The 65,364-nt window shown below is 38.6% G+C and overlaps 4 protein-coding genes across 8 annotated transcripts; 2 read left to right on the top strand and 2 right to left on the bottom strand.

Moving 5' to 3' along the window:
* Positions 1–21,910: 21,910 nt before the first annotated feature.
* Positions 21,911–24,915, top strand: LOC121860458 (soluble scavenger receptor cysteine-rich domain-containing protein SSC5D-like). Its single transcript, XM_042357614.1, has 4 exons — positions 21,911–21,933; positions 22,637–22,999; positions 23,343–23,832; positions 24,811–24,915. The coding sequence occupies exons 1-4, from the start codon at positions 21,911–21,913 to the stop codon at positions 24,913–24,915; spliced, it is 981 nt and encodes a 326-aa protein (XP_042213548.1).
* A 10,199-nt stretch (positions 24,916–35,114) lies between these two features.
* On the bottom strand, positions 35,115–44,723 carry LOC121860461 (rhomboid-related protein 1-like). 5 transcript variants are annotated; one of them, XM_042357618.1, is made up of 10 exons: positions 44,678–44,723; positions 41,183–41,484; positions 40,711–40,926; positions 40,074–40,169; positions 38,625–38,930; positions 37,795–37,956; positions 37,225–37,370; positions 36,188–36,398; positions 35,828–35,938; positions 35,115–35,440 (listed from the first exon to the last, which is right to left on the bottom strand). In XM_042357618.1, the coding sequence occupies exons 2-10, from the start codon at positions 41,228–41,230 to the stop codon at positions 35,192–35,194; spliced, it is 1,545 nt and encodes a 514-aa protein (XP_042213552.1). In that variant the 5' UTR covers positions 41,231–41,484; positions 44,678–44,723; the 3' UTR covers positions 35,115–35,191. The 5 variants fall into 5 exon arrangements, with proteins under 5 accessions (XP_042213552.1, XP_042213551.1, XP_042213554.1 ...); XM_042357617.1 differs by having other exon boundaries at positions 44,408–44,721; XM_042357620.1 differs by having other exon boundaries at positions 44,647–44,691.
* A 10,511-nt stretch (positions 44,724–55,234) lies between these two features.
* On the bottom strand, positions 55,235–60,738 carry LOC121860463 (the record flags this gene model as incomplete). Its single annotated transcript, XM_042357623.1, is given in 3 exon segments — positions 55,235–59,550; positions 59,988–60,198; positions 60,628–60,738. Coding segments are annotated over 3 exon segments (468 nt in total), but the record flags the coding sequence as incomplete, so codon positions are not given.
* A 3,584-nt stretch (positions 60,739–64,322) lies between these two features.
* LOC121860459 lies at positions 64,323–64,793 on the top strand. Its single transcript, XM_042357615.1, has one exon. It carries the CDS (start codon positions 64,323–64,325, stop codon positions 64,791–64,793), a length of 471 nt encoding a protein of 156 aa, XP_042213549.1.
* The last annotated feature ends 571 nt before the right edge of the window (positions 64,794–65,364 follow it).

The raw sequence follows: 65,364 nt of genomic DNA on the forward strand, positions 1-65,364 counted from the left end.
TGTTATATTTTGAACGCAATATTTTTATAAACAGTGTTGTCGCGGCTTCATTGTTATATGTAGGCAGTTTTTGTGGAGTAAACCATCATTGTTACGCTGTACAGGTCATTCTGTAGTAGCTAGACAGGTATAATGGCATCACTAATCCTTATAAACTACCGCACTTATTTCCTATTATCTTTATTAAACTCTCCAACCTTTCCTCTCCGCTCTATCGCCTCTGAAACTCACAGTACGAGTCTGTCTGGGGGAGTCGTTGTATCTCGGGGCTCGTAGAAAATCATCCCCCTGTCTACCATTGTTCAGTCCAGAGAGGCGACTAAAAGGGGAAGAGTAGGGAAGGCGTGTCCCTTTTTCCACGAATTATATCCCAAAATTAAGGAGGTGGGTGGAGCCCTGTTGTCTGCCCTCAGTGAACTAACTTGGCGGGTAGTGGGGATAAAGGCGAGCGGGAAATACGGGACAAGAGTGATGAACGTGTTATTATTATTATTATTATCATTAGTATTCACTATCTTACTTTCCATACTGTACGGTCTCTGGCAGCCTCTATCGTCAAGTTCTTAATCTCTGAGAACTTTTTGTACAACCTCTCCTTATATCATTACGTCCTGTTCCTAGCTCTCCTCCCCTCCTCATTCAGACTAGCCCATCTCTTGAACCAATTGGTCTTCATTCTCTCCACATTCTCTGACCATCTCAACTTACCTCTACGTAAAATCTATCTAATTTTCTCTATAACCAATTGTCCTTAACTTTGCCTTGGGTTTCATAGGTTTCATCTCACAATTCTTATACTTCAGCTCGCTCAATCCTACGTACACTTTCCGTCAATTTCTTAAGGTCAGAAAGCATCTATGTTCTTAGGTAATGTTCTACAGTAGGTAGATAAGGCGTGCAACTTATCTATAATCGAGAATCTTCATAAAAGTCTTAAGTTTGAAAAATTCTTACAGGTATTGGGGAAAATGTTGCAGAAGTTCACCTAAGACAGGAGAGAGGTAGACGATGCCAACAGGAGATAACGAAAGTTGGTCGGCTTGGATAATAAAGATATGTAAAGGAGAATAAATACAAATTACTTAAATACTTGCAATATATTTTCCAGTTTTTGTAACGTGTTTGCAATATCACACATATATATATATTTTAAGTAATCCACAGAGCTGAGGACTTCAGAAATAAACGCATTTAAATTATTATTATTATTATTATTATTAGTAGTAGTAGTAGTAGTAGTAGTAGTAGACTAACCATAGAACACTCATGGGTATTAATAAAAAAAAAACTGTACTACATATAAGATCAAAATAAAGAGTCAAATAAGTCTCCATCGCTGCTCAGATTAACCAAGGTATTGCTTCCGGCAGTCGTCTCTTCGTTGACCAGAAAGTTGTCTGTTTGTTCGCCTCCAGTTGTAATAATACTACCTGGCAGGACGACTTACTCCTACTCCTCTTCCTCTTGACCCTCATAACGTGGAGTGAGATCGATATTAAGTAGACTACCTCGGTTATAAGTCATATTGATTCTTCTTCTGATAAACCTCCAAGTTAAGGTAATCCAATCATTAGTTCACATCATTGCGTCTTCGGGGACTGGGTATCTATAGGAACAGTGGTTGGATTGGATTGGGTTGGGTTGGGTTAGGTTAGTTTTGGGTGGTTAATCTTTAGGTGAAATAAACTGTGGTGACTAATCTTCGAGTGGTCCTTTTTATTTTTTTCTCTCCAGGTAATAATTATCCGATAGGTAAGAAATTTCCAGGTAAATTTATCTTTTAGTGTAAATCAGGAAGCCTCGTGCAGTAGTCACCATTAAATTCAGTTATCGTCCAAACATTGCAGCGAAAATTCTAATTCCAAAAGTTATTCATGGTAAAACAATCAGCGTTGTTTTAAATGGAATTTTATCCACTTTAACATAGAGCATTTTTTCCACCCAACAATTCGGTAAATTTGGAAATATCGAAGAACTTCTAATTCGCTGACGTCTGCTTCTAGGTGTTACGTCACGCCTTTCCTTCCTCAACATTATGTAATATGTCAAGTTATGTATTATATAATTTTTTTATTTACATTTTTCTCATCATATTCCAACTAGTGTGTGTGTGTGTGTGTGTGTGTGTGTGTGTGTGTATGTGTGTATCTTTAATTCTTTCACTTTATTTAATACGTTTTAATCAGAAGAGGTTACCAAATACTAGTTACAAACAGCGTCAGTGCTGGGTGGTCGGTGCTGGCCTGACATATAAGATCACCGTTCTGGTCGATGAATGATATATATTATTTGTATCTATGACAGTCATATGCATTAACCTGAGCTGTACCTGTATTAAAACGTTTACTTTATTATCTAGGATGATGGAGTTATTTTGCCGGGAAAACTGGCAGTACAGTATGAAGGCAACAAAATCCGCACGGTTGACAACTCACTCCCAGTTACGGCGTCAAGATTAGTATTCATAAAGGTAGCTGAAACAACTAAAAACAGATTTCACGGAGGAAAAAAGTTTACAATTTTTAATGGTGACCGTCAAATACCGTCAGTGACAGATGGATGAAAGAGAAGGTCCGAATAGCCAGGTGCATGTATTACCTGTGTGAACCCCTCAATTAGCATACTGTAGTCAAGGCATGCAAAATATGCTTTGAGATGAAGCGAGTTCTATGCATACTATTACGGTATTGAATTTATATACAGTTCACATCCACGGATTTCTTTATTTACCTGTCGATGTTTACTTTAGAAACAATGTTTGCATAGAGGTGTGTGTGTGTGTGTGTGTGTGTGTGTGTGTGTGTGTGTGTGTGTGTGTGTGTGGTGTTGTGCCATTCGTAGATGTGCAGTATAAGAAAGATAAACAAACGAAGAAATACAAAAAAGAGAAAATAATAGAATGAGACAAATTATTATAAACAGATAGATAGATAGATAGATAGAACAATAGATAGATAGTTAGATAGATATGAACAAAAGGGTAACCCCACACCACATGTCTACAGTCAGTTCCATAAATGAATTAGCTTCACAGTGTTCAATTATGAATGAACACAGACCAATGGTAATTATTCACTCTGCTCCCTCCCTCTGTATACACTTTTTGCCGCGTCGAGTGAAATACATTTTTTCAGATACAATGTTACGTAAATTTATTCCTATATTTTTGCAAGTTTGTTTTACTTTCTGTGTTTCATTATTGTTTTTATTATTTATTTATTTCTCTTTGGTTTAATTGTATTGCTACAGGTATTTCGTTTTGGTTTATTGTTTTGTTGTTTTATCTTTTAGTATTAGTGTATTTTTTGTCATTCAGTTGTTGTACCTCAAGGTTCACTGCTCTCTCCTACTCTCTTGTTACTGTCTAATTGACCTACTCACCATTCTTTCCTTTAGCACACAGTCGTTTGCAGAAGACGCTAAATACTGCAACTGCCTCATTACACCCAATATCACTAATACACAAACTCTCACTGTTCCTTCACAACCAAAATCACTTCTAATCTCCAGTGTTTACATTCTCAGACTTACTTTAAGTAGTAACCTCTCCTGGAAATACCACATTTATAGCATTGTAAATAATGCATCGGAAAAGCTACAGTAAACTTACCTCTTATAATTTCTTACTCCCAAGTGGAGGCATTGTCTACATTCCGAAGCATCATTGTGAGGCAAAATACGATCTTAAGTTATTTGCTTCATCATGAACCATCACTTCACTCTCTTCACATCTTCTCTCTGCCAGATGATTCAACTTTGCAATTTTTTTTTCTTGTGAGCTATTCATTATAAGTGTGTCAGTGGAAGTACACCATCATCATTATCATTCTTTTAATCACAGTCACATTGTATGTCATTCCCTTTCGTGCCATACATAACCCATACAAGTTCCCTGTAGTCGAAACTCATTAGTATTCGCCTCCTTCATTCCTCGCATTTTTCCGACCGTTAAATTCCCTTCCTTTCCACTTCTCTCTACCTTCATACAATTTACAGCTCTTTGAATATAGTTAAATACCCACCTTCTACCACATAGGTAAACAATAGATTTCTCATCCATCGTGTACTAGACAGGCCTAGAGTTAGAGTAGGTCACACTGCCAGTAATATTGACCTTCAGAGGACAAACTATCACGTGTCCTCCCGTAGTCCATCATAGTGTTGGGTAAAAACGTATATTAAGTATTGTCTAGAAACATTGACGCACACACATTTATTTCAGTTTTTTTTAATTATTTATTTATTTATTTAACACATTTGCTCGTTAACAGACAGCACATTTGTGTAATTATTTTTCATTTATAAATTAATTTATCTAACAGTCGCTGGTATTCAGTCTCAAAAAATTACCCTGATAGTTTTATATTTGGTTGACGTTTGTGTTTATATTATTTTCACCTCGTATTTTCCTTTTTAATATACACGAAAAAATTCATATGTGTAGTGAGGTTTAAGCATGGGATTTATGTGGTCTTCGTGTGAGAATTTTACAACCTATTGAGTCGAGAGAGTGAACCTGAAACAATACAAATAATGAACTCCTCTGGTAAGGTTAATTTTTGTAATAATAATAATAATAATAATAATAATAATAATAATAATAATAATAATAATAATATAAACATGAAATTGATACCAGTATAAAAATCTGTATATTTATGTCTGTCTGTTTTTTATAATGATTAACAACTCAAATAAAACCTTAACGCGTGTCATTATACGCCACAATCCCTCGAGGACAAACATCAAACCCCTGAGTCAGTCTCACGGGGATCTCTTTAAAAATGATGGAGGAATTATATGAATTATTCTCTCTTGGGTAACGAGATGGAGAACAGTACATCAGGGAGAGAGTGTAAGAGAGAGAGAGAGAGAAAGAGAGAGAGAGAGAGAGAGAGAGAGAGAGAGAGAGAGAGAGAGAGAAAGAGAGAGTGGGAGAGAGGAAGGATGCCAGCAGGCAGACTAAACAAATAATTAGTGAGAAGAGAAATTTCAATGTTGTTGTTATTATTATTATTATTATTAGTTGTTTCTGTTAGTGTTGTTGCTACTGATTGTTGCTGTTGTTGTTGTTGTTGCTGTAATTTATTTTTGTGTAAACCGATTTGTATGGCTGTCACCCCCATCAACATGCAAATGATGCTTCATTACATCACCAGGTATGGTAAACATAGCCTATGACACCTGTACCCATCACATTACAGCAAGTAATTGAAACTCAGTTAATGAAAACTGGTGACTACAATGTTATTTTATTCTGTAAACACACACACACACACACACACACACACACACACACACACACACACACACACACACACACTTTCTCCTTGTGATGACGCATTTATTGTGTTTTTTTACGGTTTTACCTTCGTTGGTGAGATCTAAGGTAGTCTGAGTGATTTACAGATGGTACATGTGTGGCGGGAAGGGCCTCAGTGTCGTTCCGCCTAACAGTGTAGTGCGATGCCATTCCAAGTCTAGCAGTTGGCGGAGAGGGGTGGGGGGTAATCGTCTACCAGGTGATAGTGTCAATTTAGCAGTATTTCAGGTGTGTCTCAGAGAATATTCGCGAATCTCTTCTGGTGATCACTAGCACCTTGTTTACTAGTCTCTAAATGGCTATAAGGCAGTTGGTTGTCGACTGTCAATCATGCGGGGAGTGTGGCTGGTTGGTACTCACACTTGCCCTCCTAGTTTACGTTTTTTTTTAATGTACTGATAATTAGAAACTTTTATCTTGCAATTTTTATATATAACTTCATTAATCTTGAAATACGGGTTTTCCAAAACTCTTCCAGCTCATTTAAACAGAAATTGGCGACTCTGGCAGAAAACTTTTATATGCAAATGAGGTAACATCTGAGTTTGTGTCCAGCTTAATATCCCGAGGGATGAAACATTACCAAGAAAGGACTTTTGTATTATCTTTAATCACTTAAATAAAAGTAAATCATAATGTGTTGAGTTGTACAGTTAAGGTCAAAATGCCCTCAACATTTAGCAGTATCAGAGTCTACTTTTGGCTCAATGTATGATCGGTTTATGGTTGGTGAACACTGCATTTTATTTTGAATTATGTCAGATTAACAGCATAATAAAACATGACCATCAACCAGGTGCTGAATGATGCCAAAAATATCGAAGGGATTTTTTTTCTCAAGTGTGAACCTCAGCAGGCCAAAGTGTACATGAATATAATCAAAGAAATAAGGAAAAAGTAATTCAAAACGTGACGAGTGAAAAGAACCATTGGCGGAGATGTGAGCTGGGGACAAGTGAAGGGAGTAAAGTCAGGAGTGTTTTGAAATAATATATGAAGAAAAAATGATGAAATGTAGGTCATTATCTAGAATATAAGGAGTCAGTCCCCGAAATGATCGATCATATAGAAAGGAGAAAGACAAAGGTTAATTATAGTGAACATATAATTATACAACAGGAGAGAGAGAGAGAGAGAGAGAGAGAGAGAGAGAGATGGGAGCTTTAAGTACAAGAATCGATAACAGGGAAGTGGAGGACATTGTGGGAAATTATTAAGAGACAAGAATGAAGATAAATAGAGAGTTACTGATAGAAGTTTGTGCTGAGAGGAGTCATAGTGGGATAATGGATATGTTAGAAGATTATTACACTATGTTAAAGGATAGAATAATGTAGCATGATAGATTTTGAATGAATTCCTTATATCACATGGACTTGATAGAAGCGAGATTAAAGGTGAATGAAAAGAGATTAGAGAAGTGAGGTGAAGAGATTTTAGGGGAGAGATGTAAATAAAAGTGAAGGTGAAGGTGGGTTGAATAAGAACGGGAAACAAATAGAAGGAATGGTAGGAAGTGAGGTTGGCACTGTTCATTAAGGAGAACAAAAGAACATATGAGGTGCCAAGTACAAGTCAGAAATCATGAAAGAAAATTGAGGTAAATGGCAACGTTAGAAAGAAAACAAAGTTGTAAAATAATGTAAAAAAAAATGAAATAAAAATAAAGAAAGGTTTAGTAAGGTTTTAAAGATAATGATAAACTTTACTATAGAGAATCAAATAAAAAAACCCAGGAATATAGATCCAAATGACAACAAAGAACGTAAGAGAGATATATAGTAGAAAATGAAGGGCGGTAGTAGGGAGGTGGGGGGAGATATTCTAAGCAACAACAATAGGTGAAGGAGAGGCAGAATTATTATGCATTAGGAACGTAGTGGAGTGAAAAAAATATGAATAATGAGGAAACGTCATAAGGAAAGAGGAAATAGAGTATGGTGAAGAATGACATGGATGACATCAGTACTGAAATATTTAGAATGACAGGTGAAATAGTAATAGAATGGACGGCAGGAATTTACAAGCTATGTATGACAGAGGGGAGACTATCAAAGATATAACAGAGGGTATATATATATATATATGTAAGGGGGGAAAAGTTGATGAGAATGAATATAAAAAATTATAGAGAAATTGCAACTAAAAAATAAAGTTATTGTATTAGGGGACGAGTAGTGTGGGTCCTGAAATGAATGTATGAATGTATGAATGAATAGTTTCCGGTGTATGAAATGATGAATAGTGGTTAATGAGAAAATGATGAATGCTATCTATAGTTTGTATAAGGAAAGTGAAACCATTGTCAATGTTTGTAAGCAAGAAAGAAAGTGATTGTTAGAGTAAAAAAATATATAATAAATAACAATTATATCAAGAATGTATATGATTACCTTAGCTATTTATTATTTGTCATAGGTGGGGATACAAGCGAGGTAAGAGTGATAGAGAGGAGTATAACTAGAGTGAATTATCGTAAGAGATGTAAATATGAGGTGTAGTCGTCCTCTGTCCACAGGTTATGCCACTCGGAAGAAAGATTATGTTACTGAAAGAATTTGAAGGAAAATACACAAGAGGGAAAGTTGATAGTGGACGAAAGTATAGTGATGAAAAATTGACGAGGGAGACAAGGGACAAATAAATAGTAGTTTGAATAGAGATTGATTAGAGGTGGAAGTGGAATGATTTCGTTTTATTGGAGTGGATGGAACGATGAGTAATGAAAGGAACCGTAGAGAGATGAAGGGAGTGAAGATAAAAGATGTATTGGGGAATGTAGAGAGAGAGAGAGAGAGAGAGAGAGAGAGAGAGAGAGAGAGAGAGAGAGAGAAAAAAAAAACCCATGTTAGAAACCATGGAAATGAATTATTTAAGAGGAATATGAACCAGAAATAGATCGAACATATGGAAAATAGAAAGTATCGGGTTTGTTTACAACTGGATATTAGATCACACCCGTCTTAGGTCAACTGTTCCTTGATGGGAAGTACGAGTTTGTCAGACCTACCTGGAATCTGACTCACGTGGATAAGAAAGAATGTGTTTGTTATTGTTTACCTCTTATCCACCTTGTTTGTCTGGTTGTGATGTCAATTGTTTGGTCTTATTATCGTAGATGATTAACAGTAATGACGGAGAGGACGATATACTTCTGATTAGTTCAGGTAACGTCTAATTACTTTTAAGACTCAATTCAATCTCTGCACTAATGTAAGGACCGACTAATTATAGCAATTCGCTGAGAGTATTTGTGTAATTAATTCTCTCGATGCGAATTCTAGTGGTTCATCTAATTAGTTCTTAATACTAATGAACTTAATGATGGTGCTTATTCAGCTTTGTAATAAGTGGATACCCTTGGTTATTACTTACCTGGAGAATAAAATACGTACACTGGGACCTAAATACGTACACTGGGACCTAAATCCGTACCTGGGACCAAAATCCGTACACTGGGACCTAAATAGAGTACCTGGGACATTAATATGAACGTACATTACCTAGTGACCAAAATACTTCCCTGGAACCTGAATATGAGTATATAACTGGAACCAAAATACGTACCTGAAGGTCAAAATACGTACCTGAAGGTCAAATTACGTACCAGAATACCAAAATACGTACCAGAAGGCCAAAATGCGTACCAGAAGGCCAAAATACGTACCAGAATACCAAAATACGTAATTAGAACCTAATCATTGGGAGTTTCGTGATAATTCTTTTGACAAGGGGAGTAAATAGGTTGAGGAATGGGAAGGTTGGAGCTTCGGGAATGGGGAAATAGGGAGATTGTGGAAATGCAACGCGGTTCGTCCCATCAAAGTTTGACTATAATGAGAAAAGTTGAGAGGGACGACCCACTCAAATACACGTCCCACGGGGTAATGGTCGGGAGTTGAAATATGGTGGGTCTAAATGGAGTGGTGAGAGGGAGATAGGGAGAGAGGGAGAGAGGGAAGGAGAGAAAGAATCAGTTGGGTGGAGAAGGGTGAGAGAGCAAGTGAGAGGGAGAGACTGGGGGATGTTGGGTGAGTAGGAGAGGGAAAGGAAAGAGTATGAGTGAGAGAAAATATATGGAGTGGGGGAGACAGAGAGAGATGGGAGGATGAACGGAAGTGAAAGAGGTGGGAGGAAGAAAGGAAGGAAGGAAGGAAGGCAGGAAAGTAAGGAGATCAAAACAGGGATACTAAACGGTAAATAGGGAGAAAGAGAAATAGAAATTGATTAGACAGAGGTAGAGAAAGACAAAAGGAGAGATATTAAATTGAATTGGGAGAAAGGAACTATTGAATAATGAAATGGCAATTGGAGAGAGAGAGAGAGACTTTCTTAAATGACGTTCCTTCATTTATTTTCTCTTAATTAAGTGAAAGGAAGCAATTTTTTTTTCCTTTGTTGAAGTAAATTTAAAGAGTGAGTGACGGCGACACTGAAATTGTTAAGTAAGTGGTAGAGACGTGTGTGTGTGTGTGTGTGTGTGTGTGTGTGTGTGTGTGTGTGTTTATCCCAATATTACCTAAAACACATATAAAATACACATATAAGACATCAGCATTTACAGAGTGGAATGCTTATTTCCCATCCTTAGTCTGGCTACTATTGTGAGGTTTCTTAGGGCCAATCCGGGAGTTTTACTGTAATGTAAACAAACACAGAGGTGCCACATCTCACAAAACGCGCCAACCACTGTACCACGTGGAACAGTAGGTGACTGTACATGCACTAGGGGAGGTACATGTACTATTGTACTAGGGGAGGTTCGTGTAATAGGAGAGATACTGTATATTTAAAAACATGAAATATAAATCTTGTCTTAGTATACACGTACCTTTACTATAATTCATGGCATCAAGTGAGAAAATGTCAAACGACATTTCCTTGAAAAAAGTAAAAAAAAGTCTTTTCAGCAAAATCCTCCGGAGATCGGAGATGATAGTCTTCTGAAGTGTAATAGCCTAATTATCGACAACCTGACACCACTGAAAATTTCTATAGTCTCAATATTTTCCATGGGTATGAAGAATATATTGGCTCTTATGAATTTATTGTTTATCGTAGTCTATCTTTCCTTCATGTAATACAAAAAATAAAAAATAAATAATAATAAAAAATAAAATATCGAGGAAAGAAGCTATGTTGCCAGAAGTGACTTTCCACTAATAAAGCTCAGTTATTTAACATCTCGACTCAGCTGTCTAGTTAACCATTATTATATTAAAATACAAGATAGATTTAGGGCACGTCATCAAGCGAAACCTTGAACATGTTTACTACTACTACTACAACTACTACTACTACTACTACTACTACTACTACTACTACTACTACTACTACTACTACTACTACTACTACTACTACTACTATGAATTATTCCTCTGAGAAAGAAGAAGGTTGCACCAGCATGCTTTGTGAACTCTTTAACTCGGGCTGGTCTGCTTGATACAATAAGCATCCCATGAGTGAGGGAGTGAGACAGTGCCCAACATTGATATTCATAGAGCTGATGATGCTTCTGTTTTTATTTGACAATTAACGATAAATATATACGATTACTCTTAAGCCATTCGTGAACTGAGGGAGCGGAAAAAAAGTTCTCTCAGTGAGTCAGTCAGTCTGTCAGTCAATTAATCAAGTCTAGTATTGATGTAGTTGCCTGGCATGCAAAACAAACCTCCACAATTCGACAATAAACAATAACTTTTATAATCGCTCTCCCATAGTTACCTTTCCTGGCCCGGTAACGCAGCGTATCACTCGTTCACTCTCTCACTCGTTCACTCTCTCACTCGTTCACTCTCCAGCCAGACAGGTGAGCTGAACATTACTCACAGCTGTTTCATTGAACTTGGCTAAGGCATCCGTAAAATTCGCTGTGAAACTTGTTTATCTAGATTGAACCTTAGCCATATCTGCTTAAGCTGTTCCACTGTCAATGTCTCTTAAGGATAGATTAAGTGTAGGATAGAGTGAAATAGGTTTGGTTAAGTCAGGTTAGGTTAGGTTAGGTTAGGTAAGGAGGGGGGAGGATTAAACCAGCAGAACCAAACAAACTAAAACTGGTGATTCTTATCTGTTTACGTTTTGCAGAATGTTGGACAATAATATATCAAGTGAAAAGATAATAACAAATGGGTGATAAATGTGTAGTATTTTGTGCGCCATAAAGGTTGAGGGGTGTATTACCCAGCCTCCAGCACCCAACATGGCGGCCCCCAGGTGTTGAATATATCATTTGGTGTCCAAGTGACGAGGAGGCAAGGAATGATGGTCCGCCCGATTGTATCCCAGAGAAACTTTAGTATTATTCATGGATTGTATGTATGTATGTATGTATGTATGTATGTATGTATGTATGTATGTATGTATGTATGTATGTATGTATGTATGTATGTATGTATGTATGTATGTATGTATGTATGTATGTATGTATGTATGTATGTATGTATGTATGTATGTATGTATGTATGTATGTATGTATGTATGTATGTATGTATGTATGTATGTATGTATGTATGTATGTATGTATGTATGTATGTATGTATGTATGTATGTATGTATGTATATATGTATGTATGTATGTATGTATGTATGTATGTATGTATGTATGTATGTATGTATGTATGTATGTGTTTTGAAGAACGATTATAGTGTGTGATGTTAACACAGTCATAGTTCTTGTGACATTATTATATATTGTTTGTATTGTGTCATAATTAGACGGCATTACGTAACGAGAATCTTGTGTTGCGTTATGTTGATGTTTATAATAATTTGTGTTACAATAATCTGTTTTAGTGTTACCTTATTTTTATTTTTATATGATAGTGTTATGTTACGTTAATTTGTGTTTTGTTACGTTAATGTGTGTTATGTTACGTTAATTTTCGGTTCAGATATGATAAATTGTGCTATATCACGATGTTATGCGCTACCATAGCTTGTGTTACAGTAGGTTACATTGCGGCACTTCTAAATTTACACCTGGTTTTTCACTTAAATGTCAAAGGTAAATACAAGCAGTTTTTCCATTTCCCCGCAGCAAAATATATTGGCATATATAGTGTTAACCCTGTCTGTCTGTCTGTGTCTGTCTAATACCTCCAAAGATTTAGGTAATATTATCATCCCTATACATTCAAGTTCAGGCTCCTCTATCTACAAATACTGAGGGAGCCAAAAAAAAAAATCACTTTAAAATGAAAATACTCTTTATATTATACACCTCAATGTGGCTCTTCCAAAAATTCAAAATATTCTCGTCTGGTTTAATTTAGTACAAGACTTTCATGTGATTTTCATTGGCAGTAAATTTTAAAAGCATTAAGAAGGATCATATCTAATTAAAACTTTGTTCAACACTAAATGTACAAGAGTACTTTAGTATGATTTAGGATAATGAACAATTACACCGACATACAGTACATGTAATTACTGTATGGTAATTTGAGTTATAATAATAATTTGTTTTGTCTTGATAATTTGTGTTGTCATGATAATTTAAGTTATGATGATAATTCGTTTTGTGTCATAATAATTTGTGTTGTGTTATGAAAACCTGCTGCTGTAATCTTGGTTTCGTGGAAGGCGGTAGATAATCTCGTGATGAAACGCTCTGACAAACAAATGAAGATCGCCTTTGTTGTGTTGGTGTTTACGACTATGCCTCTCTTGCGTCGTCAGTGCCCCTGGAGCATACAAAAGGGGCAATGGAAGTCACATTTATAATGGCGTATATTCTCTCTCTCTCTCTCTCTCTCTCTCTCTCTCTCTCTCTCTCTCTCTCTCTCTCTCTCTCTCTCTCTCTCTCTCTCCAATAAGACAGCCAAACACCTAAAGACACCAAGGAGTATCTGTCTATCTGTCTATTTACGTAACTTTTCCAAGACATCATTCACCATTGTTTGTGACACTTATGGTGGTGGTGATGTTTCTATTCCACGGGCTGGGGTGACCACTCTAAACCCTGGACCTGAGTCTGACCAAAAACAGCTAATTTGGTTCTGTTTACGTATGCTGTAGGATTAGGTTGAATTAGTTTAGGTTAAGTTAGGTTAGTAGTAAGTTATATTAGATAAGGTTAAGATTAGGATTAAGTTAGGTTAAGAGTAGGTGAAGTTTGTAAGGTTAAGTTCAGCATTGTGTGAAGAGGTATTATAGTTTTCTTAGGTCATGTTCCTGTAGGGTAGAGAGTCAACACATAGGATAATGCAGTCTATGGAAACAGTCAACACTAGATAACACAGTCACGGGATACAGTCAGTGGCTGGAGCCTCTCTATAAAGTTATAAACAGTTTAATCTCAGTTAATATTGAGGATTTATTCTGTTAAATGGTTATGTGTGTGTGTGTGTGTGTGTGTGTGTGTGTGTGTGTGTGTGTGTGTGTGTGTGTGTGTGTCATTAATTATGTAAATCCATATATGTATAAGTGTGTATATTGTTTTATAAATGTAAACATGTTTAAAGGCTTGGGTGTCTGTGGCAAACTGTCTGTGTTTGTTTACCGGTGTGTTTGTCTGTGAGCCAGTGTGTGTTTGTCTGTGAGTCAGTGTGTGTTTGTATCCAAGTGCAATTGTATTTTCCACTGTGTTTACAACTAATTAAAACTAAACCCTGAACATATATTCTGTTTGCGATGATCAATATGCTAAATGGTTATTATTATTATTATTATTATTATTATTATTATTATTATTATTATTATTATTAAAGGTTGGGTGATATCAAGAACATACACATGATATTATTGTTGTCTTTCTTTCACTAACTGCTGTAACAGATGTTTTCTACTTTTAGTGTTCCCCTTTCACAACAAGGCCCCAAGATACCCATCTCTCACTTCAGACAACCAACTTATCTTCTCCCCACAACACGACCACTCGACGCCGCTGTCTCTCTCAGTCGTTTACACACACACACCGCTGCTTCCTGGATGTCTCTTTCCCCCTTATATATAATTCATCCATCTCTTCCTGTCATTCTCTCCTTCACTCCTACCAATCTTTTATGTCTTATCTCTCAATACGTCCATGTCACTTGTTATCTTTCTGTCCATCATTCCTCTCCATCCACATCTCCTTCCTGTAATTCTATTCCTTAGTCTTGGCCTTCTCTTTATCTCACTATTTCTCTCAAACACAATATTTCTGTCACATCTCACTTGTTTCATCTTACCTCATTTTGCCACACACACACACACACACACACACACACACACACACACACACACACACACACACACACACACACATACACACACTCATATATATATATATATTAACAATGTCTGTTTAGCCATTTGGTAATCCATCTCTGCCTGTTGACACGATTAACTCTGTAAACTATTCACATTGCAGCTATTACTTTTTCCCCTTAGTCATCCAATACTCCAGCCACTAACACATTCACTTATAGATACTTAAACCATTCCACTTATAGATACTTAAACCATTCCACTTATAGATACTTAAACCATTCCACTTATAGATACTTAAACCATTCCACCTATAGATACTTAAACCATTCCACTTATAGATACTTAAACCATTCCACTTCCACAGTATTATTTCCATTCATATTAATTTTCTCCTTTTCCCATATCTGATTATTTTTATAAATATATAAATTTATTTTTATTTACATTTAATATTAACTTCCCGTTGTCACACTCTCCTCCACCCTCATTCACTATCATTTACAATTTCACTTTAGGTTAAACTGATAAAGATACAATGGTTATCTCACTCCTCGACTTACTGTACTGTCTTTTGACTTTATCATTGAAACTTACATCCCCCTTCCCTCCCCATCACTCCCCATCACTCTTGCTTTCCCATCTCTTGTTGCCCCATCTCTTGTTGCCCCATCCATGTAAACGTTGGAAAAAGGACCGTGATATTAGTCGGCCTCATTGTAGTCTAATTCACGCTTCAAACTTTATGTAAAAACCTGTGAACAGCAGTGAGTAATTTCCCATTGATCTTATGTAGTTTTAGTAATTCCTGTGGCATTTTTTAGTCGACTTTATTGTATTTTATTTATTTATTTATTTATTGCTTGGTGATCCTAAAACAAGTTCAACTCCTTCGCTCTTTTTATTCACATTTCTCTACACAAATACTTAATCCAACACCCTCCTCCTTTTCTGAACATACCCTATCCTTCCTCCTAATACACACTTTGTTTATATATAATGGTTGCTCGTCGTGTTAAAGGCTGACTGTCTGGCTGGTTCCATAGGTCTATAGGAGGCAGTCTCATCCACTCTCAGTACTTTTTCACCTTTTACTTGGACAGCTTTCATTCCTCTGTATCTCTAACATGATAGCTATGCCCCCCCAGCTGTAATATTTAACAGTTGCTCAAAATAATCGTTTCATATATTTTTGTTTTATTCTTTCTGCTATTTTCATTTATTCTCAAGTCTCTCTAGCACCATTTAATTCCTATTACTACAGCTTCTAGTTCTCTTTTATCTATTCTTTTTTTACATTCATTTCCATCCTTTTCCCTCTTATTGTATGTATACTTTCCATTCTTTCCTCTCACATTGCTTGTAACGGGAGCTCATATGCCAGATGTTTTCCTGAATTAGCTACAGAACTATTGAACTAAGCCGTCATCACAACACTCCTCTCGCCTTTTCTCTCCTACCAACACACCTTACCTCTGATAGTCAAGGCTCCGTTCTGAAAAAACTATAATTCTTCTTCAAATTCTTCCCCTTATACCTGCATATACTAATGTCCATTTTCTGTCAATTATTTTCTCCATTCTTTAACCCACAACCTTTATCCTCACATCAAATACATTTAATACCTCTCATTTCTTTAATTCTATTTTGGTCTGAAGTTAATAGTCACTATTATTCTTGCTTCTAACAAATATCGGTCAGTACATTTCATCTCTCAGTATAATAGAATAATTCAACTTGTATTTCAGTATCCTATGCAAGAATAATAAGTCTAAAACCCAACCTTATTCTTCTCTATGTGGATAAAAGTGAATTTCTTGGAGACATTTATAATAAAATATCTCTCAGCAGATACAAGTTCCCTTTCCTCCTTTGTCAAGTTCCTTTTGTATCTGTCAGGAGTAAACTTTGTTGGTTCATCACTCTTCACCCTATCCACTGCCTCAGTATACACTCGAGGCACACACTAACAGGCGCTGTAAGTTAGTTAGGTCCTCAATTACCTTCAGTAAGGGGGACGTAACAGCCCTGAAACGAGGTAAGAGAAGAATCCATTTCACTACCTCCTAGTTTGGCGTCGTCAAAAAAAAAAAAAATCCCGCGTTCTTTGTGAGTTATAATATGAAATTTCTCCCGTAATTTGAGGATGTGAGAACGCATCTGTCTGGCTCAGTTAAGCTATTACATAAAGATGACGCTTTAATTGGACTCGAATTTACAATGAGCATGTACCTTAACTAGATACGTTCACCTCGTATACCCAGGTAAGAGGAAAAGAGACGTACGCGTGTTTGAGTGTCCTCACCTGAACTCGTTTACTTGGGAAATTGGAGACACCTTATGATAAACGAGTACACCTTGACATACATTATTCAGACACATGTAGTATATATCTCTCTACAAAATGCTCCATAAAAAAGTCATATATATTACCACTTTTGCCAGAATCGTGTTTTCTTTTTATTTCATTAATTCATTATTGTTCCACACACGTCTTACAGGTTGGTCTGAATTCTATCTTACCTCCTTGGTATAGTTATTAGATCTTAAGACAGGTAGTATAATTGACCTTAGGTTCTTGATCAGTATTATAGAATTTACTTATTCCTATTAGAGGATCGTATACAGTCGAGTCGATGTTATAGTGTTGACATAAACAGTCCTCATGACGCCACTTACTGTGAACTGATTTGGTGCTTTGTATAATTGTTAACATAAAATTAATGATTTACAATTTATAAAACGAACTTGGGTTGAAGATGTGGCTAAGTTGTTGTCTTATACATTTATTGTTGGTTTTTACACTTGTCTTTCGCATCTTTCTCTGTGTTGTAGTTTATCACATACGACAGAAGAAGAGTAACGAAGATAGATACAGACATTTTGAATAATGTTAGCACCTCAGTCCTTCCTTATCACTGAGTCCACCAAAGTTGACATATTTACATAATCATGAAGTGACGTTAGATAAATTTGTTTTTAGTTAATACTAATGAAAGGCGAGATTTGTGTTGAGTTACTAAAAACACGTTTTGTTATAATATAAATCCTAATATGAAACTTTGATTGGATGTGATATCTCCTAACTTGGTGACCGGATGTGGTATTATACAGTATGCACGAAGCACCAGGATTTACTTGGACACGTTGGTGTGTAGGTGAAGGTATTACATATAGAGAGCAGCAGCAACAGCAGCTCAGTCAATAATATTGATGGACACGAGTATGGCCCTAAGATATACTGTAGGTAGAGAAAGTAGTGCTGACTGGTGAATCTATAAGCGAACAACTTATGAAACCACATACACACACACACACACACACACATACACACACACACACAAAATGCGCGCGCACTAAATAAGGATTATCATCCGATTCAGCATTAAAACCCGATTGATGTTTTTGCTAAATAAATAGGGATACCACTCTTAATTATATATATATATATATATATATATATATATATATATATATATATATATATATATATATATATATATATATATATATATATATATATAGACGGTGTAACTGTTAATTAGCAGAAAGTAACACAGGCGAGCAATAGTGTCAGCGTCCAGTTGGTAATGGTCCCTGGGTCGAGTACAACAATATTCTTCGGAGCTTCTTTACTATTCTTTTCGTATGTTATTAACCACATAACAATACCCACAACTCCCTCACTCCTGTATAATACGTGTTGTAATATGTGAGATATATCGATGTTTATAGTGGTTGTGTGAGCGAGACAGTGACGTGAAGACTTGTGTAAAAACACACACACACAATTTGACAAATGTTTGTGTTTTCCCTGGTTCTCCTCATTTTATATATATATATATATATATATATATATATATATATATATATATATATATATATATATATATATATATATATATATATATATATATATATATATATATATATATATATATATATATAAATCACTGTAGGTGCGCGTGATCCAGGTATATGCTGATAACCACAAGGAAAGAAGAAAACACGAAGTTCCCAAGCGCTTTCGTGTAATTCACATCTTCAGGGGTGAGTACAGACTAAGGAGAAGTACAAAACAAGGTGTATATATACAGAGGAGGGTGAGATCAGGTCCACAATGGTCAGGTATTAGGTAATGACCCTACTAATCTTTAAAAAGCACCGCAACGGTCGGTAGTCAGGTCAGAGGGTAAGGTGACCCAACCTTCTCACCTGGTTACAAATCTTCTTAATTACAAAATTGTCCAGTTTGTACATGCCATTACTCAAATTCATGTTGACTGCTTCGGTATGTTTAATGAGACTAGATTCTATAATGTTCCTACTGTCAATTGAATTACAAGGTAATATTGAGGAGGCATTATCCCAGTCAATGCAATGCTTATTATCCCTCAGATGAACAAACAGAGCATTGGATTCCTGGCCTGTCCTAACACTATATTTATGTTGTTTAAGTCTAGTTACAAGATCTTTACCTGTCTGGCCTAAGTAAAACATATTACATTCCTTGCAAGGAACTTTATAAATGCAACCAATTGTGTTGTTGGGGGAGTTCTTGATTAACATTTGTTTAACAGTGCATGAGTTTTTAAATGCCACATTGACGTTCCAGGTTTTTAGTTGTAAAGGAATTTGAGAAATTTTTTGTGAAATGGTAATACTAAGAGATTCTTATGGTCATGGGTGGGCTTGGGATCAGTTCTATAAAAAGATTTCTTAGTAATGTTCAGGCATTTGTCTATGAAAGATCTAGGGTATTTAAGGTTTGAGCCAATATTATAGATATATTTATATTCCTCATCAATGAATTCCGGGCTGCAAATTCTCAAAGCACGTAAAAACATTGTTGAAAATACTGACTGTTTGACTCTATTATGGTGGGCAGAATAATAATGAATGTATGAACACACATTAGTAGGTTTTCTATAAATACTGAACTTAAAGGTGTTACCTATTCTGTGTATCAGACAGTCTAGGAATGGCAATTTACAGTCATGCTCTAATTCCACAGTGAATTTGATCGAGGGGGCTAAGTTGTTAAGTTGTGGCAGGAAAGCTTTTAGGTCCTCATTACATGGCCAGAGACATAATACATCATCAACATATCTAAACCAGACTGCTGAAGGTGGTAAAATATTACTTAATAGTTTCTTTTCAAAGAATTCCATATATAGGTTGCTTAATACAGGTGAGAGTGGATTACCCATTGCCATACCAAATTTTTGAGCATAATATTCTCCATTGAATTCAAATTTACAATCCTTAATACATAGTTTGATGAGTTCGATGAAGTCGTCTTTCGAGACGGGCAATGAAATATTCATCCAGGGAATCTATGAGGAACTCTAGTAAATCATCAACTGGGACCTTTGTAAAGAGTGATGTTACATCAAAACTGACCAGTTTAAAATCATAATTAATGTGTAAGTTATTGAGTTTATCAACCAAATCCATATTATTCTTGATATTAGAGTTAGAAATGTTGCCAACTAGGGGATTTAGTAAAGAAACTAACCATTTAGATAGTTTATAAGAGATTGACCCAACTGAGCTAATGATGGGTCTTGCTGGGTTATTGGGCTTGTGGGTCTTGATTACACCGTACATGTATGGCAGTGGAGGGGACGTTGAAGTAAGATGTTTAATGAGAGTAGCTTTGCCTCTCAATAGGGACTTCAGTTTTTTGTTGAACTGGGTGTTGACAGTGTTGAGAGGATTATTTATGAGTTTAGAATATGTTGTAGTATCACATAAAAGGTCATTCATTTTAGAGATATAGTCATCTTTGTTTAAAATCACTACTGTGTTGGCTTTATCTGCTTTAGTGACATGTAGATCCTTATTTTTCTTAAGGGCTTGGATTGCTTTGGTAATCTTTCTGGGCAGTTTGGAATGCAAGGCTTGGACATAGATGCATACACACCTTTACACATGTTCACTTCTTCACTTGTCAAATTACTGAATTTCTCCAAATTGCAAAATGCTCTGGCTATGTCAACACTGTCGACTCCCTTGTTAGAACCATCAAAACTTAAACCATAGCCGAGGGCACACAAGGTATCATTGTCTACATATAACACCATCCATCATCACTACAGATCGGTAAAGTAGTTTCCGAGATTCTCGTGCGGACACAGACATACTTCTTTGTTATATATATATATATATATATATATATATATATATATATATATATATATATATATATATATATATATATATATATATATATATATATATATATATATATATATATATCACTTAAAAAGTCGAAATATAAAACTTTCAACATTAATTTCCATTTCGTGCCTGAACTGAAGCGGTCATTGAAAAGATAGAAAACACAATAAAACAAATGATCTGGGGATTTAGCCATTATGGTATCTAATCCCCGGGATACAGTGTTTTAAGTCCTCTCACAGTAATATATATCATTTCCTAAACATATTTTTTCGCTGTAACTTTTGTTCTTTTTCAGGTCGTGAGAATTGTGAAATATTTAATCTTATCGTGAATTAAATAAAAATTGGAAACGCATATTTCATGAAATGTTAGAAAACATTAGGTGTTTAAAAACATCATACCCGAATATTAAAACTCATTTGTTCTGATATAAGGTAAATTTTATGCTTCACGTAAAAAGTTTAAACTTGTGAACCAGATGTTTGGACAATACTAACTGACGTGTGGATTTTTCAGCACACGAGTGATGAGATGAGAGAAAGGACCGTACCTGGTCGATTGATTATTAGATTATTTTAGGAAAGTAAGCAAGTCTCTCTCTCTCTTCTCTCTCTCTCTCTCTCTCTCTCTCTCTCTCTCTCTCTCTACCAGTGGTTCAGTCTTGCTGCTGCAACAGTTGTTTTCAGCCATGATGTTTCTCTATTCATAATAAGGCATCAAGGAATGGCAAAGTCATCCCGTTAGTGCTCCCTGGCTCCTAGCATTCAGCAGCGAGTGTGTTACTCCACCACCTTGACTGGATGCTAGTCCACCCAAGGGTTGTTCCACCATCATTCAGCAACTAGTGTGATTCTCCACCAACTTACCATCGACATACGCACCCGAAGTAAATTCATTTTATTGCACAAAAGGACTGTGTACAGGGAGAAAATATCATGTTCCGAAGGTCCCCGTGATAATTACTTGAAAAGAGTGATTGATGAACTGATAAATAACTTTTGAACTATATCGAGAAGGAACAAAGTAGTGTAAGAGAGAGAGAGAGAGAGAGAGAGAGAGAGAGAGAGAGAGAGAGTCTTGTGCAAGATTGGAAGGTAAACAGGACATTCGTGAAGGAGAGAGAGAGACAATAATTTCTCGAGTGAAAGCGAGTAACACAGAGAGTGTGACAATTGACATACAAAATAAACTGTGAAAAGAAAGAAAATGTGGCGTGACAAAGAACAAGGGTAAATGAAAGCAAAAGAAAGAAAGAAAGAAGGAAACAGTGCGACAGCTGGCTGGGTTGAGAGAGAGAGCTATCCAATTTCCTGGTGAGTGATATTTGAGATAACTCTTGAGGCAGCTCACGTATGAGATGAAAATAGATAAATAGATAGATAGATGAGCTAATGTTCGAGGGACATATAGAGAAAGACAGATAAATATGTAGGAAGAGAGAGAGTGAGAGAGAGAGAGAGAGAGAATCTGAGATACTTGATAAACAGACTGAAAGAAAGAATGAAAGGAAAGAGATTGAAAAAGTAATGTAAGAGAGAAAGAGAGACAGAGATACCAGAGAAACAGACAGAGAGAACGGAAAGAGTGGGAGAAAAGGAAGAGAGACAGAGAGAGAAGAGAGAGAGACACTACAATTCTCTTGAGGAGTGATAATAATCGCCTGGCAGCTGCTTGGTTCCTGATGGTGCAGTAAGATTGAACACGTGGCCACAGGAGGCGACCACAATGACCTCTGCGATCACTGCCACGACGACTTACACGACGACCTCTACGACTATCTATAAGACCATCTACATGATCACTTCAACGTCAATTTTCTTGAATTATACGATACGGCGTACTGTGCAACGACTTCCTGAACGATTTACACAAACATTTACACGACGACCTCCACAACGACTTTCCTAACGACCTATATGATTTCCATCTCAGCAACCTCCTCAACGAAAGTCATTACGACTATACAAACTACCTTAGAACGACTTCCATCACTGTCTTCACGACCAATACCTCGGATTACAACGAGGATCTCCACAATGACGACCTCCACGACGACCATGGTGACTACTACGTCATCGACCATCACCACACCCACACTGATGACCAGAACGACAACTTCCACTCCGTCTTCTATTACGACAAAAAATTAAGACCATTACCTTTACGACCACTACAACATGACTATCATAGCCACCACTACGACCATATCCACGACGACTTCCAAAACGACCTCCCAGACATCCTAATCGACGACTGTGACAAAGACAACTTCAACTACGACGATGATAGATACAAGTGATACGACTAGATAGGACGATTATATTGACATTAATACGACCAAGATAAACACGACGGCTCTAACGACAACACGAAGATGATTATACGACAGTGTTACGACCACTTTCACTCTTCACATCTACACGACAAAACGACTCATACAAATACGACTACACAATATCTATAACTACGATAACGTGGTTCACAACTACAGCAGAGGCAGAACACGACCACAAACAGAAAGCAAGCGACGACTACAAAACGACAACGACTGAGTGACTTTCAACGACCATGACCAGAGGAACTACGGAGGGAACCAAGACAACACAACGACAACTGGAAACGACATTTAATACACAAGTAGTCAGCAAACAACCACACCACGGCAGACAACCACACCACAGCAGACAATCCCACCACAGAAGACAACCACGTCACAGCAGACAACCACACCACAGCAAGCAACCACGCCACAGCAGACAACCACACCACAGCAAGCAACCACGCCGCAGCAGACAACCACGCCGCAGCAGACAACCATACCACAGCAGACAACCACGTCACAGCAGACAACCACACCACAGCAGACAACCACACCACAGCAAACAACCACACCACAGCAGAAAATCACAGCACAGCAGACATCCACACCACAGCAGAAAAACACACCACAGCAGACAACCACACCGCAACAGATAACCACACCACAGCAGACAACCACATCACAGCAGACAACCACACCACAGCAGACAACCACGCCACAGCAGACAACCACACCACAGCAGACAACCAAACCACAGCAGACAACTACACCAGAAAATCACACCACAGCAGACAACAATTTTAAAAGGGTCTTGTGTCTTAATTTTGTTTTCCCTTACACTAGATGAAACAGATTCATATAACTGGCTCCTGTAACTTACCACATAGTTACAGGCCAAAATAACACTGAAATGTTACAGGGAAGTGACTGACGTGTTACAAGGACATTATTGTAACCAGGTGCGACATTTTAATTCCAGGTAAGGTAGAAGACTCAACGCATGAGCCACTGGGAATACAACCCCAGGTGTCTGCCACTAGATTTGATATACTGCAATGTTTGGATATTTTCTTAGGAATAACAAATGAACGTGACTCACTAATTTCCTACCTCTGTGACTAGACCGGGATGTGAAACTACCTAATTTAATCCAGTATAACCTAACGTACTTCTAACCAACCCAAAATTAACTTAATTCAATGCAGTTTAACCTAGCGTTTCCCTAACCTAACTAAACCCATCTGTAACGTAACCTAACACCCCTAACCTAACCTAACACACCTCTAACCTAATCAAACCTAACACCCCTAACCTAACCTAACACATCCCTAACGTAAAACCTACACATTAGTTGATCTATCTTTAATATAAAGTAACGTAACATAACCTTACACACCCCTAACCTAAGCTACACCTTAATATAATCTAACCTAACCTAACCATATGTAGACGTCATGCTTGGAAGAAGTCAAACAAACGTGATGAACAAACGTAGCAATAAAACGTTTTCTACATATTAGATCTATGGAATGTCAAGATCTCTTAAAGACAAAGAGTCTGTTAAGAGTTTCGTGTCAAAAACAATCCCTGGAACACGTCTCTGGTTGACTGAATTTACTGTTTACTATTGTTTGTATACCTGTACTGTCTCTATATACAGTACATGCTGAATTTTACCGAATATCTATCTATCTGTCTGTGTTCCTATGACCCACCTTCAGATCGAACAACCTACGGGGATAGGGGATAGGTGGAGATAACGTTGTTTATCTGTTTACCTCAGTAGGTGTTAAAGGATAGTGATGAAGTGGTAGCAGAGACTCGAGTAGAGAAGAAATATGAAACAGTGTCTGGACCTAGTAATAGACCTACAGTGACAGAGGTTCAGTAAACAGTAACACTTGGCTTGCTACTTGACCTACAGTGATCTACAGTGTCTAGGCTGCTCGACCGACATTGGTGTAGATTTAGTAACACTACCATACCCACTACACCGATTTACAGTGACCGAGGTCGAGTTATCATGTAACACTGTTTAGTTTACTCGACCGGCAGTGACCCATTTCAATAAAAGACTAGCAGTGCTTTACCTCTTCGACCTCTGGTAAGTAGCACCATCAGAGTTCTTCGTCGACGCCTCCTTCAGTTTAAGAAAACAAAACATTATTATTCATGCCAGAGAAAAATATTTAATTAGCCTTACTTACCTGTATCGTTCTGTCAGTAAGGTAAGGTGATGCTTGTGGGTGTGTTCCTCACTCCTGCAGGTATGACAACACTAACAGATATGTCTCAGATCTTGTTATGATTACAGGTGTTGTCGGTATCGCAAAGGTCTCGCAAGTGTTACAGAATTTACAACTATTACAAGAGATATATTGCAAATAGTACAAAGATCCTGTAAGTATTGCAGATCATGTATGTAACGCACAGATTGTACAAGTATTATTATCTCGTATAGGTCCTGTTGGTGTCACAAATTCTGCAGGTGGTCACAGGCCTTATGGATAACACACAATACTATCAGTCGCTCAAGTCACACAGCACTGTATACCTCTTCGAAAACAAAACAATCATGGGTTCTCGTTCATCAAAATCAATCTTCCATTTTATTTTCGCATTGAATCAGAGGCAGTACAGAGGAGGAGTCTTTTTCGCATTAGTCATCACTATATAGTATAAGTGCTCTTAGTTTGAAGCTGACTCGGTGTTCCTCCACACACATACACACCTCTCAGCCAAGGTCCCCTCAAAACACTCCACGCACTCGAGAACAATAGTCAGGTTGTCAAAGTTTTGGAGACATTCTAAAATACCTATTCCCTTTTTGTTTTGTATGTCCAGTTTCTGTTATTAAGCTATCAGATCCTATATATACTCTTAATACTTTTATAATTTTCTTATTTCCAGTCTACTACTCACAGAATTATAGTGCCATCGACAGCAACGTACGATAGATACTCTTTCGATAACACGTAACAAATTCGTATTTCATTTCTAAGTCAACAGGTGTCAGGTCCTTTATATTATCGTAGATGCAGTGTGTGGGGGTTTATTCCGCACGTTTAGGCTTTCAACTGTCCCATAGCAACGAGAACTACACCTTTGGTCTACAGTGAACCGCGAAAAAGAATTAAACGATTGATTAAAAACAGAGAAATGTTGCTCGACAGAGGGGAACGAGCGGCGTGTGTCTCCCCTCCAACGTCTGGCGATGCACTGACCGGTTGAGTCGAGTCGAGGGCAAGTCCTATATTCCCCTCACTCTTTCTCCCTTCCTTCCTCCCTCTCTTACCCTCCCTCCCTCTCTCCCTCCCTCATCCCCCCTTCCTTCCTACCCTCTCTTACCCTCCACCCCTCTCTCCATCACCTACCTTCTTACCACTCTCCCTTCCTCTCTCCTTTGCCCCTTTCCCCCCTTCCTCCCTCCTTCACCCTCCCTCCTAGCTCCCCCCTCCTACCTCCTTCCTCCCTCACACTCTTCCCTACCTTCTTCCCTCCCTCCCTCACCCTCTTCCCTCTCTCCCTCCCTCCCTCCTAGCTCTTGTAAAACTCATCATTTGCTCCCGTTTTAGCGTAAATAGAGCTTATATATTCCTTCGCCCTTAAGATGATTTAACACCCTAATTTTGTGCATCTATGACAACAACAAAAAAAGTATGCTTTCACTATTCCAGGGCCAGAATCCTAACCTTACTTAACTTAAACTATAAAGTCAGTTTAGTAAATTTAACCTAACCAACCCAACCCAAGCTAACTCAATTTAAGTTAAGCCAACTTAAGCTAATCCAACTTACTTGTAACCTAACCTAAGCAAGACATACTTAAGCTATCGTAACCTATGCTAACTCAACTTAAGCAAACTTAACTTACTTCTAACCTAACCAAAGCTAAGCTAACTTAATTTAACTACCCTAACCTAATAATCTATGCTAACTCAAGTTAAACTAATTAACTTCTAACCTAAACTAAGATAACCTACCCTAACCTAACATAACTTAACCAAACCTAACGAAAATTTTGTAAATACTTAAGTTGAGGCCGTGAAGTAAGTAATCTTCCCTCTCTCCTTGATGGCAAAGGAACATACAAAAGACGTGTCTGCAACTTACAGCACAGCAACTATGACTTATTGAAAAGCCCAGGGTGATGCTGAGGGGGGGGAGGGTAGGGGAATCTTCACTTCTTACCTTCATGCTCCTACAGTCATAAGATGATTGAGTACACATACACACACACACACACCACACCTCTCTCTCTCTCTCTCTCTCTCTCTCTCTCTCTCTCTCTCTCTCTCTCTCTCTCTCTCTCTCTCTCTCTCAAAGGGTCGGAGAGTCTCAAGGCCAGGGTGTAGGTGCTAAACATACACCCTCTCCTCAACACATTCTCATGATATTAGTCAACAACAGCAACAGAAATCTTACCACACATCTTCATCATCCAAGGTCATCAAGTCGAAATTCTTAACCGCTTCCGTCCGTCTTCTTGGAGTTTAGTAATACACACTAACATGAACCACACTCTAACTTAACCTAACCTAACCTAACATGAACCACACTCTAACTTAACCTAACCTAACCTAACATGAACCACACTCTAACTTAACCTAACCTAACCTAATCTAACCTAACATGAACCCCACACTCACTTGACCTAGGCAGCTTACAACCATAATCCCTTAATAGGTTTTAACTATACACCTGTCCCTGCCTCTTCATCAGGTAAGGGGGTATTATGCCTTCAGCTGTACTCTTCAACCAAACCTTAGCCCTGTCTGCACTCACCATGATCCGCGATGGTTTAATGTATCTCTTCCTCAAACCATATCTTTATATGTATCACTAATGACTAAATCACTCTATAGACAAATTGATTTATCCTTTCCATCAAACTGCAATCCCCAAAACTCATTAAAGTTCGAGGTCATCTGCCGGTCACTTTTCACACAACATATATTTAATTTATCTTCTTCACGGTGTACAGGATAAGACAAACTTGAATGCTGATAATTTTGTCAGTAATGTAGTAATGTTGATTCTTAGAGGCCACACTCCCCAATCACCATGTTAAAAGTAAAGTAACTCTCTCTCTCTCTCTCTCTCTCTCTCTCTCTCTCTCTCTCTCTCTCTCTCTCTCTCTCTCTCTCTCTCTCTCTCTCTCTCTCTCTCTCTCTGCAGCTTCAAGGGCCTCAAGTAACAGCTTTAAGCCACAGACCATGTGGGGCACCAGCTTCGACACACCCCACCGACACAATAAGATATCATTAGGATCCCCTCCCACCCATTCTCCTCCACTCCCAGTCTCTTCCCTTCTCCCTGTCCTCCCTTTCCTCCCTCTTCCCAGACTCCTCTTCCCTCCCTCTTCCCCCGTCAACCTCTCCCCCTTCCTCCCAACCTTCTCCACCCTCTTTCTTCCCACTCATCTTCTCGCATATTCTCCTCCTCTTCCTCCTTTCCTCCCTTCCCTTCTCACTCTTCTTCGTTCTCCTCTCATTCTCCTCCCCTCCTAAACCCCCTCCCATACCTCCCACCTTTTCCCTCCTTCCTCCTTTCCATCCTCCTGCCCTTCCAAATTTCTCCCATCTCCCCCACCTCCCCGCTCCCTCCTACTCTCCTCCCACCCAGCTCTCTTTCAAATTTCCTCCCCTCCCACTAACCTCCCAGCTCCCTCCCTCCTTCCTTTCTTCCATCCTCCCCACTCAAATACATATTTAAACACACACACACACACACACACACACACACACACACCATGACAACGCCTTGAACTGCAGCGTTTTGTGGGACTTAAAAACTTAAGTTTATGGTCAAGGTATTGAAGAAAGGTTATGTTGAGTTAGGGATGAGTTAGGTTAGGTTAGCTTAGGATAGAAGTAGGTTAAGCTGGTTATTTTAGCTTAGGAGTAAGTTACAGTTGGCTTAAGCAAGAGATGAGTTATGCTTCAGTAAGACTTGTATACTCCATTGTTTATGTATATCTCTTATATTTATATTTACTACACGTTTCTTACCCATGTTTAGCGTTGTGTTATATCGTCAGCAAAGGAATGTAGAGCCACTCAGGTATTTAGTCAACATTCAACAGTAGTCCTTGTTGAAGAGAGAAAAATACATGTTGAATGTTGTCCTGGAAACTGTGTGTGTGTGTGTGTGTGTGTGTGTGTGTGTGTGTGTGTCCTAGTTTACAATGTCACAATACTCCAATAACAACACCGTCAGTATCCACGTTAAGTCGGTCTCGATCCTTAGTTTAACTTCTTTAATTCACCAAACTTCTCCTGTCGACCCAACTCAGGGACAAAAGACTCACTGTAAAAGCATTATTCGCCATGACACATCACAGCCACTGCAGTATGACCAAGCGATAACTAGTACCATTAACTGAGAACATGAACTCAATATTTCAACAATTGCAACACAGAGATAAAAAGTACCTCTCCAATAACAGTATAGTCGAGAAACGCCACAGTAGTTGCAACAAGTGAGAAACTGGTCGAGAGAGAGAGAGAGAGAGAGAGAGAGAGAGAGAGGTAAATATGTTTTAATAGTCTTCACAGGGCGGGCAGGGTCGAGGTAGGTGGGGGGGAGGGGGGTCGCGACTCAAAGAAATTGGTGCGTGAGTGAGTCGTTTCCATATAGAACGAGAGAGGATGGAGGGACGAAGAGGGAAAAAATATACTACAGAAGAATTAGTCAGGATGCGTGAGGGAGGGCAGTGTGGCGAGAGAGACACATCAATATTCTTGGTCTTTATTGTAAGATAAAGTGAAGATAAATTAATTTTGGCTCACCCCTTAGCACCTTCGCCTCCCCTTCATATCAGATGATCTATCTCTTCACTTCTTGTCATCTAGCACAGTTTCCCTGAGCATTGGGTAGTGCGTCACTAAAATCTAACCTACAGTATTATGGCACTACTTTCAATACTACTTGTAACTAGTCGTAGCACTTTCCGTTTATCTACAACTTATAATTTTAGATGTAGTGCATACAGTGCTCGCCTCCTGTCCTGAAGGTCGTGGTTCGATCTTAGGATACCTTCGATCCGCGTAGCAGTGAATGGGTACCTAACTTTACTGATGAGGAAGTGACGGCATTCGAGTGCAGTGCCGGCCACGTTAGTTCGTTGTGTACCGAAGGCTTAGTTTAATATGCAGTGTGCTCTACCCACACTGTCCTCAACTGGTCGTCAGGCTTATTGGACCCACTTTCACTTTCACTAAATAAGTTGAGCTAAAATATATACTACTTACCAGCTATATCACCTTCATAGGAAACACTGTCCTGTGTATCTCTCCCTATATAGTTCATCACACAGAATACAAAAACGAGAGAGAAGCACAGAGGCTTGGTAGTGAAGGTGGGAGGGAGAGAGGACAGGGTAATAAGAGAGGCACGGGGATGTGTTGCCCAGGGAGGGAGAATAAGAGAGTGGAGACACAACTTTGGTGGAGTGTCACACATCTCTGTTCTGATACAGTCGCTGTATATCCAGTGAATACGAGAGAAGGGAGGACCAAGGTTCTCACGACTCGTGGATCTGGTAAAGAATTACATGATGCTCAATACATTTATCTGAATATATCTCTACTTTTTTATCTGATTGATTACCTGAAGTAACTCAGTGCAATTATGCTTTACTTGTTTGTTTTCGTAATTAATTAGACTTATAATTTCATTTAATCATGAATCACTGTTTGTGTTGTTTCCTGTTATATCCGGGTGATGTATTGTCATGGTCATCACACCGTTCGTTGTGGTCCTTAATATCTTCTCGTGCACTAAAATCTCTTAATAGTCAAAATTAACTAACCTTACTAAGCTGAGTAGATTCTAGTTTTGTCCGCCAAATATCTTAGAATTTGCTTTTACCAGATACAGTTCATATAACAACAACAGAAACTGCAAAACTTTTTTTCATTTTTTGTGGGAGAGTCAAAACCTCAGGGGTGACTGTGAGTAGTGGCTGAAATCGTACATACAGTATACTCGTAGGTTAACAAACATATACTGTTATGTTCATCTTTTGGTGCTTTAACTGCCAAGGATTTTTGTGTCATTAGAACAATGTTCCTTTGTATCCATATAACAGGTTCACAATCCTGCCGGCCACCTGGTCGTTGTTAAGCTTACCTCCAATCCCATTCTTTCCAGTGTTGTTGTTGGTACTTTTTTATACAATAGACAAAACTAAATAAAAAATATTGTATCATAGTTTTAACGTAAAGCCTGGTAACTCCTCCTCAGCCAGAGGCGAGAGGCCATCAGGAGGACTCACTAACAATATATATCTTCAGCATATTTAAATCACGTAAGTTTATATAGGTATTAAATAAAATTAAATGCCTTAAAGAAAATAGCGTAAGTAGAAGTGAAGGAATAATCTCTTAAATACAGCCTCTGACACTGACCAGCCACCTTAAATCGATTTTTCTTAATTTAGCCAAACATTTTCCAATTATATATACTGACTGGATATTGAACTTATAGAATTAAAGATAGGTGACCATCGAATAGACATACTGTATGTGAATCTGCTTACTCAGCGCTGGTAACTTGTTCATACATCACCAACACTAAAAAATATTGGACGACTTGAATTATTCCTCATACAAGTCACGTCGAGTGTACAGGTAGCCTGAGATCCCTGGGGGGCTATTAACACCTGAGACAAAACATGACCTGATTTTGAGGGAATAAAATTTTTATTAATATCAGACTTGAAGCTCGTTGATTAATTTATTAGTGTCTGATTAAACTTGTTATATGTATTAATTTACCCGTATTTATAATGTTATTGTGGGTACACCAATAAACATCTAACCGTATTGTAGTGTTGGGTATATATCATGGAAAAAACTAATAACTAAATGTCTTCTGATTATTTTTGTTTTTACATTGAAAATGTTGATATGTGATATAGACAAGTAATTTATTCATTGCCTTTGTATAACATATCAGTATACTGTATATAGCATTAACCCGTTTGTGAAGTGACACATGGAGTTTAGAGAAAAAAAGACCATCGCTTTATGGTAGCTGTAACTTTTGTACTTCTGACTATATTGCAGACATTAGTACTGGTCTCTCTTATGATTTATATTACAGCTGGATAGCAACCTCTATAACATCTATTAAGATCGTCACTGGTGCAATAAATACGTTTTCTATTGTGTAGCGTCACAGAAAATGTCAATTTTTTAATGGATAACTCGTATATAATCTTTAGTACGCCCTATACCACTACCAGAGTCCGTGCATATTGCCTTAAGTCTATATATAGATAGTGTTAAGAGAGTATTCATGGTACCGTTGGGTAGGTCCAATTGGTACCAAATAGTGTAACATTGTGACTGGTATAACGGCTGTCTCAAGGTTGTTTTGCTTACGTCTGTCTGAGATTAATAAACAGAGCTCTCGCATTTGACGGATGGATATGTACTGCACAAGTGTAATGACCTAAGAATCTCGTAGTTGTATGGCATGTATGTGAAGTGTTGAGGTTAACCCATAAAATTTGTTAAAGTGAAGTTATTTTACTTACAGTCTGTGTGAGGTTAGTACACATAGCTACCCCACGGTGCCATGACCAGAGAATATCGTTGATGTCTTAAATGTATGTGAAGTGTTGAGGTCATCCCATTATCTTTGTGTAAAGTGAATGAAGCTATACCTGGCACTCGACTGTTAGTTCCTCAGTTAGGAGGTAGTGAGGTGCGTAAGTGAATTTATCAGAACCCCGACAGCTCAGACACTGTATTATATAATTTATATAATTCCCTATGAGTCACCCATTAAAGACAAATTCACCAGGAGCAGTTGGGGGATTAAACAAACAACCGCCTTCATTTCCTCATCAAGGTGGCAAATAAACGCACACACACACACACACACACACACACACACACACACACACTAATGGAGATAAGAGTGCACAAGACGGTGTTCAAGACTTCTCTCTCCCTTTGTTATACGACATATCCAAGAGAGGTTCACTATACTGGCCTAACCATCACCTCATCTATCAGTTTGGGACAAAGGTGCTACACTATCCTCCCAACCGCCACCTGTTATCACCAGCCTCGTACTCTAACCATTGTAAAAATCATCAACATCTCGAATATAACTTGTGTTTTCACTCCTTGTCAATATCTGTGTGTACTGTAACTACTCTGAAATGCCTTGTTAAATGACTTTCTCCCCTGTCACTATATCTTAATTATGAAACCCTTTGGTTTTTGTATATTTTCGGTTTATGGCTGGTGTAGGCCTACTTCTTAATAATACGATATTATTATTATTATTATTATTATTATTATTATTATTATTATTATTATTATTATTATTATTATTATTATTATTATTATTAATTTATTATTTTTTTTAATTATTATTATTATTACACACACACACACACACACACACACACACACACACACACACATGTATGCATGTATATACTGTATATAAAATCAGTGATAATTGCAGTTGTTCATACATCAGGCGGGGTGAATATTGCACAATAAGAGCAACAGTTTGTGTGGCCATCGAAGGTAAGATAAGCGCTCATACCCCGTGGAGGTGTTTCCGGCCAGGCTATAACACTCCTCTCTAATGTTAACAGTTGTGTAAGCCGGGGATGCTCATTTCAAGGGTTGACATTGGCGGATCCATTGAGCCCCTACGCTTACAAACCTGCCCCTAAAATAAGAACCTTGGCTGACAATGTTTACAGGGAGGAGAAATAGATTCGAGACCGAGGTGACCCACGAAGGTTCATTCTTACCGTCAGAAAATGTCTCTCCATCAGAAGCCCTGAAGTAACAGACCCAGATGAACCGTCACCGTCTCCTTCAGAAGCCCGAGAAGGACTTTGTGATCTTATAAGGTTTCTTGATTATTTCCCCACAGGTCACCAGAACCCTCGCGACTTTACGTCTTCCAACAATCAAACACTTCGTCTTCTTCTGAGTTTAGAGATAGAAAAAAAATCCATTGTTGATATTTTTATATGTTTTTAATTATTTACCTTTGTTTTGTTTTTCTTTCAGTTGATGACATTACACTCTTATTATTTTGCTAACAACCTTTTGGCTGTCATCTATTTTCCAGGATTTACATACAAAACCGTTTGAGTTATTTAATGACATCATTTTGTCGACTTTCAGATGGTGAACTGGTGAGAAATTTATACTTACATTTCACAATTTCAGGTGATCCAGTAATTACTTATTATACCTGTGTTTCACGTAAGAAAAGGTTCGTGTGTTTAATAAAAACTTTTAATAATAAAAGTACAATAAAAGTATTATTATCTTTCGTACAACAGAAGGTACTCTTATCATATCTTAAATCACTTGAGGTTACAACAGGTCAGTTATATTATCGACTGTGTTTAGTTTTTTCGTTTCCATCATCGAGAAAGGACACAGACAGACAGATTGACAGAATGGCAGACAGAACAAGAGAAAGGCACCGAAACACAGTAACCGATAGATAGACAGGAGATGAAAATATGGAAATGAGGAGACAGAGAAAAATAAGAGACAGGAAAAAGCGGCATAATGAGTCACATTGAGACGGACATACACACATACACACATACACCACAACAGCATCCAGCCCACACAAGCATTGTAAAAAAAATCATCAATAACTTGTAATCAACCAGTGTATTCACTCTCAATCAATCTTACCTTTTGCACTGTCACTATGTTGAAATGCCCTGTAGTTTGAGCTTCTCCCCACCTAGTTATTATATATCATACTTGTATCACTTGTGTTACTTGTATATTATTTGTCAATCAAGATATCCATTTCCCAATTATGTAACTGTATATTTTCAGCACACACACACACACACACACACACACACACACACACACACACACACACACACACACACAGTGAAAGAGAGTCATAAAAAGACTGATAGCTAGAAAGAGAAGCAGTGATGCAGAAGAAGACACAAATGGAGAGAGGAAAACACACAAAGGGAGAAAAAATAGACAGAAATAGAGAGACAGAGGCAAGAAAACAGAAAGAGATAGAGAGAAAGAAAATTTGATAATCAATAAAATACATCAGATAGAGAGAGAGAGAGGCAAGAGAATGACAAGAACAAGAATGAAGATGGAGTAAACACGTAAGAAAAAAAATCCTTCCCTATCAGCGTCTGTGATCCTTCATCCAGTCCTCCCTGTTCTGGGCGATAGAGGACCAGTCGTTGGGGGGGAAGAACTCCGGCATGGGTAAGACTGCGTTAAGGATGATGACAGTAGTGACCAACGTGAGGAACAGACAGAGAGACGTCCACCAGCAGTAACGCTCCCACTTCTCTTTTCTTAGGTTCCTGAGGACAACCACTCCGACGAGGAGGCCGGCCATGGCTCCAGCCAAGTGAGCCATATGACCGGTCTGTATGTGGTGATAGGAAACGTGGTTACTTGTGAGGTTTAGGTTTTAGAAACAGAGAGAGAGAGAGAGGGAAGAAAAAATTTAGTTGATTTTTCTGCATATTAGAAAGGATACCGTCTCTCTCTCTCTCTCTCTCTCTCTCTCTCTCTCTCTCTCTCTCTCTCTCTCTCTCTCTCTCTCTTTCTGAGGGAAATATAATGGCGGCTGGTTTAAAAGGTGTATTCTATCAGCGGAGGAGCATAGATATATCATCAGTATTAAAAGGGTATCGATATATTATATTAGTGGAGAGGTATATTTCTAGAGGAGGAATATAGACAGTTCATATGTAAAGGAAAGTAGATATATTGATAGTAGAACGATATAACCAACACACTTTACACTCACCGTGGTCCCGGGGTTGGTATAAGTATCCCAGACGGCATACCCAAGATCAAGGGACATTATCATCAAGATCACTATTAGTTGTACCCAAGGAACCTCCATCTCTGACCAGTTCTGTGAAGAATATGTGACACTGTATTGTTGAGTAACACAAGTTGATTCTCACATCATTAAAGACGATATAGTCAAAATCATATCAGAAGGAACCTGGGAATTGCTATAAGTTGTGACCTACTCTGTCCCCTGCCATAAGAAGTGACTATGTGACCTGCCATTAGATGCGACCTGCCATAAGAAGTGACCTACTATGTGACCTGCCATAAGATGTGACCGACCACAAACAGTATGAGACGGAGGACTTACCATAAGCAGGTTGCCGAGATGGGCGTACTCAATTGCATACACGCCCCCGGACGCTCCTGCCAGGTAGAATGTGGGCGTGTATAGAGAGTGGGCGAGTGACCCAGCCAGCACCCCGCCCAGGTAGATGATGACGACCCGCCAGGTGTGCACCAGCTCTAGCAGGACTCCGAGCACCACCTGTACCACCAGGTTGTTCACCAAGTGCACCCATCTGTACGTGAACAACACCTGTACTGTTATGTCACTCGTGTGCCTCTACGTGAGTCACACTTGTACACGAGAAGGGAAACGTCACCTCTATATATACAACAACTGTTTATCGTGTCATTATATATACATTATATATGACGTCACCTGTATGTGTACAAATGTATATGATGTGATTTGTATATGTACAACTGTGTATGACGTCACCTGTATGTATGCAACTGTGTATGACGTAAACTTTAAGTGTACCATAGTTATGCATTATATCACTTGAATGAATACAACATCCGTATATCACTTCACTTATTAATTGTTCATCATACCAATTGTACTGTGTATCATGTCACTAGTGTGTGTGTGTATACCAACTGTACATCACATCACCTCTACAGCCAAACAACACCTGTAGATTAATAATAATAATAATAATAATAATAATAATAATAATAATAATAATAATAATAATAATAATAATAATAATAATAATAATAATCTTCAGTGAAATAATCATACAGGTTTACAATTCAGCACAAATACAGACAGGTGTTTATTTCTTGTGTCAAATTAAATCAGTTTACTTAAAATATCAATACAAGTACAAGTTTAGGTATAGCGAACAGGTGAAGTAATACTTGTATGGTGATGTTATAACAGAGATGGAGAGATCTGATGAAAGAGATGGTGAAAGAGATGGTGAAAGAGACTGAAAGAGACAGAATCAATGAAACAAGAGAAAAGAGACAGAAGAAGTTGAGAAAAGCCTGTATTGTATTGAAGAGAGAGAGAGAGAGAGAGAGAGAGAGAGAGAGAGAGAGAGAGACGTAACCTACCCAGAATGTATTAGCGCGTAGAGCAAATACCGCCAGGCCTCGTAGCGTCGACTGGGATTGTACACTAATGGGGAGTAGATGGGACACGGCCCATTACCAATTATGGGCAGGTCCATGTCCACCACGTAGAAGATGAACGTGATGATCTGCTCAGGAGATGTAAACAATGACTTGAGGAAATTGAACATAAGGTAGCAAAAGATGAACATTATCTTTAGGGTGGAACAATAGGATGGAGCGAACTGAACATTGTGGTGAGGGATGTTGAACGCTGATTAATTATTTACTGCAGTCAGGCGCGGCGATGATAAGTTTACATATAAGATGATAGTTCGTCAGGTAAGAACACTTGTATTCTTCGCACAAAGTCATTTAACCTCAAACTTTTCTCAGGGTAATTGATAAGGTCATTGCCCATACGTAAATATTGACACAGAAAACAGTAGAATATAACAAAGTGAATAATTATAACAATATCACTCAGGATAACTAACGTGGTATGTTATCAGATTACAGAGTTAATATCAATCACAGTACATAGACACGAACAGTGAGGAAGACTTAAGTTACCTCAGCGAGAGTGATTAGTATCATGAAGAGTGGCGGTGGGCAGCACGAGTACTCCTCGATGTACCTGCGCTTCTCTAATGTCCTCTCCCCACGAGGCAACACTCCCAGGGCCCCGCGACGCAAAATTGTGCTCCCGCGGTTCGCTGCACTCTTCACCCTCACCTGGGAAACAAGAGAGAATATTATGAATTTTATTGACTCTGCGGCTCTGAGTATCATTAACTCTCTCCTGGGGAAACTATTGTAATATTATCGTCTACATGGCCAGAGATCCATTGATTGCCACTGTGCCATATATTCTTCACCTTACTTGGGTGTGTGGGGCGGGGGACCTACCTGTTGTACTGCCGTTAAGTATATGGCCACAGAATTTAATGTGTTGGAAAATACAAAAAAGGGGCACTTTCTTCCTACTATCTAAATACACCAACTAAAACTGCTCTGGGAATTTAAGGTGAGTGGTTAGAATGGCTCGGGTTTGGTTGGTTCTTATCGCCTATAAAAATAATACTGTAGTTCACCTGCCCTGTTTGTGGTACTTCTCCTGTATTGTACATTTTACTCTTTGGCCAGACGTCCGTGTAGTGTCATTATGGTTGTTATCCTCTTTGTTTTTGTCTTCATGCATAGTACTGTACATAAATAATAATCTTTTGACATACAGAGAAAAGACCCTCACTGAACGATCTCAAAACAGAACAGATATAATGTAAATTAATCTTCAAATTAAGAAAGAAAAAGTCCTTACTGAGTGATCTTCGAAAAGCTCACACAAATAAGGGTTTAGGCCTCACATAAAACAAAGAACTCAACTAAGCATCTGAACTCACGAAGCGAAGGAACTCCTCATACTCGACATAGCCATCTCTGTTCGAGTCGATCTCCTTCATGAGAGCGCCTTGACACTTCTCGAGCATCCTGATCACCGCCAAGTTGGGCAGCGTGTCCGCAGCCTCTGTAGTCAGCAACCACTCGCTCATCCTCCTGGGGTGTACAAGTTCGCTCCTGTAGAATACGAAGTGAGGTAGACGGGATCGGTTGTAGTCTTGAGGTAAAATCCATTGCCAGTTGAAGTCTATCGGCGCCGGGTTGTTGTGTACATAGTCTACTAGTGTCATCCATACGCTGAACAGGCCCTGGAAATATAAAGAAGAATTTGTTTTTGTTCTTCTCTATACAATACGAATAATATGTCAGTATACACTTATTTGTCTATCTATGCTTCTCTAGTCAATATATATATACCGGTATAATAAATTTGATAAAGATTTGTATTTAAGGATATAAAGCAAACAAAATAAGAATACTTTAATCTATAACGTTTTCGTCGGAAATTTATATATTTTTCGAGTTTTTTACTTAAAAGATTTCACTTGAAAAATGCAATTTTGATCACATATAGTAGGCAGGGCTTTGGAGTAGAGGGAAATTGTGGGGTAAAAACACCCCAAAAACTGACGAAAACAAACCTAATGAAACCTAACCTATTACAGAAAACTTAAAAAAATGCCTAGGTTAAGTTTATTAAGAACATTCCAAAAACGATCTAGGAAATAGATTTTTACCAAGCAAAAAGATCAAGAACCAAACGTAACGACAATCAAATGTCATTATACATGTCTAACCTAACCAGAGACACCAGAAGGATTTGACCTAACCTCCTATCAAGGGGGACTTAGTGAAGCAAGATGAAAAAAAGGAACCTGAACAACAAACCTGAAATCGAAAAGTAGAAAAGTTCATAAAATATAAATTTCCGACAAAAATGCCATAAAGTACAGTATATTTATTTTGTTTGCTCTATCTCTCTATATACAAATCAATGTAGAGTTCCGTGGTTGTCCTTTACTGAATTTTAACCATAGATTTTTATATATTTCGATCTGTTTATCTTTTTATCTATCTATCCATCTTTCGTCAACCCTCTCTAACTTTCGAGCGAACTACAGCATGCAGCACAGAAACCCCATGAAAGGGAGATGGTAAAAGAGCCATCACCATACAATTGGTACCTTCACCTTGCAGGGGGTACCATCACCATACAGAGGGTACCATCATCATACAAGGGTACCACCATCATACAAGGGTACCATCACCATACAGGGGTACCATCACCATACAAGGGTACCATCACCATACAGGGGTACCATCACCATACAAGGGTACCATCACCATACAGGGGTACCATCATCATACAAGGGTACCATCACCATACAGAGGGGTACCATCACCATACAGGGGTATTGTCACCTATGAATCATCGTTACCAATGTATTTACCTCCTCCTCGGGCGAAGGTTCCCTGTCCAGCACGTCTAAGGCCACCCGCATCAGGACGCCTCTCTCCCACGAGTTAACTGGCAACACTGTGTCGTACTGGAGAAGAGGAATAGCGTAACTTAACACTAGGAGAGAAATTTATGTAGAATAACTTTAATTTTCTTCCTTAAGACGTGAAATTGCACTTAATTGTCTCACTGCAGCTGTGATGTAAGAAGAATTCTCAATAGTTTCTAAGTTAAATATTTCTGTAAATGGAGAAGTGAGAACGATTGTAACACAAAGACAAATTTCTAAAAAGTAAGATCTATATTTTTCCCCAGACTGTAGATGTGAGAGCCTTTGTAAAGTTGGTTAGTGACTCTGACTCTCGTAAGGTGAAGCTGTTTAATACAATATATATATATATATATATATATATATATATATATATATATATATATATATATATATATATATATATATATATATATATATATATATATATATATATATATATATATATATATATATGGGAATCACTGTACCTGTAATTCTCACATAACTCTGTAATTATACTTGTAATTATATTCAATAAATGTGAATCCAGTACAGACTCCGGGGAGGCTGGGAGAAGGGGGGAGGGGGAGGTACTTACGAAGTGTCTGAATTCGTTGTACTCGACGTAGCCATTGCCCCGGACGTCGGCCTCCTGCAGTAGCTTCAGCGCTTGTGGGATGGCCTGGGCGTTGTTGGGCGTCCTGGGGATCCGTTCCTCGAAAAAGTCGAGATCGATCCTGCCCCGCCCTTCCTCCAGGAGGTACCACACGTCCTTCCAGTCCAGTACCTCTTGGCTGCCGTGTGCTGTGGGCATCTGTGGACGGCATCACTGGCATATTCACGTACAAATGGACGTAGATGGACATATATATTTATATTTATAATAAACGTACATTTAAATAAATGTTTTGATGTATATTTGTATTATACTGTACAGCCATATATATATAGTATATAATGCACACATAAGGGTCGAGTGATAAAGCAAAAGACAAAATGCTTAAATAGAGTTAAAGTGTGTGTGTGTGTAAGAGAAACATGGAGATAAAGAGAGAGATATCACCACTCACCACCTGTCTCTGCGGTCGTAGTGGTATCTCCTCCCAGTCGTGTTCCATCTTTGTCTCTCCCACTCTTTTCCAAAACCACTGAAGCTTGAGTCTCTACTTTCTCTTGCTTTCTTCTCCTTGTCTTTTCGCTCTCTAGCAAATCTTCCTTCACATATCCCCTTACCTCTCTCCTTCCCTTCCTTCAGCCGCCACCGCACATCTCCTGACTCACCCACACCCTTGTTTGTGAGTCAATGTTAAGTCAAAGTGCTAACTCTTGTTGGTCACACCATGGTCAAGGCACGGTTTCCTTGGCCAAGTGTCTGGGGAAGATGTGTCACTGTTACTGTAGTTCTTATGAGAAAGTTGTAATCGTCTTCCGAATAGTACCGGATTTTTATTTATTTATTAAATGTATCATGCACACATAATAATAATAATAATAATAATAATAATAATAATAATAATAATAATAATAATAATAATAATAAATTGTATTAACAATAATTTCTGACACACACACACACACACACACACACACACAGTTTTGAGGATAGAGCTGAAATTTGGTAGGGAGGTGCGGGTGGGTTAGAGAATGGGCGTACACTATCTCGAGTCTTTCCAAGAGGGGTCAGGGCCGACGCGTTTCCCCCACCCTTGGGTTTGATGCATTCACTCTCTTGAAGACAGATAGTTGAAATTTAATAGGGAGGTGAGAAGGGCCTTGGATATGGTCGCACACTGCCTCTTGTCCCTCCACCTGGGCGAGACCGGGCGATGCAACTGTGATGGAAGCACTTTCCATGTTGTTTTTTAACTTTGGTAGTCATTTATCTTTGTCGTTTATATATCGTTTATATCACTCATAGAGCTTGGCATAACTTCCTGGTCCACTCAGAGAGCGTGGCTTAACTTCTTGGCCTACACAGAGAACTTGACCTACTGTCCCACTCAGAGAACTTGACTTATATATCACTCAGTGAGCATCATTCACTTGCCACTCAGAGAAGGCATTCTATAAGTCACTCGTGCTGAGCGTGGAGTCAGGCGCTATCACATAAAACGATAAGAAAAGATTAGCGTACCTCCCAACTGCTTAGTTCGAATATTTGTAAATCAAGGGAAGTTCTCCGACAGCCAGTGTGAGATTACTGCGACAAATACACGCTGAACCCGGCTACCAGTCCTACACTTCGGCTGCTTCTTCGTGGATGATTCGTACTGGGTCCCACTAGATTTCATGCCATCTTAGCTTTATAACCACTTTACCGTCGTTTCCTGTTATCTCCGCCTGTAATTAATAACCTGGAGCTGTCGGTGGACCTGTTATCTCCAGGCCTGTAATTAATAACCTGGATCTTCTGTCAGGATATGGACAACTCGAAGTTTATATCTATATTGCCATGTGTACCAACTGACTGATGTAGTCACGGTTACGCTTTCAGTATAATCCGTCAAGTTTTAATATTCATCGGCCAAAGCTGGGAAGACACCACTACTGTTTCTGTGAACTTAATAATAGTTTTTTGTTTACATATATCTATATCTTCGTCAGGATATATTTTCGCAAAATTTCACTTTATAGATTTATATTCCCTCCCAAGTATCTCCTGACGCAGAACAAGACAATGTCAACACACTCAACTCACTAAACGATTCAACAACTATTTTTTTTATCGCCTCTTTATTGTGTTTTTCTTTATCAACAGTCTACATATATACACTTTATCAACGACCTGCCTCACCCCCTTATTCTACTACCGTTTCCCAAGTTAGTGTACCAGTCAAATTCAGTTTAGTATCGCTTCCTGTCCAACCTCAATCGGATCATAAGTCAGGCTTTATACAGTACAGTACAAGTTCCCTTTAGCTGAAGCTCATCATCATTCACATCATTCATTCCAAGTACTTCTCGACTAAGTACTCCCTTGAAGAGTTCCAGCGTACATAACATTACACATTCCTGTTATTAATCTTATGTACAGTATATTTATTTCCTCATAGCTTGGCCCATAGTTATTGTACATCATGAGTCCCTGACAAACACTCTCGGTAGTAATGAGTTTCCTAGTCACGTCCATAAACAACACAATAGCAGGAACACAAGCTAGTTTTATGGTTTACATTATTTATTAATAGTAAGCAGCATAAACCCGTAGCTAGTCTGTAATGTATTTTGTGAATCAATGTTACTGATTAACTGTATACCATAAACATTAATCTCGTTTATTTTTTTCAACAGTTTTTTTTTCTTTAGTAATGCATACTGACCCATATCACGCTCTAAGAAATAGTCCTGGGAGGCAGAACTGATAGACCGGTGTTATAATAAACCCGTCGTGAAGAACCTTGCTCTCGTAACATAGAAATGATTGACCTACTCAAGTAAGCTGGGGGTGGGGGGGGGGGGTGACAGGTCCATTAAAACCTGGGACTGTTAGGAAGGGGGCTGATTTGACCTGAAAACTCGTATGAATATCTATTGACAGTGGGTCCTTAAGTCCAGACAGTCCGTTAGGAGCAGTATGGACACAACAAACTGAAACCTAAGCCTTTTGTCAACATAGAAGTAGGCAGTGTGGCCGGTACTGCTCTCGACCGTTTCACTCCCCAACCACTGTTAAAGGTCCTTAGCTTCAAGAGGTACACCGAGAGCGAATTTGTCGCCTTTAAGACAGCAGACAAACGTTGTATCTGTTAGGCTACGGTGACCTTACATTTCTAGATACGTTACAGTAATTATTAGGTACCGGTGCTGTACTTACTCACCACGTGGGAAGTACTGTGTCTGTCCTGTATACCTGTAATTGTATACCTGTAACTGTATTTCTGGAATAATACATTAAACACCCTCCCCGTGCTTGTGTACCAGTTTAAGTTTGTTCCAGTATTTGTGTGTGTGTATTAGCACTTGTGTGTCTTAGTAGTTGTGTGTATACTTGTAATTCTGTGTATATGTATGTATTTATGTATACTGTACCATATATATGTGTATTTTTGTACGTCAGTTCTTGTGTGTATTTGTTTTTAATAGTACTTTTGTGTTTGTGTATACCCGTACTTTAATAATAATGATGATGATGATGATGATGATGATGATGATGATGATGATGATGATAGTAATAATGAATAAAACAGTAGTAGCAGCAGTATGTGTGCATCAGGACTTATGTGTATTTATGTATGTATGTAAGTATGTGTGTAAGTGTGTGTTTAAGCACTTGTGTATACAGTTTAAAACCGTACCTGTGCGGTTATTAGGAATGAAAGGTTGGCTGACTGGCTGGTTGACGCTGACTGGGTGGCTTAACTAGGTGGGATAGTGCCGCACCTTGTCACGAAGAAAACATACACTACTTCTTGGGCCTCACACTTGCCGTGGCTGACACTGGCACACACCCACAACACCTACACACCTCCACGTTTTACATTTACACTTTAAAATCACGACCACTTTAAACACTTAACGCTAGACGATTAATCACAGGATAGAGGAAATGAGGAATAAATAAGTACGGTGTTGGCTTCCCGGTGTCTAGCACGGAACTGAGACTCTCTCAACCAATAATCTTATCGCTCTTATCGTCTCACCTGGCCAGCTGCGATATGATTGGTTGGGAATTATGCTATCAGGTGTTTGTGCTACGCTGGGTTGCCACTTACTTTATTACGTGGTGATTTTTTTTGGGGGTACGATGTCATTCTAACTTTCCATCAGAATCACGTAGATAAGAATCTTCACTTGTAGGTCAGGTCAGGTCACAGATGCCCAGCCAATGAACAGTGACTTGAGGAGATGCTGACCTTTTTTCTTCCCAGTGGAGTGGAGTGGAGTGGAGTGGAGTGGAGTACCTGAGTGGCTGAACCTTACCAAATGGATTGCTGTGTCTGAATACCTGGACTCGTTCACTTCGTGTATCTGAGTGGCTGGACTTATCAAGGTCACTGAATAAAATACTTCCTTTCCCTGCTGTAGTCCTTCAGTCGTTATATAGTTAAGTTATGGTCCCATTAAACACCGAGAGAGTGGACGAAAATTAACTGACACCGTATCGAAAATAACCGAAATTAAATGAAACACAACTGAACCGAATTGAAATGTAACTAAATTTGACCGACGCGGGATAGTAATGGCAGGAAGTAAACGGGACTTGGCCAGGTACAGTAGAGTCACTATTTACACTGTGTAACTAGAGCGTGACAGGGACCAAAGCTGGAGAGAAGTCACTCGTCTACCCTGTGTTAGGAAGGTGACTCACTGACTCATCAGCTGTATGTTATTCAGGAGACATGTGATGTAACTGAAGGTTTATTATTGTTTTCACTGCCCCTTCCTCCCTCCCTTCCTTCTTTCCCCTCCCTACTTACCCCTTTACTTCCTTCTCTACCCACTTGCTGCCTCACTACGTCGAAACAAGTGTGGGTGGAAGGAAGTTTGTAGATATTATCACTGCCACCCCCCCCCCCCTCCGTTGTGTGGGTGGCGGGAAGTGTGTAGGTATTATCGCAGTCCCCCGCACCCTGTTGTGCTAAGCAAGTGTTATCGGCGTTTACACATTCCGTCGCTGCCACACTGGGATCATACTTCCGTGTTTTACTTTTTAAGTTTCTCATCGATCATGACCAGATGTTTCACCTGTGTGCGATAGTAAACACACCTGTCCCACACTAATCAATGGCCAACATTTTATCAATTAAACTGATATGTTTAGTAAGTTCAACGAACGTTATCACCAAAAAAATCATCTGATACTGGAGAGACCCCTCACTAATCCTACCGCCTCTGATAAACTTATTATTGAATCGTAACTTTGTAAAAGGCTAACTGAGTCACACACACACACACACACACACACACACACACACACGTGCACACACACACACACACACACACACACACACACCGTAACTAAACACGACACTATGGCGGTGCACCTCTCCCCGGCAAAGAGAACCCCCCGATCCCTCCCTCACCTTACGTCACAACACCCCGCCCACACTGTCACCGCCTAACAAACAGCAGGTTGGAGCCAATGGTGTTTTATTTGTAACCTGTATTAAAACTGTAACCATTCTTGTATACAGAGATGGAGGTGGGATACAAACTTAGCCTCCTAAGTCTGGCTACTATTGTGAGGTTCCTTGGGGCCAATCCAGGAGTTTTACGATATAAGGTAAACAAACACAGAGGTGCCACATCTCACAAAACGCGCCAACCACTGTACCAGGTAGGGCGACTGTACACCTGTGGGTCCCCGTAACACCTGTGCCAGTCATTAAATAGCGACATGTGATGCATAAATGACTTTTGTTTGTGTTATTTCTTTTAAATGTGTTTTTGCTGAGAATTCTCCTGACGATAGTACACGACAGTTCTTGTCTGCTGTGTGATAATATTTACATGAGGCAGCATCGTGTGTGTTTGTTTGGTAAGGTACTCTAGGGTGAAGCTTGAGGGTTGCCAGGTCGTAAATATAAATGTATGAATTAAAATTAACCCAGACTTCGACATAAACCATCAGTGGCAACTCAACGACCAGCTGCATATGCATTTGTGTACATCCATGAGTTATTTCAGTAAAGCAATCACTACCACCTGTGCAAATATGTATGTATGTATGTATGTATGTATGTATGTATGTATGTATGTATGTGGACAGCAGAACTCGAAAGTGGAAATGTTACTGTTCTTAACCAAATTATAACTATGTCGGGATAAGTTAGGTTATTTGAATCCAGATTAGAATGCTTAACAGATGACCCACTGATATTTATAGAATTATTCTGTTAACTTTTAGTCTCTCCTGTGAATAATTTTACCCAAATCCTTTCAACAAACTCGAGTACTGTAGGTCGGGTGTACGGACAGGTGAACAGGTGACAAAAGTGTTTACCTGTCACTACAATCAGGGAGGTCACTCGTGAAACCACAAGGGAAATAAAATGATGAAGTCAACTTTCAATTTTTATTTTGTATAACAACAATAAATATATTCATGATACAACATGATATACTTCATTATCCTACATCAACATAACACAACAGGAGCTACGAGGGTTTGGGGTATAACGCCTCTACCGTAATACATCCCAAAGGCTTGGCGAGTTGACGAGGAGAGAAACAACATTTTAGTTTTGCATAATGTTGTCTTGTCTGGTTGAAACACACCTCAGCCCCTCGACCACCAGTGACTCCGGTGATAGAGGCCGTTCAGCTGTGAGTCTGACAGGGGCTCACTGTGACCGAGGGAACAGTGTGTCCAAATCTTGTTATGCACCTTTTACACTTTCCATCGACAGACACAGATACATTGTATATAAGGAAGGTGTGTCAAAGGTTTGGGGAAAGTAAAAGAATATATATTGCACCAAATAAGCGACTCTGTTGAATAAGATGTATTTGGGTTTAAGTTACAATCTGAAGAAATTGTAAATGACTTGTATGATGATGAGAATAACAGAAGTTTTGTGAGGTTTAATAACAAAATATAGCAACTGCTGACTGACACCATCGTCACCCAGTCCAACATATTTTGTCTAACTTAGGTAAGGTTAGGATAATCAGGTTAGGTTAGATTAGGTCAGGTTAGATTAGGTTAGGATAGGTTTGGTTAGTTTAGGTTAGGTTAGGTTAAGTTAGGTTTGGTTAGTTTAGGTTCAGTTAGGTTCAGTAACATATGCTGAATGTATGTTCGTCTTACTCAAGAGATAAATTCTGTGAAATAAGTTATGACCAGAAAGATTTTCATTACCCTTAATTACCCAACATTACCTTGTTGATTCGGGTATGAACGGCAATTTCGCCCATTTGGCGCATATACGTGTGTGTGTGTGTGTGTGTGTGTGTGTGTGCGTGTGTGTGTGTGTGTGTGTGTGTGTGTGTGTGTGTGTGTGTGTGTGCGTGTGTGCGTGTATAAAAGACATAGACATGAGAAATACAGAGCACAAAGGATATGTCAGCCGATGACTTCACTTGGTGTGAATTTGTTTATATTTTTACATAAAGGCAAAAATGTGTCAGAGATATGAATTCATACCCTTCAGAATGTTGATGTTGCTGAATAATAAACAACATTAATACACTTCGGTTTACAGGTCCTTTAAGGGGAAGGAGATCTTTCACTTATTCTTTCGCAGTAGAACGAAGAAACAACTTAAATACGAGACTAATGGAAAATAAGAGAATAATTAGTCAGGAACACTGAACACGTGTTAGTTTTCTTCAGGTGTTGATGGGCCAAGAAATGTAATTAATGTGTTTGTTGTCACTTTGCTGATAGAATGATGTGGTCCCTTCACCTGTCTGAGGGAACATAATACGTCACTCTTAGCCGAGTTCAAGTTCTCATGTTCTTCCAATTAAAATAGGTTCTCGCAGAAAACTTCCACCCACTCTGAGTAGTGACCAATGTTTCCTAAATGAAACAATTAAATTACAAATACTTCAACTAACCTAAACAGGAATAACAATACTAATTAAAATACACCATAAAGGCATTTAGTTGTTTTTTGGGGGGGGGATATGAAAATAACCTAAAGAATTGTATTAAGGAATGGCGAAAGATGGTATAGTAACCTTTTTGGGGAACTGGACTCGGATTCCCATAGGTTCGTAAGAATAATTTTCCTCCCTTAAACCAGAGGTATGAGGACGCATCTTAACCACTTCACTCAAGTTACAACTCAGACACGGCGACCACAAAAAAAAATTAAAATAAACTCTTGTAAAACCAAACAACGACGCGACCTTACCTAGATGCATTCACCTGAACCTCAATTAGGGGGGAATATTTCGACCTTACAAATCTTTGAAATTCCGAACCCTGAAACTATTTTATTTTACTATTATCTTTTTATTAGAGGACAGTGAGTGTGAGTTTTAAGGCTTAATGTTCAGACGAGATGGTTAAGCGCAGACTTTCAGTATATAAATATATTTTTTTTTTGCTTCACTACATCTTTATTATCCAGTTACTCCTGTCCTTCCTTCTCAATGGGCAATTATATCACTGCTATAAACGTCATCTGCCGGGTTTTTTTTTCAACACTGATAGCAACTTCGGGTAACTACATAGAGCCGTAGTTACTGAGGAGTTATGATTCCTCCTCTTCACGGTGCTGTTTGTTTCCACTTGACGTTTCAAAGACACCAACGTTAAGCAAATGTTTTTAAATGTTTCTTTATTGTCCACAGAACAGTGAACGATAAACAGCTCATCACTGAAAATTTCCTGTAGATGTTTATCAGCTTACATCACCAGTAGTTCAGCTGATACGTTCACGCATTAAATATATATACGTGTAGATTCTGCACATTAATCCTAAATATATATATATATATTTGTTTTTATACAAATGACTACAAACAGTAATATCAAAGTTGTTTTTTTAAGGGTATTTATAAAAGAAATAAACCAACCAGAGAAGATTTGTAAATTTTCAGCCGAGACAACACGAGAGTACTGGAGGTCCGAGGAATTAGTTTCATGTTTTTCCTTCAAATTTCAGCGTTTTGTGGCCTGAACCCGGGCGTGGTGGGCCTGTTGTGGCCACTTAATCCACGTGTTGCATTTTCAACTGAGTTCATTATAATTATTTCTTGTTACTTGTTTTCTTTCATCTGTTAATACTCTTTTAGTGGGGATTTATTTTACCCCGCATCCCATTTTCTTTATTTGATTTTGTTCTTGTTTTCATTTTATATTTTATATTTTCTTTTCTGATCGTAGTTTCATATTTTTTTAGTTTAATCTGATTTCACTTTATCAAATAGTTTCCCATATTATGATCAATAAATAAGAAATAATGTTACAACACACAACACTCGACTGTAATCCATTAACTGTTGCCATCACTGAAACAAGAAATCTTAAGGCATCGTCACACACAAATTATTTCCAACCTTTTTAAGACAATAGAAAAAATCGTAGAAACGTCCATTATTGTGTCTAAGATTTTTTTTTTCAAGTTATCACAAATCAAAGAAAAAGTCACAGAAATTCTTATTCTTCACCTTCAATACAAGTTTACATTTAGTAACGGTGTAAAATACTGTTAGGTTCTTCACAAGTTATGAATCAGAGATGGAATAAACAAGTGAGTGTAGAGGGACCCATGCCACGTGTCCATCAGCTGTTTTTTGTTGACATTAATAACCCATAACATAAGAGTAACTTCAAAGAACATAAATACAATATACTCTTAGCTTTGAGACATCAGGAGCTCAAAGTGAAAGCAACAACCTTGGACAAATTCCTCATCATAAATGACTTACAGCATCACTTTAGCTAAGGAAAAGAAAATAGTCACAATATTCATCAAAATAAAAGTAACTCGTATTCAACCTTAACAAAGACAATATCTAAATTAACCAAAGTAAAGTCATAACAAGAAAATGAATAAGAAAATAAATTAATGACATTCTGAAGATCTTATGGACAACCGTGACTGAACCAATATCATTTAACATTATAAAACTTTCTAAAATATCAGTCATTCCCACTTCCCTTCTACACCCACCTGCCAAAACGGGTCGACAGAAATAAGTCAGGGATCGTCAGTAAAACGAAAATACCACAAACAGATACACCTTACCAGCGTGTATTGTTGTAAGTGAAGTTTATCCCGTATCAGGACTCAACAGTACTCATGGATATCGCCTGACACCCGCGTCTGGCTAGAAAAGAGACAAGAGTCCAAGTACGGGAGAAACTTTAGTATATAAATGAGATTATTCCACAAAGGTCACTCGTTAACGTTGCTCTTACAGTGTCGCTGGGAGGGGGGAGGGAGGGTGGTCATTATACGAAGGTTTACAAAAGAAGTAATCTGCATTTCAGTTAAGTACAGTCAAACAAACTCCTTCAAGATAAAACAAATCCTATGTGACCTTAACTACTAGTAACTAGCAGCTACGTAAGAGGAAATGGCAGTTATGACGCTGTTGAATATAAGAATTATTTGGGAAGTTGACGTAAACGAGGAGTCATGGTGATTAGAGACTCTATAGTTCGCCTAGCCACCGAGCACTGCTGGGGGTTAGTCTCTCTCTCTCTCTCTCTTTAGTTGTATTCGACGCTACGATAAATTAAGAGGGATGGATATCTGGAATCACTGAATAGATTAGAGTTGTGGGAGTTTATTGAGTAGTGATCGTATACAACAAGGAATAATTCGACAGCGCAGGATATAGAGCGCAGGCAGTAAGAAATCTTGCAATAGAGTAGACAGCTTGTACTATTGCAGCTTGTTGCATAGTTAGCGCAGGCGAAGACTTGCTGTGTCATTAAGTTCTGTCAAAGACTGATTGAGTTAGTTCACATGAAAACTAAATGAATTAGTTGAGTTAACTATTTTAATTAGTTAAAATGACTAGTTTAATCAGTTACTCTAGACTAGAGCAAGATTGGCTGAATTAGTTAGTTCATAATTAGGAAGATTAGCAATAGATTGTTCCTCATCAGGGGTGGGAACAACAACTGTAGTGAGGGATGTTTACCAAGGTTGTCAGGTAGTATTAATTTGTCTGTTTACTACTGACAATGGTAATGAGGACACCAGGCACGACAAGGCTTGGAACACCGGCCAGCATGGTGAGTGTGGTGACGTGGAGGTGGAGCATGAGGGGAGGGGGAGGAGGAGCATGGACGCATGGGGGGAGGAGGATTGGGAGTAGGGGGAGGTGGAAGCTATAGTAGATCCTCATGACACTAGATCCGTGAGTTTTGGCTCAGCTGATGTGACTGATGCATAGTTAAGTGACCTGGGCTTCGGTTCTCTAGGATTCTTACCTCCACCTGTAATTGGTGACTAATTAAATGCATGTAAGTAACAGACTGACTATCTAAGAGACGACACACAGACAAGCGGCCTTAGTGTCACCGAAATAAGACTTTTGTAAGACTCGATCATAATCAGATACGTTGTCTCGTCCCCAGCAAGATAGAAAAAAAGGAAAACTTACGTAGGAATCTTGAGAATTTAGTGTGTGGGTTGTGTTAATTGCCTTCATAATCGAGCTACCTGTTGCATCGTGTTCACTCCTCAGGAAGCATAATTACCATTTGTTGTATTAATGTGGACCTAGTTGACTAACTTGGCGTCATATTTAATGTGAATCATTCCAAGTAACATGTCTTCTAAGAAAACTTCCGCTACGCAGCTCACAATATTAACCAAGACTGACAAGATCTGCTCATGGGATAATACGGGAAGTTAAAAACAGAGCATTACTGAGCACCAAACACTTCAAGATAAACAGAATAATATAGTGTCATTCATTACACCAATATCAAATTAAATACATAATTGTAATATAATTTCAAAGTATCACGGAAAATAGAAGACTATAATTCACACATTATGCATTTAGAGATTAAAATATTTGTCGAATCGGTTCTCGTCCAATATTTCCGGGCGGTAAATTCTTGGCCATCAGGGGGACAGTCCTCTCAGCCATAACGCTAAAATTAAAGATCAAAACTAACATTATAAGCAAGCGTTTGACACTTATTATGAAGCTGTTTACGGTCTATCCTTAAAAGCTCAACTTCTAAGCTACAGTAAAGTATATGAGTACAAGCACCGTCATATCATAACAGTTACACACTCACTCGCAATTTGTATTTCTGGACGTGTTCAGTTTTAACTTATCTGAAATACTTTACAGGTAATATTCACAGGACACCCGCCATGACAGTACGACCCTTAAGCTGCTTTTAGTCACATTTGCACAAAAAATCCCTAACTGAAGGGTTTAACATCACTGACGCCGACGAATACATTTACGGAATGTACTTTATATTTTAGGATTGGACACTCGTCTCTTAATGGTTGCTTCAGATTCTCAGGAAGATTTGTTTCCTGGGAACGGGTGACCAATAAGGGAAGTCGAGGCTACGAGGTTTGTTGACCCCTTGTTGAAGATGACCTCTGGCGGCTGTTTTGGATGTGTATAATTATGACCAGAATTAGTGATTGTTGTCAGCGGTCAGCTCGACTACACAGAACACTTCCTGTCTTACTGTTAGTTTTAACATCACAGCAAACAACAAGATATTTTACGGAATAAGCGATATATTACGCCCAGGAAGCGACATGTGATGCACAATGTAACACGTGACTCACAGGAGACGATACATAACCCGACACATGCCCCACAATCACCCAGTCTCAACACCACAGTAATATCATCTTAAAAAAATCGAGATGAAGCACCGAAGCTCACCGTGGTACACATTGAAAAATCGAATCGTGGACCACATAGTCATAATCAACAAACTCAGGAGTACCCATACTGTGATTTTCAGCAAAATCAAATTTTTGGCCAAAAACCACCAAAAATGTAAGTCTTACACCTTACAAAAATTTTGACCAAAATATACTTTTTTCTCAGAATTGAAATTTAAGGGGTTTAACTAATTAAGCAATTTCAGAATAACACACAAACCATAAATTACACCTTGGAAACCCATAGTTGATGCGTAATTAGCATTGAAATATGATAGTAAAATCTTCCAAGGGTCATTTTTGCCACTAATTACTGTTCAATCGAATCATGGACCACATAGTCACAATCAGCAAGCTCACGAGTACCCATACTTTGATTTTCAGCAAAATCTAATTTTTGACCCAAAACTTCCAAAAATGTAAATCTTACACCAGTGGTGTCAAACTCAAAACCGTTCGAGGGCCTATTCTTATTTTAGTTACCCTCTTCAAGGCCAACACACGTGCTATATCACATATTTGCAGGATTGAAGTTTACAGCAGCTTCACACATTGCCTTACCTGGCTTACCAGGAATTCCTAATTTGGGTTTGTCTGATCTTAAGTATGTAAAATTCATTTTATTAAATAAACATGATTATATCTTTTTCTTTCATAATTTCACGGGATGATAAATTTTACCGTCATCCCGCGGGGCACACCTGACCATCCCAAGGGCCACATTTGGTTCGCGGGCCATGAGTTTGACACCCCTGCTCTTGACAGTCGCTAGCATTCGACGTCTGCACTAATAAATCGCGTCCACAAACTCTATCAATAACTATAAGCAGGCCGACACGCACAACAACACAAGACTAATCAAGAGGTTTACAGCCGTATTTTTACCGAAATGCAGAAGTCTCTTTTTACAAACAACAACAAGCTGTGGTGCCTGCTATAGTTTCAACTTTCCTAACGTCCATCTCGGGAACTACCGTATATAAACATTGCACACACAGCGTCAACAGCAAGGTCTAAAGCCTGTCACGGGACATTTCACCATTTATACAAATTTCATGATATTAATTGTCGGGTCTTGCAATACGAAATACGAAATACTTTTACGGATCCAGGTACGGTTATCAACACATTCTTGGTAAAGTCGGAAATATCGTAGCCAGTGTATATAGTGAACGGTCTTTGTTCACACGAGGTCCACTTGGTCATAGTGAACATGCATAGTGAGCCACAAGATTCAATATGAAATATAACCTAAATTAACCAAACCTACCCTTAGATGGTTAACCTTGTATTGGGTGAGTTAGGTCTGGCTGGTTAATGTCAAGAGGTCATATAATAGGCTACATCGACTGTGCAGTGGTGTACTGTACCCGCCCCAGTAACAAAAATATAATGACAGTCGGACCCGTGTCGGTTGCTAGAGCCTTTAAATGAAAAACAAGTTACTCACTCATCCAAACGATTTGGTAAAGGATGAATCTTCAAGTATTTGTTATTGACAGAGTAAACATACTTAAGCTGTTGTTTCTAAAGTTACACTTAAGAAAATTTATCGCTACACTTCACTGACACTAAAAGCTCTCTACTAACACTTCTGGGTCTTACAACTAGCTTACACTGCTGCTTCACTCACTTGCACGTACAGTACATGTGTCACTTAATCATGGTAATATACTGAGAGCCAAAACACTATGTGAACTCTAGATAAGAAGCGTGTTTAAATTATCGGTTATAAAAGTCCTAAGTACATCTAAACACTGTTAATAAAACAAAGTCGCTCGAATTTCATTTATGTATCCGACGAAGAACTGATAGAGAGAAGGGGAGTGGATAGAGACAGACAGGTAGGCAGATATACTCTAATTGTTATCGAGAAGCGTTCCAAATACAAAGCATTTCCAAGAGCTATGATTCACAAGAATAATACACGCGTCAGTCAGTATTCACACGACGTATTTCCAGTACGAATTATACTCCAAAAATACATTATTTTCTGTTATTTATTTATTTCCCTAAAAATACTCCATCAGGGCAGACAGATATAATGAGAAGTACTGTATTCACTCAGTAAAGTATTCTTCATAGTATATAAGAATATACTGGAAAGTTTGAGCACCAAAACCCAACACATTACTGTTCAGTGTGTTCCGTGCTGAATGATGATGTTGAGAAGGATACATTAGTTTCCCTACAGAAATTGTGTAAATCGTTTTCTGAATATTTCCTGAGAAAGAAAACTAAAACAATTTTATCCTTAACTTTAAAAAATAAGTCAAATTTGTTTTCTTTTACCTAAATGTGTATCAAATAATTACATTAATAAATATAATTTCTCACTACATGTAAAATTTTATATTATACTCATAATTTTTGGCCTAAGTTTAATCTATTCACAATGCTTTTATTAATATAAAAAATTAACTTTTAGGAAGTATCTACAGACCGAGGTCCCGCCCTCAAATCTTTGCTAGAGTCAAATATACAAAGTCTGTTTACATAATAACCTCCTTGTAATGCCGAGGCCGGCTCGGTAATGAAACACATGGGCAGTCGGTGAAGTTCGGTGTGGATGGCTTGTGTCTGCCGTCATAAATGGTTATCTTGTACATCAGCTACACACGCTTGGCTCTCTAGCAAAAATAGATTGAGTGCTGTACATGGGTCAGTAGACACAGCCTAACTATTAATGTAACTGACGAGTCTTCTTCACTTAGAGGCATCATATTAAAGGCAAAATGTGATATTTCATCTACATAACGTCTATAAAGCGAGCTGGAGGGAAGGTGGTCCTCCCTGTGCGTGGTGACTTAAAAGGCATTGCGTGAATGGCTGGCCAACGGGAGACACGTAGGCAAAATCCACACACATGCGGGCATCCTTGTCCTGATTGGTTCGTGGCCACTATGAAATCAGATAGCATCAATCCTTATACAAGGTTTAGGTTTAATTTGGCATAAGTTTAAGTTTAAAACATGTTTAGTTAAACTAGATTTGAGGGGAATGAGGAGTGAGTGATATACATGGGTGACGTCATTGCTGCGTGGACCAATCAAGGCATGCCTTGCCCACATAGGCTCAGATTTGCAAAATCGACGGCGGAACTTCATATTTGGTGTGCCACACCTCACTTAGTTCGTCAGGTTGAATTCTTATCCAACTGTAGGAAGAAATTGTTCGGAAGCATTTTCTTGGCTTCAGATAAAGTGAGTGAGGTTCTGCTCCTGCACGACAGAGGATGCAGGGAAGGTACACACAGGGGACCCCAAAGGGAGTCATTACTTAACGCTCTCTCATTTTCCACAAATCTTGACCTCACTCACATCTGTTGGAACGGGCCTCTTTTTACCGTTCCTCCGTTTCTTATCTCAGCTTCTCTGACAACCAGGAGACAGCGCCTCCACTTGGGTCTTCATAACAACCCTTTAGTTTAAGCATGCAGTGGTCTCGCCCTGTAAGAGTAACAGTGGCGCCAGCTCATGTTCTCTTTGGGGAATATATTATTCTAGAGCTCGTATGATTCATTAACAGAGCTGCGTCGATTATATTAGAGATAAAATATTATTTATCACTGGTGGTAGACTGCTTACCGTGTTGTCTGACATATCTGGATGTAGAGGCATTTGAGCAGAAGGAGGTCTTTGTAAATGTCAGTTTCGTGTCTTCATTTGTGTCGAAAAGAAAGAAAAGTTCAACTGGAGGCCAGGGAAGATTTACAAATACTGTACGGTAATGGTGAAACTTTCGAACAGTTATTTTCCTTTTAAGATCTTTTTTTTTTAATCTTTGTCAAACAACATTATTTGAACGTACCCTTGATTACGTGGTCAGTTTATCTTGCTGTAGACCTCCCGTGAAACACAAGACACATGATCTCAGCTAATTATCAGTCACCGTAACTTTCACTAACAGAAATACTACCACAACCTTGACCTTGAGAGCTGAAGTAAACTTAGGTGACCAGCTCAGAGCTCAACAGGACAATGAAGCGTTGGCTGGGTAGGAGGGAGTGAGTTGAGCACCACGATGTGTTTCCTGTTACTATCTTCAACAGCTATTGTCAAACTCATTCGGTGTGATAAAAATAATCCTGCCGTGATGTAATCCTTCGGTTGTGTGTACGCAGAAACGTCCTGCGCGGAACACAACACATACACGTCTGTTATAGCGGATCACCATTAAACAAGGTAAGGTTAGGTAAGTTAACTCCTGTAGGAGAATCTTACATGCATAGGGTTGTTTTATACCACGCTTGTGTCTGTGAGAATTTTCTAACATGGCAAGGTACCGTGTGTGTTTCACTACAACATCCAGTCCAGGTCTTCAGATACATTTTTGTTTATTTCCGTGAAGGTTAAACAGAGCTTTTAGATATATCAGATGCCAGGTTGAAAAATCCAGAGGTTCGCGGTGACCAATAGAAGTTGGAGGGGTTGGCGGTGTTAATCGTGGTATGAAGACCTTGCTCTAGTCACAGGTGGCAGATGTAAGGAATCAGCAGAGGTTACCAGGACAAAGAACTCTTGCTATACGTCGACATGTAACATCTGTAGTTGTTAGCCAGATGATCTGGTCGATATTATAAACTTCCAGAGAGAGACAAACTATATTTTGCCTGACGTATAAACTATACTGTATATGTGCATTAGGATCGTCACAGCGAGTCGGGTACGTCACAGAACACTGTCACACTGAGTAAAGACATTGTGTTTTCTGCCGATCATTTCCAGGGAGACAGACAGAGTACAAGATACCTTTATCTCATCAGGAAACCGACACAGAGAGTCTGGACTGCTACAGATCAACTGCCTGGGTGATTTACTCCAGTTCTGTTGTTTATTTCCACTTATTATGGCGTCAGTGAAGGAAAATTGTAACAGGTGACAACTAATAAATTTCACACTCACTAAAACATACTAATTCGATAGGAATTATTCTGGTTACACTGAGGACACGACATCCCAAGGGTGTCTTGAGCGTTGGTCGTGTCTGGAGAGATTATGTCTTAAAAGCAAACTTTGGTCAAGATCATGTCCAGGTCATGATAAAAAAGAAAAGGGGAAATTCTTCTATTCATTTCCCTTTTTTTCATTCATAAAATTCAAATTATTCTTAGGTGTCTTAGTGCTATTTCAGGTTTATGATGTTTTCCTGTCTTATACATTGTCTTTCAGTACAGTAGTGTTAACAAATATATCCAAAATTTCTGAAGGTCAAGTTATACCTTCTCTAAGTTGGATCTTCAGTAAGTTACAAGATGAGCAGTTGTCAGTTTACCGGTAATAAAGAAAACGGCATTTTAGGTGAGAGTGGAAACTGAGCTAACTTGAGAGCTTATAACACCACTTTCCATACATGCTCGCCACACTTAAGAAAATCTAAATTGCCTTTCAAACAGCAAACTAGTTGGTTTTTTCTCTTGTGAAAATTTGTGATTCGGTATGTATGTATGTATGTATGGATGTATGTATGTATATATTTATATATATATAACCTACAGTATGTATATGTATATCATCTATAATACACAAAGAACAGAAGATAGAAAAGCTACCCTTCCTTCATAAAAAAATAAACTTACCCCCAATAGAAAACCAGAGGATTAAGATTTCTCCCTAAAACAACGAATGCTATTGTTTGCACCCCATCGTTAATGTGTTTACCACAATATCATCTTTTATTTTATGAGTGTGTTTCTGTTTTGAAGACCAATACAGATAATGAATGAAAACCAATTATAGGATGTGATGATTTGAGTTGATTTCTTGACGTCGAATATACAGAAGAAATGAAGGAATGGCGAACACCTGTGGTTAGGTTAGGTTACCTGTCCACCACACCTGTCGCATCTTCCTCAGGTGTTCACATTATATATGAAGCAATGACGAACTCCTGTACCCGTGGGATAGTTATGCACTACACCTGTCGCTTCAATGCTCATTTCATATTGGAGGACTGACGAACACCTGTGGCCGTAGATCATCTCCCAATTACACCTGTTATTTTCTCCCCAGGTGTTCACATCTGCGACAGCAAGGAGATCGAGGAGCGACGGACATCAGAGGCGGTGGGTTTCCTCTCCACCACCATGAACTCTACCTCTGGCCGGGACCGACTTATCCAGCAGCCAGCGATCAGACGGGCAGCCTCCTCGTGACTCTGACCTGAAGAACAACACCACAATACACCTGTAATATTTCGTTAATATTCATAGTTTCATAATTAATGTGAAGTGTTTTTAGTTTAGATAAATTACACCTCTGTTCAGTATTCTCAAAGCTCCATATATAAGATTTTTTACCCCAAACTGTGGATAGGGGAAGACATCCAGCCACGATAGTTTCAGTGTAATATTGTTAGCCATTTTGTCTGCCATCATTGTGTCGTGAGATGTCACTTAGATGCATTATCACATGATCAGCTGAGTTGAGGGATAAAACGTGAGAACCTTTGAGAGTCCAGAAATAATTACTTATTTCACGTTATTTACAGAGAAAGGAAGACAGGAATAGATAGTCAGACAGGGAAATTTATAGACAGAAGGAAACCGCCCATTATCCAATTTTAGGTCGAATACAGATAGACAGACATGAAGACTTACCGTCCAGTTTTTGGCCGTCCACAGCCAGTATAAGTTGGCCTACCCTCAGGCCTCCCGCCTCGAAGGCCGCCCCGTTGGCCGCTATGTTGATGACCCTGGGCAGCTTCTGCTTGGTGTCTGCCCCGCCCTCTATGGCGATGCCAAGGTTGGGTCGTGTCTTCTTCACCACTACCCGGAACCTGCCCAGACTGTCGCTCACCACCAGCGACGTCTACAAGAGGTAGAAAGGTATAGGAACAAGGCGATGACTACTACTACTACTACTACTACTACTACTACTACTACTACTACTACTACTACTACTACTACTACTACTACTACTACTACTATTATTATTATTATTACTATGTGGCCTCCAGCCTTCCCCACCCAACCAGCAAGCATGAGGATAGGAAACAATTATTTTCTTAATAGCTGCTACTGAGTTACAATATACTATTAAAAAGACTAACGTACACATACTAACAACCCTTTAAATCGTCTCATTTATAATGGTTATTTTGACTAAATAAAATGTTAAACAATAAAGGTGTTGGGAGTGAGTGTTGGGAGATGTGTGGACTTCGGTGTCTTGTGGTCGTAAAAGTTCCGTTCTCTCTATAATGTGTATGATATAGTTGTATTATGGTGTGGACATTACCCGTCTGTTTCTACACGCATAGGGTGGGTGAGTGTCCTCTCGCTTCTCGCTAGAGTTGGTTCTGGCTGGACTGGGTGATGAAGGTGCCGTTCCCCCGCTGCTCCCACACACCTGTAACATACAATAACACCTGTAACTTGGCGCCTTAACACATTCTAGTTAATATGATAAATATCTGTAGGTAGGTGATAAACGTTTGTTGGTTAATTTTTATTATTTTATTACTCTTATTTTATTTGTTATTATTATTTAGGCTTTATATTTAATACACTGATTACTTTCATTATTACGGCATTAAATCAAAGCCAATGTTCTTGTTTTTTCTACTTATGGATAAACACCGGTAACAAAGCCTAGTGACACAGCACCAAAAACCCACAGTTCGCGTCAAAACCCATAAGTGGCGAGTAATTAACATTGCAAAAGTAATTAAAATATTCTAAAAATCATTTGAATATTTTCTAAAAGCCATTTGAACAAGTTATAATCAAGATATCAAATTTTGGTTAACAGATCCTTAAGCAGCACATTCAGGAGTACCTATACTGAAATTTTGAACAAAATCCATTTTTTGGCCGAAAATGACAAAAATTGTAAGTCTAAAGCCTTAAACGATTTTTGGCCAGAAATGCTTTTTCTCTCTGAACTAAAATTTAATGTGCCTAACTATTTCAGTACATCCAGAAAAATACACAAGCACCAAGAAATGACCTCGAAAACCCATAAGTGGCGAGTAATTAGCATTGCAAAAGTAATTAAAATATTCTAAAAATGATTTGAACATTTTCTAAAAGCCATTTGAACAAGTTATAATCAAGATATCAACTTTTGGTTAATAGATCCTTAAGCAGCACATTCAGGAGTACCTATACTGAAATTTTGAACAAAATCCATTTTTTGGCCGAAAATGACAAAAATTGTAAGTCTAAAGCCTTAAAGGATATTTGGCCAAAAATACTTTTTCTCTCTGAACTAAAATTTAATGTGCCTAACTATTTAAGTACATCCAGAATAATACACAAGCACCAAGAAATGACCTCGAAAACCCATAAGTGGCGAGTAATTAGCATTGCAAAAGTAATTAAAATATTCTAAAAATCATTTGAACATTTTCTAAAAGCCATTTGAACAAGTTATAATCAAGATATCAAATTTTGGTTAACAGATCCTTAAGCAGCACATTCAGGAGTACCTATACTGAAATTTTGAACAAAATCCATTTTTGGCCAAAATACTTTTTCTCTCTGAACTAAAATTTAATGTGCCTAACTATTTAAGTACATCCAGAATAATACACAAGCACCAAGAAATGACCTCGAAAACCCATAAGTGGCGAGTAATTAGCATTGCAAAAGTAATTAAAATATTCTAAAAATCATTTGAACATTTTCTAAAAGCCATTTGAACAAGTTATAATCAAGATATCAAATTTTGGTTAACAGATCCTTAAGCAGCCCATTCAGGAGTACCTATACTGAAATTTTGAACAAAATCCATTTTTGGGCCGAAAATGACAAAAATTGTAAGTCTAAAGCCTTAAAGGATTTTTGGCCAAAAATACTTTTTCTCTCTGAACTAAAATTTAATGTGCCTAACTATTTAAGTACATCCAGAATAATACACAAGCACCAAGAAATGACCTCGAAAACCCATAAGTGGCGAGTAATTAGCATTGCAAAGGTAATTAAAATATTCTAAAAATCATTTGAACATTTTCTAAAAGCCATTTGAACAAGTTATAATCAAGATATCAAATTTTGGTTAACAGATCCTTAATTAAACACGTGTTATTTATCTGTTGTGGTAATTAGCCGCAGTTAATGTGGACAACCTGCTGTTTACGCCGTGCTGTTAACAAGCTTGTTTGGTCACGCGAGGTTTACATGATAAGTTAAGGAGAGAGAGAGAGAGAGAGAGATATGAACATACATTTTCACACACACACACACACACACACAAACAGACATACTTCTTTGTTTTATATAGATAGATTGTCTAATCATCACTACATATAACACCACCCATCATCACTACACATAACACCACCCATCATCACTACATATAACACCATTCACCATCACTACATATAACACCATCCATCATCACTACATATAACACTACCCATCATCACGACATATAACACCAGCCATCATCACTACATATAACACCAGCCATCATCACTACATATAACACCACCCATCATCACTACATATAACACCACCCATCATCACTACATATAACACCACCCATCATCACTACATATAACACCATCCATCATCACTACATATAACACCACCCATCATCACTACATATAACACAACCCATTATCACTACATATAACACCATCCATCATCACTACATATAACACCATCCATCATCACTACATATAACACCATCCATCATCACTGCATATAACACCACCCATCATCACTACATATAATATCATCCATCATCACTACATATAACACCACCCATCATCACTGCATATAACACCACCCATCATCACTACATATAACACCACCCATCATCACTACATATAACACTATCCATCATCACTACATATAACACCACCCATCATCACTACATATAACAATATCCATCATCACTACATATAACACCATCCATCATCACTACATATAACATCATCCATCATCACTATATATAACACCATCCATCATCATTACATATAACACCATCCATCATCACTACATATAACACCATCCATCATCACTACATATAACACCATCTATCATCACTACATATAACACCATTCATCATCACTACATATAACACCATCCATCATCACTACATATAACACCATCCATCATCACTACATATAACACCACCCATCATCACTACATATAACACCATCCATCATCACTACATATAGCACCATCCATCATCACTACATATAACACACACACAAACAAACAGACATACTTCTTTGTTTTATATATATAGATTATTATTATTACACACACACACACACACACACACACACACACACACACACATACGGGAAGTAGTCAATACTTTCGAGTTAGCCCAACTGCACACCGAGGCAGACAATCGCCAGCCCCGGAAAGACGCTGCACTAGATGTAGACTTGAGCAGTGTTACATGTGGACGACCCTGCCGGTCCCGCATCGGCCTCTCGAGCCACCTCAGAGCTTATCAATGATGGTGACATTATTTTATCATAGATGGATGATCGTCATACTCGATTTATAGTATTAACTTAATAGTTTAGTGGCGATGATTACAACCAAATTCCAACCTTACTAATGTTTCTTTTTTTTACATTACTCGGTCAATTTCTCTTTCTATATCATAAGCCTCATATCACATCGAGCTCACGAATACTTCCAACGATGGACTTATTTGATCTTTATCTGACTGAGACTTGCGAGGAGGTTAGGAAGGGAACCAAGAGAGGAGCCTCGCCGTCCTCCTCCTCCAGCCCCAAGATGATGAAACTCGTTTTGGCCAGCGAAAAACTCCAGGCCTTTGTTGTCCCCGTCCCCACCACCTCCCCCGTCCCCACCACCTCCACCTCCCCCGTCCCCACCACCTCCACCTCCCCCGTCCCCACCACCTCTCACACCCATACCCGTGAGAAGTCAGCCCCAGATGTAAAAGCTCTCCCTCAAATTTTATGGGAAAATCTCACTTATCACAAGAAAATTCGTAGCGGGATGCGGGGGAAGACGGCTCATTACCGCCTCACCCTAGAAAGTGGAGAGACAAGAAACGTCGTAGTTAAGAAACTCCACAACGGCACCCCGCTAACAGAAGAAGCAACCATTCTACAAGAGCTGGATGGGGCCGGGGGGGTTCCACTACTCTACGGCGTCACAACCAAGCCTTATGCCCTGGTGATGGATCTATGCCCCGGCATAACTTTCACTGAAGCTGTAATGAGGCTCAACAGAGATCAAATTAAATACCTCCACGATGAGGTCCTCTCAGCCATTACCCAGTTCCACGCCGCTGGATACAGCCATCACGATCTCCACGGCGATAATGTCATAATCAACACATCAACAAGCCCCATGGAATGTCATATAGTTGACGTCGGAGAAGCCGTAAAATTTTCCGGCGTTGCTGAGTTCGACCAAAAGATGAAGAATAAGGATTCCGCTTTCCTTCGCTGGCTAAACATGTGATATGTCAACGTTGATCTAAATCAAACCTGTATAAAACCCGAGCAAAACAATAAAATAGATACCAAAATAAATTGTTTACCTAAACCCTACACTGTTGCCAATCGCCACAAAACTAATTACAACTCTGACCCAACACACACACACACACACACACACACACACAAAAGAGGGCATGCAAGATTATTCTCTCCCCTTCTTACTCCACATACCAAGAAGCGCTCAACACACACTGACCCTCTCGGCTCTTTCTGACCATCACCACGACCTCACCTGCAAATTTGGTGAGAAGCTTCTGCACCATCCTCGACACCGGCTCCTACTACCGCCCGAGATCCCTAGCCCGAGAATTGCTGTTTCACACCACAACCGCATCCAGCCCATACGAGCACGTACTGATCGCTTCTCCCCACCTAGTTATTATATATCATATTTGTATCACTTATGTTACATGTATATTTGTCAATCAAGAGGCCTATACCCCAATTATGTAACTATATTTTTAGCCTTCCGGCTGCCATGCTCTTTCAATAAACCGTTAATTAATTTTTAATATTATTATTACACACACACA

The sequence above is a fragment of the Homarus americanus genome, unplaced genomic scaffold (assembly GCF_018991925.1).
Source record: "Homarus americanus isolate GMGI-L3 unplaced genomic scaffold, GMGI_Hamer_2.0 scaffold43152, whole genome shotgun sequence".
NCBI classification, from domain to species: domain Eukaryota; kingdom Metazoa; phylum Arthropoda; class Malacostraca; order Decapoda; family Nephropidae; genus Homarus; species Homarus americanus.

What these genes read in the sequence shown, in the direction of transcription:
- LOC121860461 (XM_042357618.1), bottom strand. Translation starts at nt 41,230, where the DNA reads ATGGAACACGACTGGGAGGAGATACCACTACGACCGCAGAGACAGGTG. An exon ending in ACAACGAATTCAGACACTTC is followed by an intron (nt 40,170 to 40,710) that starts GTAAGTACCTCC and finishes CCTCTTCTCCAG; the next exon opens with TACGACACAGTGTTGCCAGT. An exon ending in TACGCGCTAATACATTCTGG is followed by an intron (nt 36,399 to 37,224) that starts GTAGGTTACGTC and finishes GTTCACGTACAG; the next exon opens with ATGGGTGCACTTGGTGAACA.
- LOC121860458 (XM_042357614.1), top strand. Translation starts at nt 21,911, where the DNA reads ATGTGGCGTGACAAAGAACAAGG. An exon ending in TGGCGTGACAAAGAACAAGG is followed by an intron (nt 21,934 to 22,636) that starts GTAAATGAAAGC and finishes TTTCCATCTCAG; the next exon opens with CAACCTCCTCAACGAAAGTC. An exon ending in CAGACAACAATTTTAAAAGG is followed by an intron (nt 23,833 to 24,810) that starts GTCTTGTGTCTT and finishes TTACCTCAGTAG; the next exon opens with GTGTTAAAGGATAGTGATGA.
- LOC121860459 (XM_042357615.1), top strand. Translation starts at nt 64,323, where the DNA reads ATGCGGGGGAAGACGGCTCATTACCGCCTCACCCTAGAAAGTGGAGAG.